Genomic DNA, 65,680 nt, shown 5'->3' on the forward strand with positions numbered 1-65,680 from the left:
GGGGAGCTGGAAAAGGGGAGGGAGGAGCATGCCTTGATAGGAACTGAACAAGCACTTGTTGAGTACCTTGTAAATGGGATTCTCTGTCACAAATGTGTTTGATTTTGTGGCCCCCAAGGTCTCTTCTGACTCCAAGATTCCATAATCTATTCTCATCCTTCCTGCTATCATCATTGAATTTTAAAAATGAGTAACTAAAAGAACCTATGCCTCTGCATAGTTAAATGTTACTATATTAAGCTCCTTAAATGCTGCCTGAGGACATGGAGAACCCTTCTAGTTCTGAGATTGGTTGATTGTGAGGCACAGGAATAAAGGACAGAGTGTTTCCTCCCTAGCTTCAGCTCAGTGCTCCTAAGAAATTATCCACGTTCACCCATCTTCTCTCTCTCTAATTCCTCCCCCCCTTCCCCCTCACAGTAGTCTTTCTTGCATTGGGACTACTACATTTTCATCATGGGCAACATACACACAGACACACACAACATATACACAGGTATACATGATGTGTGCATACACAGAGATGTTGACATATATACATAGAAGACACACATGTAGGAGGGTACTAGGTCTTTGACCTATCAGTGTAATCAGAGAAAGCAAAGGAAAGTTAACAACTAATGAGGTATTCAATAGTGCCCGAGCCCACTTTAAAATATTTTCCTAATTAAATTTGAAGGGAAGGGGGCAGCTTGGTTGCTCAGTGGAATAAAACTGGTGGTCTAGAGATAGGAAATCTTAGGTTCAACTCGGACAATTCTTAGCTGCGTGACCCTGGACAAGTCACTCAACCTCAGTTGCTTAGCCCTTACCTACTTACTCTTCTGCCTTGGAACTGATACTTAGTATTGATTCTAAAACAGAAGGTAAGGGTTAAAAATGTTTTTTTTTTAAGGGGAACCTGAAAATTGGCCAGTCCTGAAAGCAACTAATCCAGTTTGACAGTTCCAGAGAGCCCCAAAACAGAATGGGTTTGTGGCATGAGACCCCCTACCCTCATACCAGAGGGCAGTGCTGTGGGGAGAGGAATAGGGAGAGGACTTTCTTTCTCACCTCCCTCCCTCTCAGGATATGGTATCTTGAAATGGAGCTATGCAACCAGTGGGGTGGAAGAGTGTTCAGGGAGGACTAGTATCTTTTCAGGGTGTTCATCCTCTTTTGCCAGCAGCTCTCACCAGAGGTTCCAAGAGGCTGTAGCATGTACAATGGCCACATCCCAGTAAAAGCATCTCAGCACATGGACTAAGTCAGGTTGAGGATAACTGATAGCCCTCAAACCCATTAATAAGTTAGGGAGATGTCTCCCTCAGGCATGCGAAGACGTCCTCCATTGGAAGGGGTAGATGAGAACAATTTGTTGCAGTGCCATGAAGTCTGTAGAAGCAAGAGTTTTGGAGTGCTTGGAGCTTGGTTGGACATAGAAGAAGCCAAGGTCATCCACTGCATCCAAACCATCTCCAGCCATCTTGACTTTTGTCTTGCCACTGGACTTGGATGATTCTGGAAGAGATAGTGAGGCTGACAACTCTGCCTTACTTACATCCAATTTATGGCAAGTCAAAAGACATCACCTAGTGATGCCATTTTGGTCCTCTTTGAATACAAAGGATAATAACCAACCAACCAACTCAACCAATAGGGGACACCATCCAGAAGGAAAAAGGGACTTACGTTCTTCAGACACACATGGACTTAAGAGACAGGTGAATTTTTTTAAACCTTTACTTTCCATCTTAGAATCAATACTATGTATCAGTTCCAAGGCAGAGGAGTGGTAAGGGCTAGGCAATGGGGGTTAAGTGACTTGCCCAGGGTCACACAGCTAGGAAGTGTCTGAGGCTAGATTTGAACCCAGGACCTCCCATCTCTCAGTCCACTGAGCCACCTAGCTGTCCCTCTTCGAAGCATTAAAAAATTTTAATGAAGCTTGACCTCTGGCATCACAGAAGTGTCATCTGTTGATTCAAGGAATGACCAGTGGTAGTAATTATGATTTGAGCTGTAAAGACAAAAGGAACAGAACTCGGAAATTCTGCTGCTTTCAGGAGGGTGTTATGGAGACAATTGCACAAAGAGAGAAAGGATAAAAATATTCCAAATAAATAAATTAATAGATTAATTAAAAAAAAAGAGAGAGAGAAAGAAGATCTTTCTCCACCTCTGCAGCTCCCATCTCCTCTTAATGAGTTCTCCCCAGTCTTTTTTTTTTTAACCCTTACCTTCCATCTTGGAATCAATACTGTGTATTGGCTCCAAAACAGAAGAGTGGTCAGGGTAGGCAATGGGGGTCAAGTGACTTGCCCAGGGTCACACAGCTGGGAAGCATCTGAGGCCAGATTTGAACCTAGGACCTCCCATCTCTAGGCCTGGCTCTCAATCCATAGAGCCATCCAGCTGCCCCCAGTTCTCCCCAGTCTTAAGATCATAGAGCCAGAGCTGGAAGAGATACAAGGCACAGAAGCACACACAAAGATATACACACTGATGTATACAACTATAGATAGATGTAGAAAGGAAAGAAGCTCAAGCCCAGTGGGTTCCTAGCAGACACACATTGGCATGCATATAGATGTAATTGATATACCCAGACCCAACCAATGCAGGCACTGATAGATGACAGGATATTAAAGGGCTTGGAGGACTTCTTTATTCTTGTCTTTGTAACCCCAGAGCCTAAGCAAATGGAGTTTAATAATTAGCTCTGGATTGATTGATTGACCTACCCAACCAAATACAGTAGCCTCACACATATTACATATACACACAAATCACTGAGCCTCCTTTCCCAGCTTCCAGACAGTGAGAAGTTGACAGTACTAATTGAGTGGAGGCAAGAAAGAGTTGGAAGTATTTTTTTTCTGAGTAATTAAGCAATGATTTTATTGAATCATCAATAATTTTTTAAAACCCTTACCTTCTATCTTAGAATCAATACTGTGTGTTGGTTCCAAGGCCCAAGAGTGGTAGGGCTAGGCAATGGGGGTTACGTGACTTGCCCAGGGTCACACAGCTAGGAAGTGTCTAAAGCCACATTTGAATCCCCTCCCCCACACACACACCCTCTAGAGGAAGGATTCTTGCTTAATACAGGTAGCCTGGATCACTGTGATCCCTTCCTATTTTATATTTTTTAATCCTCATCTTCTATCTTAGTATTAATTCTAAAACAGAAGAGTGGCAAAGGGTAGGCAATTGGGGATAAGTGACTTGTCCAGGGTCACACAGCTAGGAAGTATCTGAGGCCATATTTGAACCCAGGACCTCCTGTCTCTATACCTGGCTCTCAAAGTACGGAGGCCACCTAGCTGCCCCCAATCATCAATCATTTGAGACAGGTAGGTACAACCATCAGTTTTACTCTCCGATGGCAGGCAAATGCATGCTCTCCAGTAGATCCTTGGCAAATTCCAAATCGACTTGCCAGGGCGGAGACAGAGACCTACCCAAGCTTGGCCCCCGACCCTCGGCGAGCCCCTCGGGAAGGCTGCTCATTCCAGGTGGCCCGCGCCCCAGCGTGGTCAGTTCCACGCGCCCCTCTCTCGAGCCTCTTTTAAGCCCTTCTTCCGCAGTCCGAGAAGAAGAGCCCTCGGAGGGGACCCACCCACCCACCCCCTCCCGCTAAGCGCCTCAGGCCATACAGCTGTGTTCCCTCTCTCCTCTCCCTCCCTCTACGGGGCTGAAGAGTTTGGCTCCAGGCAGAGCTGGGAGGAGCCCAAGGAGGCAGCCAAGTTTTGCCCCAAGCAACTTCCCCATTTGCTCAGAAGTGCCGAGTCAGCGCTGGCCGCCGCTGTTCCCATTTCTGCAGCCAGGAGCCAGAGGGACAGCCCCCATCTCCTCCTCCCCCTCCCCCTTTTCTCAGCCTCCTTTAATCCTAGGCTGCCACCCCACGCAGAGCAGTCCAGGGAGCTGAGCTGGTGGCCTCGGAAGGAACCCCCGAGCCACTTCTGCCGAAGGCCCGAGAGGCGCCCGAGCGGAATCTTCTTCATCCGAGACATCTCCTGGGCCGGAGCCGCGGGGCGCCGGGGAGAGGTAGAGAGTCTCAGGTGAGCCAGGCAGGGAGACAGACGGAGAGGGAGAGAGGCGGAGAGCGCGCGCAGCCCCTCCGCACCCAGCACCGTCTCCCAAGACTCTCGGCGTCTTCATCTAGCCGGAGAACCACAGCCCTCGATTGGGCTCCGCTCTGAGGTAAGGACCTTGCTTGAGGCGGGGGGGGGGGGGGGGAGATGGGGTCCCGCCGAGAGGGGAGAGCTTTGTTAAGAGAGTCTTCGTGGGTCAACTCAGCCCTCCGGCCTGAGGAGCTGCGCCTTGGCCCCGAGCCCAGTTCTTCTCTTATCTCCGCGGCCCCCTTCGGGGCGAGCTCCCGAGGAGACGCTAAAAGGCTCCGTGGGACCTCGGTCAGCTCTGCCCCATGAGTCTACGCGGTGGGCTGGCTCCTTTCGGCGAGAGCCGAGGCCAGGGCGAGAAGGAGACCCGCGCTTATTAAAGAGACTTTTTGTTCAAAACGTACTTTGTGCCGAGTCCTTTACCCATATTCTATTTGATTCTCTCAAGCACCCTGGGAGATAGATGGATCATCATCATCATCATCATTATCATTATTATTATCATCATCATCATCATTTCTATTATTATTGATCCTATTATTATTAGTTGTTGTTAAATATTGTTATTATTTATATGTTATTTTTACAGTTGAATAAACTGGGACTCACCGAGGTTAAATAACTTGCCCCAGGATTACACAGTTAAGAAATAGCTAAAAGAAGATTTGAACTCCGGTCTTCCTGACTCCAGGGAAGGAGAAGGGGGATGGGTGAATGAGGAGAGAATCCGCTTTTGCCTTGACTCTCCAGGAAAGTTCAGATTCTAGAAATAAGTAGCCCCCTCGCTCTTTGGCCACACTTAAAACAATAGTTAGCATTTACATCACTTTTTAAGGTTTGCTTGTGTGTGATCCTCACAGCCACCCCGTGAGATAAATGCTGTTAATACTCCTATTTTACGATGAGAAAACGGAGGCAGACAGGTTTTAAAGTGCCACACAGGATCTAGACAAGATTCAAACTCATGTCTTCTCCACTTCAAAGTCCAACATTCTCTCCTCTTGTGATGTGCCGCTCAGCCACCCACCTCCTACTCATCCCGGAAGCCATTTGGTACAATTTGTACCCGAATTATAAACCAGCTTCCTTTCCTGGCATCAAAAGGGTTAAATCCTAAGCAGGGAGTGGGACTTCCTAGCCCCCAAGCCCAGCAGACCTTCCTTTCAGCCTTTTGCTGACCTTGGCCCTGGACAAAGGGCTCCCTAGAGCCTTCAAGATTTGAGATTGTTGGGGTTTTTTAATTGTTGGACTCTTCCAAGGTCTTTTTTGAGTTTTTTTCTTAGATACTATAGATAATACTTAGATACTTTGTCATTTCCTTCTCAGGTTAGGCAAATGGTCCCATGACTTGCCCAGGGTCAAGTAGTAAGTGTCCGAGGCTGGATTTGCACTCAGGTGTTGGCACTCTATCCACCATGCCTTCTAGCAGCCCCTGGTGTTTGTGGCACCTGTTTGTCCTCAGCCTAATTTCTGTTCCTATCTCTGGGCTGCCCTTGGGGAGGTGGATGGTCATAACCTCAGGATTGTTGGGCTTTATTTTTGTTTCTACCCCCAAAACCAAATCCATCCTCCCACCGACTTCCAAAGCCGGAACTAAAACAGAAAGATGTTCACCACATTTGTTTTTTGGGAATTCCATTTCCAGGCGCCATGTTGAATCTTGCCTTTCCTGGCTCTCCCCAAATGCCTGATTAGGCAGACCTTTTCTCTTTTTAATCGCTGAGACCTGATGATGTGCGTTAATGAGCTGTCTGGACTTTAGACCCAGACATGTTGCTATATAGCTGAGGGTGACAAGAATCTCTAGGACCTGTTTCCTAGCCTTTCTCTCCATCCAGATCTTAGCTCAACATCAAGACTCTGTTTTTGCAATCTTATAGAAAAATTCTGAGGCAGTCTTACTTTGTTTCTAGGCCTCTATTTCCTCATCTATAAAATGGGTCTAAAATACTTTGCACTGTATGACTTGCTTCACAGGCTGTGGTGGGGAAAGTGTTTTGTGGAAGGCAGCCAATGTTAGCCTGTATTTGTGGTCTGGGAGTTCTGCCCTTTATTACCTGTTTGATCTTGAGCAAGTCTTATCAATTCTCTGGACCTCTTGCATTATTAGTAATGATAATAATGACAACAATAATAATAATGATAACTAGTTAGGGGGGATAGCTAAGTAGCTACGGTGGTAGTAGTAAGGTGGCTAGAACTCAAGGCCTGAACCCAAAGGACCTGGGTTCAAATTAGGCCTCAGATACTTCCTAGGCAAGTCAGTTAACCCCAGCTGCCTAGCCCTTTCTACTTTTCTTAGAATTGATACTAAAACAGAAAGTGAGGATCTAAATAATAATAATAAAATAACAGCTAGTGGTGGTTGGGTGGGTGGTAAGAATAGGCAGCTGTGGGATTCCTAGCAAGCTCTGCAACACGTCCCCTCCCTTAGTACAGGTCACAAAGCCTTCCAGACAAATAGTTCCTATTCCCCTTAGCACAAGCAGATGAGTCACTCCTTTACTGGATCACTTGTAAGATAAGAGAGTTAGACTTACAGAGATCTGTCTAACCTGAGACCAAGGCTGAACACCCCTCTGAACCAGGCAACTGAGCCTTCCCCCATTAGCCCTGTGTTTCCTGTTACCTTCAGTGTAAGGAATAATGTGATCTACAAGAAAACTTGCCTCATGTCCAGGCTTCCAAGCCCTGTCTGGTTAATATGGCTTAATGCCCTTACCCATTAGTCCAGGCTCCTGGGTTCTCCTGCTGATCTGGTCCAAGGAAATGTCCTCCCATCCCTAGGCTGCCATATCCTCAGTTCTTGGGCCAGGTAAACAACTTTCTGATTGGTATAGCCTGTGTCTTCAGCCTACCAGGCTGAGCTGGAAGTCAGTTACCCTCCTACCCTCCATCACATATATATCTAGGGAAAGAAATTTGGGAAGAGAAGGACTATGCTTCCATAATAATCTTTAAAAAGTGCTTTAAAAAGACAGGAATCCAAATCCAATACACTATTGTGATAGCCTTATAATTGGGCTTCATAATTACTCCAGTTGCTACCTTCTCTGACCCATCTTCCACATTCCTGCCAAAAGATCTTCCTAAAGCCTAGGTTTAAACCTTCCCTTGGCCCTTATTGTCTCAGATGAAATACAAACTCTCTTGACCTTCTACAGTTTGCTTACAAGTCAGGCTTATTTGTGTCTATCTTATCTCTCTTTCCCCTCCTCCCTTCCCCTCCCCATCCTTTCTTGCCATCTCCTCCTTCCCCTTTCCCTTCCCTTCCCTTCCCTTCCCTTCCCTTCCCTTCCCTTCCCTTCCCTTCCCTTCCCTTCCCTTCCCTTCCCTTCCCTTCCCTCCTCTTTCCTTCTCCTCTTGTCTTGTCTTGTCTTGTCTTGTCTTGTCTTGTCTTGTCTTCTCCCCTCTTCTCTTCTCCCCTCTTCTCCCCTTGCCTTCCCTTCCTTAGTAATTAGCACTTGGACCCATAAGAGAATAAGAGAATGAAAAAAGAATTGACATGATTTAGTACCTAGTGATTAATGGTAGGTGTTGGGGTGAGGGCTCTGAGATTGAAAATCTAGGTATTTAGAATGGCAATAACCTTAATAAAAAGAGGGAAATTAAGAATCATAGGCTTGAAAGGGGGTGGGGGGGGAAGGATTATTTGATTTTACTTTGAACATGTTAAGTTTGAGAGAGCAATAGATTACCAAGATGGAAAAGTCTGCCAGACCATTAGGGATAAAGGACTGGAGTCAGAGAGAGAGGTTAGGGCTGGATATTGAGACTGGGAAGTCTTCTATGGAGAGATGATCATTGAGTCTAATGGGAGCTGATGAGATGACCACAAGAGAGGCTATATGAGGAAAATAGGTCTCAGGCCAGAGATCTTGGGGGATGCCAGTTCTTAGGGGCCAAGAGATGCTGACAGACCCTGCCAAGGACACTGAACAGTCACCAGAGGTGTAGGAGGAGAACCAGGGGAGAAGATCCAAAAAGCCAAAGAAGGACAAACTAGCAGGAAGATGGGACAGTCAACAAAGCCATAGGGTCATAGATTCAGAGCTGGGAAGAGTCTCAGAGGTCATGGGGCTCAAGCAGTAAAGGCCTCAAGAGATAAAAATGGACTCACCAGGGTAGAGTAGTAGCAAAGACAGATTTCAGACCTGGATCCTCCTGACTTCCAAAACTACTGGTACTCTTTCCTTCCATAGGAATGTGCTTCCTCCTCTCAACTAGGGGAAGATCAGGGAGATCAGTGGGTGAATATGGAGAAAATGATATTGGATTTAGCAATTAGGAGATCACTGTGGGGGCCACTAGCTAACAGTGGAGGGAGCACCAGACCTAATGATGGGAGGTTGTGGATTCAAATCTGCTGTCCGATTCTTCCTGGCTTTGTGACCATGGGCAAGTCACTTAACCTCAAATGCTTAGCCTTTGAAACACTTCTGTCTTAGAGGTGTTATGAGGACAGAAAGAGTTTTTTTAAAAAGAGAGATCACTGGAGAGAAGCAGGGTGGAATAGGTAGAAAGCTGGCCTCAGAGTTATGTTCTGCCTCTGTCAAACCCTAGATAAGTCAATAAACTTCTTAATGCCCAGGCAACCCTATAATACTCTCTGGCTGCTAACATGTCCAAATGTTCCAAGGAGTTTCCATGTTAAATTAAAATGGACAGGCATTAATTAAGCACTTACTGTGTGTCCAGTACTTGGCTAAGAACTTTGTTTTATCTTAACCTTGGAAGGTAGGTGCTATCATGATCCCCATTTTTCAGATGAGGAAACTGAGGCAGATGGGGTAAGGGATTTGCCTAGGGTCACACAGCTACTACGTGTCTGAGGCTGAATTTGAATTTGAGTTATCATGACTCCAAATCCAGGGCGCTATTTGCTAAAACACCCAACTGCCTCTGAACCTAGGATATTAGACATCCCCCATACCAATGAAGTCATAGGATGAGTCTTTAAAAATGACATAAATAAAAAGGGAAGGATCAGTGTTAACATGTGAGGAAGCAGATTCAGCAGGAAGAATAAAAACCAAGATTTTGTCTCTAGGCAAAGAAAACTTGGCCAACAATAAAGAATTGGCAGATTCAGATTTAGGAGCCTGAGAATAGAGGCAGCTGGGTGATGAAGCCTCATATAAAGTATCAGGCTTGGAGTCCAGAAGACCCAGGTTCAAATATGGCCTCAGGCACCTCCTAGCTGTGTGACCCTGGGCAAGTCACTTAACTCTTGTTTGCCTCAGTTTCCTCCTCTGTCAAATGAGCTGGAAAAGGAAATGGTAAACCACTCCAGTATCTTTGCTAAGAAAAGCCCAAAAGAGTCAGACACAAATGAGACAAATGAACAACAACTACAATTGGAGAAACGAGGTTCCCCAACTGTCTTGGTTCACAGCAGCTCCCTTAGTGTCTTAGTCATTCCTTCCCACTGCCCATTGGCCAAAAGAAATTCCATCAATTCAGTTTTTTTAAGTACTTAGGTCTAAATAAATATTTAAGGGCTAATAACCTAGTTGCCATTCAAAAAAATTATATTCTTTAGTTGAAAAAAAAATTTCAGTCTTTATCACCATTATTAATGGGATGTGGGAGCCCTGCACAGGTTCTCAAACCTTGGAATCCGAAGAGCCACTGCCACATGCATTGGTTTTCTCAAGGTGTTTGCTTTTTATCGGCACAAGAACACCCGGCTCTGCAGAGCTAGAACATCAGAAACAAGAGTTTGAGAAGTTAATGACCTCCTCGCCGAAAGTACAAGAAATTAAAATACATTAAAACATTTGAAGAACATCAAAAGGAGAGTATAGTATCTTGGTGTTCCTCAGATGTCAAGTATCACCGCAGTTCTCCTGAAAATTTAAAATGCTCTGGGGGCTCTTTGGAACTAAGGAATTGGCTTCTTTTATCACCCTTCAGTTCTGTCTGACTGACTCTTAGTGACTCCACTAAGGAATTAGGTTCTTTTATCACCCTTCAGGCCTGTTTGACTCTTCCTGACTCCTTTTGGAGTTTTCTTGGCAAAGATAACTGAATTGGTTTCCCTTCTCTTCCAGCTAATTTTAGAGACAAGGAAACTGAGGCCAACTGGATGAAAGGACTTGCCCAGGGTCATGTAGCTAGTAAAGTGGATTTGAGCCCGGGAAGATAAGAATTTTTGACTCTAGGGCCAGTGCTCCATAAACTTTATCACTAGAGATCTTTAAATCCAGGAAGAATGACCCACTTTCAGATTCCAGGACCCACAATGCTATTTGTCTTCCCTCTGAGATTACCCCCAAGTTATCCTATCTATGTCTTGTTTGTGCAGAGATAGCTGTTGGCAAGTTCTGGAGAAAGGCAACATTTTTCCCCCTTCTATGCATCCCCAGGGCTTGACATGGAGGCTGCCACACTTACCAAAAAAACTTAATAAAATCTTGACTTGTCATCATTTAAGTGTGGGATAGACCAGATGGCCTCCAAGGCCATTTCTAGCTTGGCCATTCTAGGAATATAATGGAATAGAGCAAATGAGATTAAAAAAATCAATCCCTCCCTCCTTAGCATCTGGATAGCAACAGACATCTTGGTCCTTCCCAGTTGGCTAGACCCCATCATCTAGTATTTTATGGAAAATGGGCGGTTGCTTTGTCTGGAAGGAAAAGGAGATAAAAAAAACCACTAGAGGGGAAAGAGTCAGAAGTAGGCAAATAATGGAGAGCATTCCTAGTGGAAGAACCTCTCAAATTTGCCCTGTGGTTAAGGTGAGGCTTTGAATAATGTATAATAGATCTCTCTCCCTGAGGTATCTATCCCATTTGGGAGGCTTTACCAAGTCACCTTGGACTGGACTTGAAGGATAAGTCTTGCACCTCTTGGTCTCTGGAAAGCTTCCCCACAAGAGAGAATCTCTGGTTCTATCCCCAGCCAACTGGCTACCAGTGGTGTTTAGTACCTCCATAGTTGAAAGACTCCAGGAGTACAAAGCGAAATAGCTAACGTAGGGCTCTCCCTGATGGTTGTGGTAGGATGCATCTTTCCCCAAAATGTAAAATTCCCAAGAATACAATGCCATGTTTTAGGGTCCTGGGAAAAAAAGGATATTTGTACAGTATCCATTGAGAAGGTTATTATGGGACTCATATCTTGTAAAGCCTCAGCTCAACTCTTAATTACCTCCTTCTGTACAGGAGATCTTTTTTGATTCTCTCTGCAGCTCAGTGAAGATCTGAGTTCAAATCCTAGTTCTGTTGCTCAAACTGTGTGACCCTGGGCAAATCACTTTTTCTGTCTGCCTTTATTTCCTCAATTGTAAAAATAGTTTGTAAAAATTTTATTTATTTTTATTATTTTACAAAAATGATATTTTTGTAAAAATAATTATCATAAAACCAACTTTCCCAGGGTTATTGTGCAACTGAGATAATTCATATTTGTGAAGTGCTTAGCAAACCTTGCTATTTAAACACTGGTTATTATTATTCTTATTCCCCATCGCAGCTACTAGTTCTCTCAATTTTTTTTTTTTTTTTTTTTGGTAAAGAGATTTTCTATCAATCACATGGAATAACAAATTTCCAAAGTTCTATGATCCAAACTGCCTCCCTTTCTCCAAACCCTTCCCTTTCCTGGAGCTGGCAAACATGTGTCCGATGAGATTTGTATAGATTTCTATGTGCATATATTATCTCCTGTCGGAAGGTAACATTTTTTTTTTTAAACCTTAGTTTTCCTCTTAGAATCCAAGGCAGAGTTTTTAGTCCTTATTGCTCTTCTGCCTTGGAACTCATACTTAGTATCGGATTCTAAGACAAAAGGTAAGGACTAGGCAATAGGGGGTTAAGTGACTTGTCCAAGGTCACACAGCTAAAAAGTATCTGAGGTCTGATTTGAACCCAGGAACTCCCATCTCTAGGCTTGACTCTCAATCCACTGAGCAGCCCAGCTGCCCCCCCTGAAAGTAAATTCTTTAAGGGCTGGAGCTGTTTTATTTTTGTCTTTTTTGCTTACTTAGTTGTAGGTATTTAAGTTTATTGAATGGAACTGAATTCTAGACTCCACCCATGTGCCCCAAAGGATCTGGGGGTAGATTTCTCCTGTGATGGACTGTGATCTCCCTGAGGGCAGAGTTTGGTTCCTATTTTCTTTGTTTTGTACCAGAACATTAGGCAGGTAGATGGTGCTGTGGATAGAGAACTAGGCTTGGAATGGGGAAGACTCAACTCATGACCCTGGGCAAGTCACTTAAATGAGCTGGAGAAGAAAATGGCAAACCAGTCCAGTACCTTTGTGAAGAAAACCCCAAATGGGGTCTGGAAAAGTTGGAAGGACTGGGGGGAAAAACACCCTCCATAATATTGTAGGCACTTACTTCTTGTTAAATGGAACTGAATTCCAGCCTCCACCCATGTGCCCTAGGGGATCTGGGGATGCTGGATTTCTCCTGTGATGGTCTTTCATCTCCCTGAGGGCAGAGATTGGTGTATTCTTTTTTTTTTTTTTTTATAAAGTCCTCAAGCCAATTAAACTCTTCATCCATGCTTATTGACTTGACTTGACTCAACTTGACCTCTCCTTTCTGGCGCCATGTTTTTCTCTCCAGCAAGTCAGCTCACTTCAGCCAGGTGCTTGCTAAGTAAGTGCCAGGCACTGTGCCAGACACTGGGGATGTAGAGACTAGAAAGAAGCAGCCCCTTCCTAGAAGGAGTTCACATTCTAGTGGGAGGACACTTTATGGATCCAGAGAAGTATCCATAAAGTAGAAGGAAGACTAGACCAAGAAAACACAAAGTGATTTGGAGGAAGGAAAGGGATCCCTGAGAGTGAGGGGATGAGGGAGGACTGATGGAGAAGGTGGTGGAATGAGCCTTGAGCCTTGAAAAGGTCTAGGGAATTCCCAGAGGCTCTGCTGCATCCCTCTTTGCAGCCTTGGCTCTTTGAAATCAACTGTTAACAATGGAGGAAGGGAAACTGGTCTTCTGCTTGAGGTCCCACTGGGTACACCAAGTGCCACTCATATGCTAAGTTGGCATTTGGGGAGGCAATGGATGGAGTAGGTCCCTGGAGAGCCCAACAGCTGAGCTGTTTATATAACCTTTGGATTGAGAAGAGGGTCCTCCATGTACTACATAATGTCAGAACTGGAAGGTCTCTTAAGAGATAGCTTAGTTCAATATCCCCATTTTACAGATAAGGAAGTTGAGAGGCAGAGAGGACAAAGGATGGGTTGTTTTAGTAGTATCTGACTCTCTGTGACCTCATTTGGGGTTTTCTTGGCAAAGATAACTAGAGTGGTTTGCCATTTCCTTCTCTAGATGCTTTTACAGATAAGGAAACTGAGACAGAACAAGGTTCAGTGACTTGCCCAGGGTCACCTAGCTAGTCAGTATCAGTGACTAAATTTCTTGATTCCCACCTTGATGCATCCAAAGCAAACAGGATAAGTTGCTTTGCCCAAGGATCACAAGACTAATAAAGTCAAGTTTGCCATTTCCTTCTTTAGATCCTTGTACAAATAGGGAAACTGAGACAGAACAGGGTTAAGTGATTTGCCCAGGGTGGTCTTAAAGCTAGAAAGGCCAGATTTGAACCCAAAACCTCCTGTCTTCAGGCCCAGTCATCTATGCACTGAGCCACCCAGTTGCCCCTCACTCCAGGAAAACTTGAGGCAAATGAAGTCACAGAATTGGGCATGACTGAAACAAAGGACAAATAACCATCTGAAGCAGGATTTGAACTCAAATCTGAATTGACTCCAAGTCCTGTTTGTCCCATCACAGTGCCATGCTATTTCCTTTCTTCTCTGTGCCCTGCATGTCTGGGAAAAACAAATCCCAAACCCACATACATAATAGCCCTTGAATGCGCCTTTTATCTGGTTGGCTTCTCCCTGGAGGGTATCTTTGCACTTTTGCCCCAAAGGTCCTTCTCATTCATAACACTTATTATAGCCAGAAAGATCAATATTTTCTTGGCTTCTGGCTTCTAAGCAAATTCATCATTTCCCTACGAGGCTGCTTTGGACACTAGCCTTGCCCTGCCAAGTGGTTGTGGCAGAGGGGCCATTTGGTAATGGAAGCAGGGATTGCTTCACTCTGGCCCCTCTTCTGGGTTTGCTCACTGACCCCTGGAAGAAATCAGCTCCAGGCAGACCCTGAAACTCAGGGGAGAGAGAAGGGCATGGTGGGTGTTTGGGAAGGAGGTTACGGTCCTGGGCACCAGGAAGGGACATCAGTTGCCACACACACCACAGAGCATTTGTTCAACAGACTTTGTCTACCGTGAGTGCCCATACTGCTGAGGAATCACGATGCCATGGCTAGAGTTCTGGGGAGCCACAAGTGACCTGGTTTGAATTAGATCTGGTGGTCAAAAACCACTTTCCAAGCCTCAGTTTTCCCATCTGTGAAATGAATGTGTTCTCTTTTGTACCTATCTCATAGGATTGTTTTGAGGCACAAAAGGCAATTACCTTGGTAATACGGTTTTCACTTTATAAAATGCTCTATAAATGTAATTTTGAAGGGGCAGTATGGTGTTAAGACCAATGGTTTTAGAGGGAAAGGAAGAGAATAAACAATTATATAGCACCTATTTTATGCTCAACAAGCTTGACCAATATTATTTCATTTGATCTTCACGACATCCCTGTGAGATAGATGGTATTATTATCATTCCCATTTTAGAGTTAGGGAAACTGAGGTAGATAGAAGTTAAGTGTTTTGTCTAGAGTCATAAGCTAGTGTCTGAGGCTGGATTTGAACTTGAGTCTGCCTAGCTCCAGACTCAGTCCTCTATCCAATGTGTCACCTAATGGTCTCTAGAAGTGGCAGGCTTTCCATTGCAGCATTTGGGTGGATGGATGGATGGGATGGATGGATGGGATGGGAGGGATGGATATATTGGATAGATGGATGGATGGATGGATGGATGGGTGGGTGGATGGATATATTGGATAGATGGATAGATGGATGGATGGTGGATGGGAGGGATGGATATATTGGATAGATGGATGGATGGATGGTGGATGGGAGGGATGGATATATTTGATAGATGGATGGATGGATGGATGGTGGATGGGAGGGATGGATATATTTGATAGATGGATGGATGGTGGATGGGAGGGATGGATATATTGGATAGATAGATGGATGGATGGTGGATGGGAGGGATGGATATATTGGATAGATGGATGGTGGATGGGAGGGATGGATATATTGGATAGATGGATGGATGGTAGATGGGAGGGATGGATATATTGGATAGATGGATGGAGGGATGGATGGATGGATGGATAGAAGGGATGAGATGGGAGGGATGGATAGATGGATTTATTTGCCATAGAGTCACAGAGCCTAACTCATCAAACATGAGATCTAAATCCAAGTATTCCTGGCTTCAAGGCTGGTTCTTTAACATCTCCACTCAGCTACTTCTTTAAGAACCTACTGTGTACTAGGCACCTGGGATTTAAACTAAGACCAGAGGATAAGACTGAAGAGGTAGGTTGGAGTCGGGTTGTGAATGGCCTTAAATGGGCAGCCAGTGAAAGTTGAGGGCAGAGGAAAAAGGAGTGTCTGGGTACATCCTTCTGGTCTTTGTATGGTAGATATCTAGGGACCAGCCATCTAAGATGGAGTGAGGGAAGGGATGGAGAGAACAACCTGGGAGAAGATAGCATTTGGGCTGTTGTGGAGTGATGATATATAGAGGTGAGAATGTTGCTCTAGCACGCAAGAGTCCCAGCCTTGTCCCTAACTTGCTCTCTGACTTTGGGAAAGTCATTTGTCCTCCCTGTGCCTCAATTTCCCTCTCTGTCCAGTGATGAGGGAGGGGGTAGAACAAGATGGTCTCTTCCAGCTCAGACATCCTAGAATTCTTTCAAAACTCAGACATCTGCTTTTGACCTCATGACATCTCTCATTTTCTCAGCCTCCTTCCTTCTCTTGGACCATGGTGAAAACTTCCCAACTGGCCTCCCTATTTCCTGTTTCTGCACCCTTTCAGCCTGTGTCCTTGGTTAAAGAAACTTGCTAAGGAGTGTTTCAGTGAATTGCTCAGATCTCACGTGGCTCCTGGTCTACAGGATAAAGTCCAGATGCCTCAGAGCAGAATTCTACCTCCCCTTCCCCCTCCCCAGCCCACATCCAGCCTTACCTCCCATAGTCCATTGCATAGTCCTCCGGATTTCCAAAGGACCTTTCTCCAGGCCAGCCATCCTAATTTAGATCAAAGGAAGAACTTGCCACTACTTAAGAGCCCAAACAGGTTGAAATGGGCTGTCTGGTCTTTAAAGTCATGTAGAAATGTTCCCTCTTATTCAGAGGAGGGACCCGAGCTGAGCCTGGAAAGGAAGCTCCTCCTGATACTAAGAGAGGAGCCTTGTGGGGATGGAGGGCAGCCTTTGATAAGTGGAGGCAGGATGTCATTTTGAGGAAAGAGCAAGGACACCAGGAAGGGCTTGGAATGGAGCTCCTGCAAAAGGGGAACTGCGTGTAATGGGCTTGGAAAGGTGGGAGCTTCAGCTGCCAGACACGTCTGGATTTGATCCCAGAGATAGCTAAGGAGCAATGGCAACTCTGCTTTAGGGGTACTGTGTAATCCAGTCCTAGATTCTGTCCCCCCTACTAGAGAGAAAACCTCTTGAAGGCAGGGACTGTGTCTTAGCATCCCACATGTTTCATACCCTGATTCAATTCAGGAAATAGCAATTGAGCACCCACTAGGAAAAAGGGAGCCCGTAAGTGTGTTGACTGATAGATTGATTCTCTTCGTTCTTTTCTTTGGGGCAACCAGGTTGTGCAGTGGACAGAGTGCCAGGCTTGGAGTTAAGAAAAACCTGAGTTTAAATCTGGCCTCAGGGGGCAGCTGGGTAGCTCAGTGGATTGAGAGCCAGGCCTAGAGACAGGAGGTCCTGGGTTCAAATCTGGCCTCAGACACTTCCCAGCTGTGTGACCCTGGGCAAGTCACTTAACCCCCATTGCCTAGCCTTTACCACTCTAATGTCTTGGAGCCAATACACAGGATTGACTCCAAGACAGAAAGTGAGGGTTTAAAAAAATAAAATAAAATAAATAAATCTGGCCTCAGACTCTTACTAGCTGTTTGGTCCTGGACAAGTAGTTTAACCCTATTTGCCTCAGTTTCCTCATCTGTAAAATGAGCTAGAGAAGAAAATGGCAAACCCCAAATGGAATCAGAAAGAGTCAGAAATGCCTGAACAGCAGTGACATTTTCTTTGCTGCTCTCTGGGAAATCCCAATGAATGGATGATAAAAGGGGTAGAAAGAAAGAAAGAAGGAACTTTGCTTTTAAAGGGTAGGGAGGAAGGGGGTATTGTCGTCGACCCCTTCCCAGAGTGCCAGGCCAGTGGGATTGGCCAGTACCAGCCTCCTTCTGGCATCCTGAACCTTTAGTTGTAATTCTGATTGCACTGGCCCCCTGGCTTCCCTCTCTCCCAGGAGGAGGCAGGCACAGAAGACTTATCAAGCAAGAATGTACTTATCAGGGGTTGGCAGCAGCTTTGACCTCTCCCCAGCCCTGGCTGCCTCCCCTGTGCAGGCTGACAATATTCCACTTGTCAGAGATTAGCACTAGCCTTCTCCCTTGCCTGATAAGCCAACTGTGGACATAGGAGTGCTCAAAGGGAGGCCTGAGGGGAAAAGTCTTTAAGGCTTAAACCTCCTAGAGTTTGTCAGTTGTTGAGTCATTTCTGACTCTTCCTGACTCTATTTGGGGTTTGCCATTTCCTTCTCCAGCTCATTTTACACATGAGGAAACTGAGGCAGACAGGGTTAAGTGACTAGCCCAGGATCACACAGCTAAGATACTGGAGGGGTTTGCCATTTCTTTCTCCAGCCCATTTTACAGATGAGGAAACTGAGGCAGACAGGGTTAAGCAACTTGCCTAGGGTTGTACAGCTAAGATACCAGAAGGATTTGCCATTTCCAAATTATTTTACAGATGAGGAAATTGAGGCAGACAGGGTTAAGCAACTTGCCCAGGGTTGTACAGCTAAGATACCAGAAGGATTTGCCATTTCCTTCTCCAAATTATTTTACAGATGAGGAAACTGAGGCAGACAGGGTTAAGCAACTTGCCCAGGGTTGTACAGCTAAGATACCAGAGGGGTTTGCCATCTCCTTCTCTAGCTCATTTTACAGATAAGGAAACTGAGACAGACAGGGTTAAGTGACTTGCCCAGGGTCACAAAGCTCTAAAAGTTCCAGCCAGTTTGGCTTGTCTCAAATACTCCACCGAATCCTCATTCCTTCTCTCCAAGCAGATCACCACCCATCCCAGCCTGCTCCTGGCTTCCCAAGAATCGCTGATTTCTTCATGTAGCACATCCATCATGCATCCCTCACTCATCATGTTTGTTCACTCCTTATTTCTCTGACATTTTTAAACCAATACTTCTTGTTTTTAATGTAAAATGAGGCTGGGACAGATGGATGAAGCACATTTTCACTTTATGGAAGGAAAAAAGAAAGGAAGAGAGAGGCTCCTTCTTCTTAGGTTTAAATTTTTACAAGGAAGACATGTCAAACGATTAAAGAATAATACAGGGGACAGCTAGATGGCTCAGTAGTGGATGGAGAGTCAGTCCTAGAGATGGGAGATCCTGGGTTCAAATCTGGCCTCAGATACTTCCTAGCTGTGGGACCCTGGAAAAGTCCCTTAAATTCCATCTGCCTCTGTTTCCCCATTTGTAAAAAGTGTAAAAAAACACCTACCTCCCAGGTTTGACATGAAGATCAAAGGAGTTAATTATTGCTAAGGCACACGGTGTCTGACATGGAACATATAGTTATAGAAATGTTAGCTACTATTATTGTTAGTGTCTGAACATTCTCCAAATCAGATGGAAGGAGCTAGAGGCCTGGGGGAGGGGGGCGGACAACGAAGCAGCCCGTCAAGTTTGAGCAAGAATCTGGATCTCTTGACTTCTCTTCCCACATTCTTCCAGCTGGCTAGACGCTGGCTTCTTGGACAGCGATGGACGTGGGACTGGAAAGGGGAAAGACTAGTTCATCTGCTCAGCTCAGGCCAATGAACCCCCTTGCTGACTTTGTTTTTCCATCTGGGAAATGGAGCCCCCCTGTAACCCTCTGACTGATTACTCCCTCTCCAAGGTCTGCCCTTTCTCACTGACTCCCACCTTGGAAAGATGGAACCCCAGGAGAGCGCCGTCCAGTACAGCCGATGGAACAACAGCCAGGATGAGGTCAGCATGAGCGTGTCGACCCCGGAGAGCTCGGGCTGTGAGCGGTAAGGAGCCCCAAGACTCTCCCACCCTTGGGTGGCCTGAAGGGAAGGGATATGCTTGGCCAAGTTCTCTAAAGCTCCAAAAAGGACCCTGCCTGGCAAAAGCAAACAGCTGGACTGTTTCCATTGATTCTACATTGGCCAGCACAGTCGTGTGCCAAGAATTGTGTCATGAGCTTCTTGGAAGACTCAGCTTTTCGAGGGACGCCTTCTTTTGGTCCCCTCTGCTGCCAGGACTTTCCTTCTGACATTTTCTGTCTTCTCTGATATAAAGCCCTTTACATGTTGTCCCTCCTATTGGAATGTAAGCTCCCTGAGAGTCGGGGATTTTTTTTTTTTTATACATCCCTAGCACTTAGTAGGAGCTTAATAAATTCTTATAGAAGGAAGAAGCTAGGCAGCATGATGAATAGAGGGCTGGTTCTGGACTTAGAAGGTCCTGGGTTCAAAGCTAATCCGAGACACTTCCTAGCTGTATGACCCTGGGCAAGTCACTTAACCCTAATTGCCTAGCCTTCTCTTCTGTCTTAGAATTGATAACTAAGATGGAAGGAAAGAGGCTTAAAAAAAAAAACTCAAAGTAAAAAATAAATGCTTATTGTCTGACATAGTCCTCCTCCCCCTGCTCATGAGCGAGTCTAATCTTAGTTCTGCCACTGAATACCTTGATGATCTTGAATAAGTCACTTACATTCTCTAAGGCTCATTTTCCTCATCTGTAGAATGGGCTAGATGGTCTCTGAGATCCTAAAGAAGTTTACATTCTCCCGAATCGAATCCGGCCAGTATTAGTGGTTCTGGAGCTCACTGAGCTGTGCGATACAGGGCATGCTGCTTCCCCTTTGAAAGCCTCAGTTTCTTCATCCATAAAGCGGGGATAATCATTCAGAAGCCTGGATTCACATCCCAGCTCTAGTACTTGAGTGACCTTTGGGCAAGTTCTAGCCTTAGTCCCTTCTTCTGTCAGATGAGGAGGGTGCAACTGCGAGGATTCCCTTCCATCTCTGGACCTGGGATCTCAGCATCTTTCTCCCTCTGCCTCTTAGGGTTGCACTTAGGAAATCACTTTGTTAAGCATGAAGACTCCTAGAGCTCTGAAGAGGGATCAGAGATCCCAGAGAGATAGAAGAGACCTCCAGGGTAATTTGACAGCTGAGGGAACTGAGGCCCAGAAGGAATAGATATCTAGTGCTTAACCAGTACACCAATCTCTTCTTATTATCTCTGGGTCTGGCTCCTGCCCCCAGAACCCCCGAATCAGCAGAGATGATCTCTGTTCCACTCTAGTCTTCCTGCCTGAAGGCTGATAAAGATCCAGTCCAAGCTACAACTATGAGCCGCTGTGGGGATGGATTTATGTCTGTGTTTCTCTGATTCAGTTGTCTTTGGGTTGGGGGGTGTCTTGTCTCCTCAAACCAGGGTCTACAATAAACTATGCACCGGGAAGCTGGGCATTGCGATGAAGGTGGTAGGCGGAATCGTTCTGTTCTGGGTCATCTTCATCATCGGCTACGTCACCGGGTACTACATCCACAAGTGCAAGTAGCACTTGTCTGAGCCTGCTGGACACCTTTTCCGAGGAGACCTCCACTCACCCAGAGACCTCTTACTACCTGGCCAAAGACCATCAGGCCAAGGCTGGCCCTTGGGGGCACACACACCTATAGAGATAGATACACACACATATATACACACACACACACACAAAGGGACAAATATAGACACATAGTCTCTTTTCAGAGAAAGAGAAGATACCCTGAAACAAATAGAGGGAGAGAGGGAGAGAGGGAGAGAGGGAGAGAGAGAGAGAGAGAGAGAGAGACACAGAGAGACACAGAGAGACAGAGGGAGGGAGAGAGAGAGAGAGAGGGGCAGAGGCTAATTTATCAAGATATTGAGACACAGAGAGAAAGACTGACACGGAGAAAAACAGACACACTAACACAGAAACAAATCTCTTCTCTCCTGCCCCAGGATAGAATTCCAGACCAAGCCATCCATAACCCAGCCTTCCCCTGCCACATTCCAGCCCCAGCACACTCAGTTATTGAAGCCCAGGATGGCAACTTGGTCACTCCTGTTTCTCCTCACCAACCAGATAACCTGTCCTTTGGACCTGTGGCTGCCCTCAGACAGCCAGAAGTCCAAGAAAGATGAGAGAAGCCAGGACACAGTTTTATCCTTCAGAAACCTCCCCAGGGATGGCCAGACCCAGAGTCCCTCTGCAGTCTCTACTCCTGCCCTATCCTTGGTGAAAGCAAGACCTAGAAGGGAGAGAACCATTTGGTTGGTGAATGCCCCAGTGGGAACTCATTACCAAACTGGAACTCAGAATGGGAATTAAGGCCACTACTAGGGTTCGATTTCTGCCCGTCCCTGCTCCAATCACAGAGCGGGGAAGTTAAATCTGTCTCTTGTTTGCTGTGAGAGTATTCCTCCTCCCCTCCCTCATCCCTCATTGTTCTATTACTTGAGAAATTTGACATATTTTGAGCCCAATTTTAATAGAGTTTTGTTGAGGAAGAGGAAGGTGGTGCCCACTCATCTCCAGCAAGATTTTTTAAAAGGAAGGCAGCATTGTGTGTAGCAAAGAGGTACTTGGTTGAAATCCCGACTCCCCCATTTATGTGTGTACTCGGGGAAAATTGGGAAGTCATTCACTGTCTATAAAATGGGATAGACTAGATGACGTCGAAGGTCCTTTCCACCTTTCCATCTACGGGAGTGATTCAACATGGAATCCTAGCAAAGGCAATAATTTCCCATGGTTCCCAGAAGTCAACGGGGAAATTCATAGCCTTATCTCTTGTTCAAGCTCCACGGTCCTCCCCTAGGCTAAGAGGCACCCACAGCCAGGTCACTGGTCTCTGTGTATGTATGTATGTGTGTGTAGGGGGGAAGGTCTCAGCCTTTCAGCCCTGGGACCATTGTAAGTTATCCCCTCTGGTTATTCCTTTGCCCTTCCCTGGATTTGCCCTCAATTGCTGCACATAAGTCCCAGGGAATTCTGTCCCCTGGCCTGCCCTGAAGGTAGAAAACCCCAGTAAATCTGAATTGGGGGGCTCTGGTATTTCTGATGGTCACCAGTTCCACAAAGACTTGGAGCCAGAAGAAAGTGGTTTCCATCCTGGGAGGAGCCTTCCCTCCTGATCCCTGACTTAACCCGAGAGGCAGGGGCTGAGCCATGGAAGACTGGGGTGTCCTGGGGGTTGAGCCCCAGCCTCCACATTCCCCAACCCCCTTCCTCATGCCTGCTATTCTTTTCAGAGAAGCAGAATAATAGAATGGGAAAGAAGAAATAAACACTAGATGGGAAAGATTTTAATAAACAGACACTAACTTGCTATGTAACCTTGGACACAGTTCCCTCTCTGAGTCAGTTTATTCTTAAAAATGGACAAGATAGTTTCTAGGGTGCGATCATAACTGCAGGAGTGGCTGCAATGGGGGTGGGGTGGTAGTTTGGGGGGGGCATAGTTGGTTCATGCAGGTGCCAAGGGGATGCCACAAAGTCTCATGAGGTGAGCGGAGGTATGCCTGGGATGAGACTGCTACTGGTGTCACTTGGGGTGGGAGGGAAGTACTCCTTGGGACAGTGCTGTTGGCATCTCCCCCATTTCCCACCCCCTCTGTACTCTCTTCTGAGGGCCCTCTCGGTTTGGACATTGTCTACCACCATTCACACATCCTTTAGCGATGGTTCTCTTCCTTCCCCCTCTCTTCATCCCCCAGTGCTCCCTTGTTAGACCTGGGGTTTCCAGAATTAGATAATCTAATGCTAAGGTCTAGGAATCTGGCAACCGAGGCTGGAACTCGGTACCTGTCACTAAGCTGACCTCCGACCCACCTTGCTGAACTTTTTTGGAGATGTAACTTCTTTCTCCATATCATGGGAAGCGGATTCCTCCCTCTGCCTACCTCACAGGCCTGTCCAGAGGACCAAGCAGGAAAATGGAGGAGGAAGCTTTGGAAAGGACAGGGCTGTGGCTTTCTCTCTAAATGGGGTTGTTTGCATTATTGGTCTCCGTGGAGTTGGCCCACAATGCCATTAGGGGAAGTTCTAGAAGACTGGAGAAGAGGGCATGGGTTATATCATGATGGGAACCGAAGGGAAGAGGGCATGGCTCAATGTATCCTGAAGAGAAGACACAGGAGACATCTCATCTCCATCTTTCCAGGAAGGACCTCATGTGCAAGAGAGGAGAGAGCCAACTTTTTCTCCATCATCAGGAGTGATGAACAGAAGCTTCAAAAAAGCCAGTTAGACTTGATTATCGGGAAATACTTTCTAACGGCTGGAGCTGTCCAAAAGTGGGTGGTCATGGGAGGTGGCAGGTTCCCCCCTCCTTGGGAGTCTTCAATCAGTGGTGGTTCCTTTCTGCTCTTCAGCAAGGGAAGGGGCAAAATTCATCCATGAGCATTGATTGCCATATTAAGCCCTTTGTGACTTGAAGACAAAATGGCACAGCCTCTATTTTCAAGAAGTCCGTGGTTTGTTTTTTTTAAAGCTTATCTTCTGCCTTAGAATCAGTACTACATCTCTTGGTTCCAAGGCAGAAGAGTCGTCAGGGGGGAGCAGTTGGATAGCTCAGTGGGTAGAGAGCCAAGCCTGGAGTTAGGAAATCCTGAGTTCAAACAGCCTCAGACACTTCCTAGCTGTGTGACCCTGGGCAAGTCACTTGACCCCCATTGCCAAGCCCTTACTGCTCCTCTATCTTGGAACCGATGTGTAGTATTGATTCTAAGGCAGAAGATCAGAGTTTAAAAAAGAAAAAAGAAGCTTCTGCTTTAGTAGGGAAAGAAGTCAAGGACTCCCGAGCAAATAGCACTGCATTTAGTCGAAAGTGCAGGATGGGAATTCCATTCCACCTGGAACAGGTTGCTTCCTTTCTCGGCTGAAAACCTTGAAGGGATGGTGCTGGCTGATTGCTTAAGGTCTCCAGCTCACTTTAAAACCTGTGGACTCCTCCCCTCTGGCTCACTTCCCCAGGAATGTGCGTCCTGTCCAACCCCCATCCCCAACCAGCTAAGGAAGCAAAACAAGCGTCTTCCAGCAGCAGCCAGAGGCTAGGGCGGGCCTGGGCCCAGAGCCCAGTACACTAAGGCCTTTGTGGTCAGCCTCACTGCCCCCAGAGAGAGAAGGACTCCATCTCTCCTAAGGTTCTTTTTATCGGGCCTCCTGCTCCCCCGGGATTCTGGGGGCTGTGGCCCCCGGCACCCCCTCCTCCTCTCCTGGCCCTGGACTCTATGCTGGGGTTCAGTAGACCATCTCCTCCCTCTCCCTCCCCCAAAAGACCAGAGCTGAAGTCTTGGGCTTTGGGGCTGGAGAAGACAGAGCATCAGTGCTGGGGAGATCCCAGCTGGGACTCTGTTCCATGACGCAAGGCCTGCCCTGTCCCATAACTGGAGTCACTGGTTTTCAGCAGGAGGCCAGCGTGTTCCACTCCAAACCAAACCCAGAGCCTCAGGGGAGTGAAGAGAGGGACGGACTGAGCTGAGAAGAAAGAAAGGAAGGCGCCAGCGCAGCCCATTTGCAGGTATCGGGGCATGATCACATCGTAGGAAAGGACATCAAAGGAATTCGAGTCCACCCTGGAACTCACTGACCAAGAATTTCCACAAGTTTTCCAGCTTCTTGAAGACTTTCAGGGACAGGGAGTTCACTCTCTCTCTTGAAGCAACCAGTTGCAACTTCGTTGTTTAGGACTTCCAGTAGCATTTCTTTGTGACCCCATTTGGTACTGGAGAGGTTTGCCATTTCCTGCTCCAGTTGATTTGACCGATGAGGAAACTGAGGCAAACCAATTGTATCTGATTCTTTGTGACTCCATTTGGGATTTTCTTGGTAAAGATACTGGAGGGGTTTGCCATTTCCTTCTCCAGCTCATTTAACAGATAAGGAAACTGAGGCAAACCAATTATATCTGATTCTTTGTGACTCCATTTGGGGTCTTCTTGGTAAAGATACTGGAGGGCTTTACCATTTCCTTCTCCAGCTCATTTTACAGAGGAGGAAACTGAGGCAAACAGTGACTTGCCCAGGGTGAGGCTGGATTTGAACTCAGGTCTTCCTGACTTTGGGCTTGGTGCTCTATCCACTGTGCTACCTGGTTGGTATTCCAACTTTGGACACATCTAATTATTGGAGTGTTTTTCCTAACATCCTGTTTACCCCTTGCCTTTCTATACATTCCACCCTTTGATCCTAGGTATGTTCTCTAGAGCCAAGCTGGATGGAACAAGGCTAATCCTTCTGTCCCAATGCCATCCCTTTAGGGTTTTTGAATACAGTACTCCTCCTAACCCTAATCCTCAGGTAAAACAGCCCCAGTTTCAGCTGGTCTTTATTCTTTTTTTTTTTTATTTTTTTTTTAACCCTTGTACTTCGGTGTGTTGTCTCATAGGTGGAAGATTGGTAAGGGTGGGCAATGGGGGTCAAGTGACTTGCCCAGGGTCACACAGCTGGGAAGTGGCTGAGACCGGGTTTGAACCTAGGACCTCCTGTCTCTAGGCCTGACTCTCACTCCACTGAGCTACCCAGCTGCCCCCCTGGTCTTTATTCTTAATATGACATAATCTCTGATCCCTCCCTCACCTCAGATTAGGCTACAGGGTGTGACAATGCCCCCCACACTGATAGTAATAATAATAATAATAATAATAATAATAATAATATCTCATTGTAGAGGACTTCAAGGTTTGCAAAGCAGCTTACATCTATTATCTCATTTTGCCCTCACATCAGACCTGTGAGGTAGGTGTTTGTTATACCCATTTTACAGATGAGGAAACTGAGGCAATCAGAATAAGTGTCCCAGGCTGGATTTCTATTCATTATTTCCTGACTCTAAGGCCAGTGGACCCCAAAATCTTTTTGACCATGGAACAGGGAGCAGGTCAGAGAGTAAAGGTGTTTTCAATGCTTCAGTAAGATCTATGGGAAGAGGGGCAGCTAAGTGGTTCAGTGGATTAAGAGCCAGGTCTAGGTTCAAATTTGGTCTCAGGTACTCCCTAGCTGTATGACCCTGGACAAGTCACTTAACCCCCACTCCCTAGCCCTTATAGCTCTTCTGCTTTAGAACCAATACATAGTATTTTTATGACAGAAGGGAAGGGTCTAAAAAAAAAAAACTATGGGAAGAAAGGACCCATTGATCTATCCCCCATCTCCAAAGAGAGAAGTCTGGACCAAAGGAACCACCATCACCCATTGGGCTGTAGTGATGATTGTCAATGCTGAGGAGTCCTGCCTCCCCACTCCTGCCCATTCTTTCTTTGATCTAACTGAATTCGTTCAGACTAAAGTTGAGTGCATGATCCAATCTAGGCAGTGTGATGTAATAGAAAGAGGATTCAGTCTGAAATCAGAAGACCTAGCTTGGAATTTGTTAATTTTGCTTCTGAATCACCTTGGTCAAGTACCTGTCCCAGGCTGGGACTTGGTTTCCTCAGATGTTAAAAAGGAGGCTTAGACTGGATATAGTCCTGTGTCCTTTGAATCTATCCTTTTCTTTGTTTTTAGCTTATGGTGATTTTGTTTTCAGTCGACATCCTGGTTTTTTACATCCCCATCATTTCCAAGGACATCCCTCTCCTCTCACCTGCCCAGAGGGGGCCCAAGCCATCATCTCCTGTAACAAGGAAAAGGGAGGAGGCGAAACCCAGTGTCCCACTTCTTCAAAGAAAGGTCACCTGCAGCAGCTGATTCTATCAGGTTTCACAGAACCTGAAGGACCGTAACAAGCAGAAAGCCAAGAGAGAAGAGAGAATTTTTATTTTACGTTCTGGATGATGTCACTGGAGAAGCAATTCTGTATGACAGAAAGAGCACTGGCTCTGGAATTAGAGATCCTGAGTTCAAATCCTGACCATGATCATGTTTGCTTGTCTGGGCCTCGGTGTCCTCACCTGTAAGAAAGGAGGGTCTCGAAGGCCTTTTCCAGCTCTAGAGCTATGGTCCACTGGACAAGGAATCCAATGACTGGCCAGTGAAAAATTAGCCTATTTGGAAAGGATTTAAAGGCACAAGGTCTCTTTAAAAAATAAAAAAATCCTTACCTTCTGTCTTAGAACTGATACTAAAATTCTGTCCCAAGGTAGAAGAGCCGTAAAGGCTAGGTAAAAACTTGGGGTTAAGTGACTTGCCCAGGGTCACACAGCTAGGAAGTGTCTGAGGTCAGGTTTGAACCAGGGCTGATTCTCTAGCCATTAAGCCACTTAAGCTGGCCCATAATAATTTTTTAATCTTCTAACTTTGTCTCTTATTTCATCTCCAGCCAAATGGAGGTGGGTAAGAGGAATTACTCTCCCGGAGTATTTTAGGATCTCTGGGTTGAGAAATTCCCCAGCACCCCCAAAAGCAAAACAAAGAACTTCCCTACTCCCTCCTGATCTCCCAAGGTTGGCCCACAAGCTACCGGCCCTTCCTGGTTCTCTCCATCTCGGATCTGAGACTCAAGAAGAGCCCGGGGGCTTCTTAAACCCAGCTGCCCAGTAGATGCGCTTCTAAGTGGCTCCTGACTCGACACCCTGAGGCTGAGGATCCAGGTTTTAAGTCACAAGCCTTCTGGAGCTAGAAGACGCCGGTGCCTTCCTGGAGGATACCGAGGAGTAACTCTAGTGGCCCCTGGAGGCAGCTAGTTAAGAAACAGCCACAGCAGTGGAGCAGTAGGGAGGAGAGGAGAGCTCTCCGGGGGAGGCTAACAGCTGAGTGCACTCCCCAGGCTTGGGAGTCCCACTGCTGAGGCTGGACCGGAGATGAAGGGGAGGGCTCCGCCTCCTCCTGGGTCTTCAGGCAGCAGTATCTTCTGCCAATCAGGTAAAGATGGGCGGCTTCCAAGTTTCCCCACCATCCTGGGACAGTTAACGACGAGGCACACACTGGCACTGGGAGTCCGCAGTGGGGAAGGCCAGGTCCCCACGGGGTTAAGTCTTGCCCCAAGAGTCCACAGATTCAGGGGCCGGCTAAAGGGACTCCGAGCATCCTCCCCCGACCAAGTATGGCTGGTTTGCCAGCACAGATTCCCTTAGCCTGGATAGAAAAGCCGGACCCCAGAGCTACAAAGGGACCATAAACAGCTGGCCCTGGAGGCAAGAAGCCCCGGGTTCTGCTAAGATCCTGGGAAAAATTCCTGCCAGTGGAATTTCCCTGGGGGCGAACCCCAGATCCCAAACCCCAAATCGGTGCAGGTCAGGACTTTCTCTAGCTGCTCAGGATATTCCCTCTCTTGGCCCCGCTCCCTGGCCGGCTGACCCCCTTAGTAAGAGAGCAATAAGCGCTCCATGCCCTGGGCCGGGAGGAAAATAGAAGGATCTCTGCCTTGGGTTCTTTTGAGTGCCTCCAGGGAGCTTCGTGACCTTGGGTGGAGGGGGTGGGGTCTCTCTGGGCCTTAGTTTCCCCGTCTGTCAAATGAGGGGGTCGCCTTCCTCCCTTTCCGGCTCTGACATTCTGGGATTCCAGGACTGGGAGGGCCAGGGACCCCCGAGGGAGCGAAGAGGCTGCGGTTCACCTGGCTGATCCACTCGCAGATGCGCTTCTCGCTGTAGTAGCCGGACTCCGAAGACGAAGGCCCGACTCGAGGGCTGTGGTTTCCCAAAGGCCCGGTCCAACCGAGCTGCGTGGCCGAGGGCGGCCGCTGCAGCAGCACTGACAGCTTGGCTCGCTGGGCCGGGGGCCCCCGGGGCTGCGGGCTGCGAGGCCGAGGGACGCGGCGAGGAGATGCCCGGGGGTCTGAGCGCTGCCGCAGCCTGGCAGCGCCCAGCTCCCAGATGCGCTCGGCCGCCGGGGAGCCGGCCACGGGAGGCAACCTGGGGCTCCGTGCCGGCGGCGGGAAGCGGAGACGAGCCAGGAGCGCCGTCTGGGCCGCCCAGGAGAGCGAGTCGCGCACGGGGCCGCGCTCCGGGGTTCGGGGGCCGCCAGGGCGCCGTCTAGGCTGCAGGCCTCCGCCAAGGGCCATGGTCTTGGCCTCCGGCGTCCAGACCCTAGCACTGACCGCCTCCACGGCCGCCCCACTCTGCTGTTAGGGCTCCCCGGGGGAAACTCGGGTGCACTGTCCTCTCGGCCGCCACCCCCCTCCTTGGAGAGGAAAGGCTCGGGTAACAGGAAGAGCTGCGGGTTTCCAAGCCCGGAGCCAGAGAGGGGGATGGGCATGGAGGGGAGCGGGGGAAGGTGGACAGCTCTGAAGGACTTTCCTCTCCAGAGCTTAGAACGCGCCCCAGCGCCCAGCCTAGTGTCTGCTCTTCCTGCGCCGACTGGGCTGGCCGGGGCTTGTGGGCTTGCCTCGGGATGCTGCGGAGCCCGGTTAGCCCCCGGGAAGCTCAGCTCACCCCGTATTTCAGATTTCCGCCAATCGGCAGCCTGCGTGCCGCGGGGCAGGCGAGCGCCGGGTAGGCGAGGGGTGCGGGCTCCCTCCCTTCAGGGGCATTCGCAGCTGAGGTCCCCGGGCCCCTAGCGAGCTCTCGGCCCCTCTTTTAGAGCTGGAAGGGGCCTTGGAGGTCGTCCAGGCCTGCCTCCTGGCACAGCCTGGGGCCAGGAGTTTATTTTTTTGAAGGAAATTTTAATTCTGAGCCCTCCAACCATTGCGGGGGTGGGTGAGGGGGTACCCATGGAAACAGGTGTGCTTCCTCAAGCAAAACCGGGTGCCACGTTGGCCGAGCCGGAAAGCTTTGGTAGCTTCTTTGGCTCTGTGCACCTGCTGACTGCAACTTGTCTGAGGTCCTTCGCCTGCCTATTGGTCCCGCCTCCCAGCTAGGAAGTGTCTGAGGTCACATTTGAACCCAGGGCGGACCTCCTGCCAAGTTGTCTAATGTCAGCTCCAACTACTCCCTTTGAATAGCATCTCTCGCCAACCACGCCATTTTACAGACGCAACTAAAGCTTGTTGGCTGGCCCAGCATTGCCTGGTTGGGCACTTTTTCTTCTCTCTCAGACTTCTTCCTCTACAGCCCAAGAATGTGGCTTGTAAGTGAGCTAAGGCAGGTTCTCCTGACTTCCAGTCAGCCTGTGCCAGGCGTTGTACTAAGCGCCAGGGGCTAAGATGGCAATCTCCCAAGACCCTTCCCATGGAACACTTAAAGCTCCAAGCTAGTTAATGAACACTGCCAGGGCTGGGGAAGTTTGCTTCAAACAGGACAGGCTGCTAGGCAGTTGGCACACTGGTCAGTGCTTGATCTGAAGCCAGGAAGCCCTGGGTTCAAACCCTGCCTCTGGCACTTGGCTGTGACCCAGACTGAGAAGTCATTTTTACTTCTAGCCCTCTCCTCATCTGAGAACGGAGAGGGCTGCATTCAAGAGCTTTCCAGGTCTCTTTCAGCTCTCAGGCACCGATCTTGTGCCCTAAGCCTCATGTGCCAGGGCAGAGCCGGCTCTCCAGCATGGGGAAGCCGCTCCTTGGATCGGTGACCTTCTGTGAACTCAAGCGGCTCCTTTTGCTTCTGAGGAGCAAAATGCAAACTTCTCTGGCAGGTATTCGAGCCTTTCCCAGGCTGGGCTTATTTACTCTCACCTCAGGTACCTTTACAAACTGTATGTTCCAGCTCCACTAAGGCTAATTGTTCTTCCAGCTGGACATTCCCCTTCCCTTCACCAAACACCTCTTCCCTCCTCCTGAGATCCTCAGAATCCTTCCCTTTTTCTGAGGTTTGTCTCCCCAGTAGTCAGGAGAGCCCTTCATCCTCTAAGCCCTGGGCAGGAGTCTCAGTATCCCAGGCACAGAGCCAAAGGGAAATGCTAATAAAGAAAAGATCCAGTTAGTTTTGAAAGGGTTTTTATTGAATCCTTTTGATACAGAGAAGCCAAGTAGGGACCCTCTTTCCCCTCCCTCAGGCCACCTGTACAGGCTCTTAGAACGGGGCCAACTTTGGCCAGTTGCTCGGATATAACAGCCGACAGGCTGGTGATCCACATACACAGAATGCTGAGAAAGGCATATCTGGTGGCTCCCAAGTGGTTTTTTCCCTCCCGTCCATCCATTTGGTGGGTCTTGCATCCAAAAATACTTCCTAGTCAGTAGACGGTGCTTATCAGCAGCCTTTGTTTCCCACAGGGGACAAACCATCATTTACATCAGCTGAGTTTGAAGGAAAAACAGGAAAGAGGAGAAACTGTAATTCAGATTAGCAAGGACCAATTCCACAGTTATGAATCTTATTTTCTCAAACTTCTACTAGAGCCCCAGTCTAGGGCCGGGAGTCAGAATGTGAGCAAGAACCATTTCTATTTACAGTAGCAAGAGCTAACATATGCCTGGGGTGGGGGGCTCCAGAGCAGGAGATCTGTAGATGACACCAACAGGTAAGTTAACGTTCTACGAAGGGCAGGCAAACAAACAACGGTCCCTTGTTAGAAAATGTTATTTAGTATTGCTGGTTATTAGGCTTGTCAACAAACCCCAGGGCTGGACGCTGGGCTCGTTACTGACCTGACCATGGCACAAATGATCATAACTTCCCAGAATTTCATTGGAGAATAACACAAAGCACACTAATGGATAGCTATATAGATGTATTTTTTTTTCTACTGAAGGCAGCCAGTTTGCTAATTGACACTAATTTTAAGGCAGCAAGCTTGACTTTCTTTTGCATACCCTGTTCCCGAGCAAGTCAACAACATATAGATTTCTGGGTATCCCCAGGCACAGGTTCTCTGCCACATTTCTCTTCTGTGGCACAAATGTGACTGTGGCCCTAAAACCTGTGCCAGCTGAGCACGAGCACGAAGGTCTGTCCGTCACCAAGCTGGAAAAGCTCCAAAGGCTGGCTGGGCCAATGACAGATTGTGTGTCTGTTACACGAGAACCTGGAGAGGCTCCTCGCCACAACGTTGGCCATTAAGAGATCCCATTTTCATTTTTGGCCACAGTGACTCACGAGGGCTACAGGAGGAGCTGCAGCCTGCATCGGTGGTGGGGGGAGGAGGGACACATGCCCACACCAATGAAATCATGGCTCTTTTGAAAGAAGTACGTATACATGTCTAAACTAAAGTGGAAAACTGCTCGAGTATACGGAGAAGAACCATTCAGCTTTGGGCATGCAGGCCTTGTTTATGATTTCTGGCTTCGTGATACTTTCTAGAAGAGAATGTTTTCTCTTTATCACTATCTAAGGGAAATAACTGCTTAATTGCTGTCTTTAAAGAAAGGCTATTGCATCACTGCTGAGTGTGTGAAAAGAGACAAAGAGGTGCAGGGTTCCAGTGTCCAAGGTGAGCCAGTTTTGATTACATTTTGACATTAAGACCTGTCTATGGTTCCTGCCTTTAAGCTGCCCTGGCCTCCTACCATCAATGGCCACGTGTTGTTCCAACCACCTCTATCCTGACAATGTGCACATGCCAGTGGTCGCCTCCTGCAAATATGGCGCCACCACAGCCCAGTGTCAACGCCCACAGGTGGATACGTGACTGCAGAGATGACATCATTTGGTGACTGACCAAGAGCTGACAATTCCCGCCCCGACGCCCCAGATTGTGCATTTCTGTAGTCACAGAAGGAACACCTTCATAGGTCAGTGCTCTGAGGCTAACTATACCACCTGGCTACAATTTTTACAATTTTCATAACTTCCCAGGGCCAAAGACATTCTTAATAGCAATATTAGTTAAAGAATTAGGTCAAATGTTACTTGGTTTTCCTAATTCTTCCTTACAAACTTTGTAACTTATCCGAAGGCATTGCCATAGTAGGAAAGGAAATTAAAGTTCAACTCAGTATCTTTAAGCTGTACTATAGCCATAATATCCCAATCAGACTTTTAAAATCAAATGATCTCTAGTAAAGGAATAATTTTATATTTCTAAAAAACTTCCCAATTTTAAACCTAAAGTTCCAGTCCAAATTTGTCATTTTTTAAAAAATAGATACTCTTGGGCTGTGAAGTCATGATACCATTAACAGACCTTGCTCAGTTCATTTCAAAAGCCACATAAGTTTTATGAAAAAGATGAGTAAAACCAGGTCTTTGGTGCTATGAAACCAAAACCATAACACTGAATTTTACAGTTTAAAGTTAGCTCAATGGCCTCTGAGATGCTGTTATTTTTCACTTTTGGCATTAAGAAGAGATAGCCTTAGTGTTATAAGAGGAGGAATTTAACAGACATAGCTTTGGAAACTGAACTAATATTACATATCTTTAAAAAATTCTGGGGGGGGGGGAAATGTAGTGAATAATTTAATTACACCATATACAAACTCCTGTAAAATATGCAATGACAACAAAATATTTTACAAACCGTTTGCTGAAAGCTGTGGGCATTTACATCAACGGATGATCGTTATATGGGAAGCAGTTATGTCCAGATCTGTTTTAGAAGGATACAAAACTTTTAAGTTCCCTTCCATGTCCACAACCCGAACTTGCTCCACAATTAATGGGGAGTTGCCATCTTTTTCAGCATTCTGATTAGATTTGAGATTGAATGGTCCAGAAACATTATCAGCTTCCGTGTCGGAAAGGGACTGCTCCTCTTTATTTTCTAAAGTGAATTTGTTGAGCTCCGCCATTTTCTGCAAAATAAGTATTATTTTAACTGAAAGAATGAGGTGGCTTCTAAAGTCCCTTCCAGCTCTAAATCTCTGAACCCAAGCACCTAACATTTCTCTAAACCAAAACAAAATGTCAAATGAAAAGAGTAAGAAAGTCAGAGGACAAAATTTTCTCTCCCCCCCCCAATCTTAGAATCAACATATCAATATTGTGGATTTGTTCCAAGGCAGAAGAGCAGCAAGGGCTAGGCAACTGCAGTTAAATGAAATGACATAGGATCATAAGTCACAGGATCATGCAGCTAGGAAGTGTCTGAGGTCACATTTGAACCCAGGACCTTTTGTCTCTAGGTCTAGCTGTCAATCCAAAGAGCCACCTAAACTTCCTCCTACCCCTTCACTTCTAAATACACTTCTAATTCTCAAAGACAATCAATGTGCTTGATTTAGTAGGTTTCTTACCAAAATAAGAGAGTCCATAATATCTTTACAAATTTGCAGACTGGTAGCACTTGTCACTTCCAGAAATAAATCAGAGGTTGTTGTTTTAATCTAAAGAAGTTGCAAAATTTCAGAAAAAAATGGGTTATGAAAAATGGATGTCAACACTTACAATTTCACTCAAAAAGAAATGTACAGAATGCAATTCTAGAAGCCAAAAGAGTTCCATTTCTTTTAAAGGAAAAACATTTGTGAAATGTTAATTCTGCTCCTCATCGACAGCTTCTAAAGACAAAGCTTTTCTGTGCCTTAGTTTAATAACTATTAAGTAGATTCATTTACCTATCCATGAAATAATGGTATAAGACATTTACAGTACATGTTTCTGATATCATACATACCTTTGTCTTTTCACTGTTTGTTATTGGTGGGAAAGAAATAACCATATCATCTGCATCTACTAGACAAGGATAGTTTTCTTTTCCATCTAATAAGTGAAGGTATCTGCCAAAAAAAAGTTAAAATAGGTACAACTATAAAGAACTAAACAAAGCTAAAAGTGCTTATATTCAAATATGGAGAAATGGTATAGCTATGCCCTCTCTGAACCCTAACATCATCAAAGGTCACAGAAAGGAGTCTTAATTAGATAGAATGCCTGGGAGTGTTTTGTTATGTCCTGAAAGGAAAAGCTTTTATAATAGAGGAAATGATAGGTAATATTAGAACCTCACACATAAGAACTAGTTCAAAGAAGGAAGAACACACACACACACACACACACACACACACACACACACTCACACACACTCACACACACAGGTGGTTTTATATAAAAGTAAGGAAAACAGGAGGGGAAGGAGATAAATAGAGAAGGGGGAGAGGGGGTAAAAAAGGGGGAGGACTGATTAAGGGAGGCAATATTTAGAAGCAAAATAAGTTGTGGGAAGCAAGAAAAGATAGACACACAGAAGGGGAGAAGAACAGAAGATAATGAGATAGAGAGAAATACAGAGTTAATAATCATAACTGAATATGAATAGGATGAGCTCGCCAATAAAATGGAAGCAGAATGGATTAGAAACCAGAACCTAACAATATATTGTTTACTAGAGACATACTTGAAACAGAGAGACATATACAGAATTAATTAAAGGACTGGAACAGAATCTAAATGTGCTTCAGCTGAAGTAAAAAAGGCAGGGGCAGCAATTATGATTTCAGACAAAAGCAAAAATAGATCCAATTAAAAGAGATAACCAAGGAGACTAAATTTTACTAAACGGTACCACAAACAATGAATATCAACAAATCTTACAGCAAGTTTCTCTGATAAAGACTTTATTTCTCAAATACAAACTGAGTATAGAACTGAACCAATTTATAAAAATAAGAGTTATTCCTCAATTGATAAAGAGTTAAAAGATATGAACAGGCAGTTTTCAGAAGAAATCAAAGCTATATGTAGTCATATGAAAAAGTGCTTCAAATTAGTACTGATTAAAAAAATTCAAATTTAGACAACTCTGAGGTATCACCTCATACCTATCAGAAATGACATGCTAAACGAAGATGAGGGAAAAATTGGTACATTAATGAGCTGGTCCAACAATTCTGGACAACAATTTGGAACTAAGCTCAATGGACTATAAACATACCCTTTGACTTAGCAATGCCACTACTAGGTCTGTACAGCAAAGACATTGAAAAAAAAAATGAAATGGACCTGCATGTAAAAAATTATTTACAGAAACTTTTGTGGTAGCAAAGAATTTGAAATCCAGGGGATGTCATCAGTTGGAGAATAGCTGAACAAATTGCAGCATATGATCATGAGACAGGTTTTTGTTGTTGTTGTTTTTAAACTCTTACCTTCCATCTTGGAGTCAATAGTGTGTATTGGTTCCAAGGCAGAAGAGTGGTAAGGGCTGGGCAATGGGGGTCAAGTGACTTGCCCAGGGTCACACAGCTGGGAAGTGAATGAGGCCACATTTGAACCCAAAACCTCCCGTCTCTAGGCCTGGCTCTCAATCCACTGAGCTACCCAGCTGCCTCTCCCCAACTTCCCCCATGAGTCAGTTTTCACTACTGTTCTATAAGAAATGATAGGGGTAGTGGTTTCAGAAAAACCTGCCAAGACCTATATGAACTGATGCAAAGTGAAGTGAGAAAAACCAGATCATTATGTATAGTAGATGAACAACTGAAAGACTTGACTACCCTGATCAATACAACAATCCAAGGCAATTCCAAAGGACTCATGAGGAGACATACACTATCTACCCCCAAAGAGAGAACAGATAAACTCTGACTATAAACTGGAATATAATTTTCTCATTTTATTTTCTGAAATGTGGACAATACAGAAATATGTTTTGCATGATTTCACATGTATAATTGATACCATATGGCTTGTCTTCTCTGTGGGTGGGAGAGGGAGAGAATTTGGAACTCAAAATTTAAAAACATTAAAAAAATGAAACATGCTACTTAGGGCAAAACAAGACCCGTATAAATACATACATATTTGAATGTTCCTTTTGGACATGGCCAATTTGAAAATGTGTTTTGCTTGACTATATTTCTTTGTAACAGGGGTTTTATTTTTCTTTTATTCTTGATTGGAGGCTGGGGGAGGGGGTATTACTAATTAAGAGAATAACATTGCGCTTAAATAAAAAAGTCAGCCCTGGACCTACATTCTTGACAGTATGTGTAATTTGTAAACACAGAACCCTCTCTGAAGCTCCCTTCTCTTTCCTTGCCTCCTCCCTTCCCTTTCTTTCTCCACCTGGGTGTGGGGGGAAGGGGCAGGCACCGACCTGTGCAAACCAGAAACATTTTGCCGTTTTTTTTGCTTTCTCTGTTCCTCAGCTTCTAGCTGTAATTGTCGGACAAGGTCCTTTGCTTTGATCTCCTTCCGTCCTAAGGGGATGATCTACAAAAAGGGAAAGAAACAAAACAAAAAAGTTAAAACTGCCACTTGGAGTAATCAGGGGCTCTAACCAAGGATGCCTCAGAAAGGGACAGCCCCCTTCCCCTCCTTGGTAGTATCTCTGTGCTCTCTCACACCTTACTCAGATTTTCTAAGGTAGGGGAGGTGTCTCTCTGAGCTGACAGCCACCAAAAGACTTGGGCTTCTCTTGCCTCAGAGACACAGTGTGATAGAATGGAGAAGATACTAGAAATGGAGTCAGGAAGACCAGAGTTCAAATCTTGACTCACACACCAACTCAGTGTGATCCAGAGCAAGTCATTTAACATCAGTGCCTCAATTTTTTCATATGTAAAAACAAGGAAATTAGATTCTATGGCCTAAGGTCTCCTTCCAGTTCTAATCTATATTATTAGAATTTTTTGGTTTGGTTAGTTTTTTGATGGTGCAATGGGAAAAGTGCTGGGCCTGAAATCAGGAAGATTCTTTCCTGTGCTCAAATCCAGCCTCAGACATTTATTAGCTGTGTGACCCTGGATAAGTCACTTAGCCTCTTTGCTTTAGTTTCTCATCTGTCAAATGAGCTAGAGAAGGAAATGGCTATATCTTTGCAATAACAACAAAATCAAAATCAAAGCCTAGTATAAAGTTTTACTCAGTCAGAATCATAGGAAATCCATGAGTGCTTTAGGAAAAAAACAAAATCCTAAGCTCTACCTGTTAGGAAATCATTAACAATTATGTGCAGTTAACAAATAGAAAGAAAATACCAGAAGACTGCTGCTAGATCTCTGACACAACCTGTCTTTAAAACAACGGGCAGGTACATTCCAATCAGTCTTTCTGGAGAATTTCAATTTCCAAACGCTGTGACTAAGTTACAAGAGGGGGGGTTGGACATGGATAGCTTTCAAATTCACCTTAACCTGGAGGTGAACATGTTAATGAATTCCCAAAGGTTATCAGATCGGAGGAAGTAGGACCGAAGGAAAAAAGGAATAGCATAGCCTGAGCTGGTCAAGTTAGGTGAAGTATGCCCAGGAGAAACAATTTCTCTGCCAAAACCTCAGGTATCCTTAAGTAACCCGATGGCATGTTAGGGAAGAATTTAGAAGACAAGAGGCAGTTTATGAGGAAACCTCTTAACAGAAGGGTGGAGTATTCCAAATTAGAGGGCTGTGAATGTAGGATAAAAAAACCAATCAGCTACGAGTCCTTCCTTGTTTCAAAATGAGCAAAAATGTGCAAGAAAATACTACAGGAGGAAAAACCTTTCTTTGATTACTTTGTTCAGAATAGAATCTGGTAGTTTTAGCGACTGATTTCAAAGTCATCCGTGAATATAATCCAGTGGGATTTGGGGGCAGTGGAAAAGAAAGGAGAAGGGTTTTTTGTTTTGTTTTGTTTTGTTTTTTTTAAACCCTTACCTTCTGTCTTGGAGTCAATACTGTGTATTGGCTCCAAGGCAGAAGAGTGGTAAGGGTAGGCAATGAGGGTCAAGTGACTTGCCCAGGGTCACCCAGATGGGAAGTGTCTGAGGCCAGATTTGAACCTAGGACCTCCCATCTCTAGGCTTGGCACTCAATCCCCTGAGCTACCCAGCTGCCCCCAAGGAGAAGGTTTTATTTAAGCACACACATACATGCACACACTCCTCCAGTGGTAGGATACATAGATGAAAATATTTAGATTTTCTCAGGAATATGTGAAGGATAGGAAATGTAGAGGGGATAAAGTGCTATCTAAAACTAAGTTGCAGCCAGCTCTAAAACTTGAAGTGATAGATGGGGTTATAATCTGCACTGTAAGAGGTAATTTCCACACCAACAAAACCCCAGGCTTTTGACATTCAGACTAAGTGTCATCTGAAGATAGTCCGCTCTAACATTTTGTTCAAACATCACAGCTGTGCAATTTGTTACCTTTAGTTCTTGGGGAGATCGCGCTCCATAGACCAGAGGGCCTTTGATCAGCTTGAGGTCATGAGTTGCGATTGTTGCAGCCGTTCTTTTCTCACAGATATCTTCATGGAGTTTGGTCTAAAACACAAGTTCAAGGAGATCATCAAACAAAGATTCTCTCAAAGCAACATGAGGGTCAAAGTCATCTTTAAACCCAAAAGGTCCAGACCACCAACTCAGGGACTAACCATTGATAACTAATTTCCAACACCCTCCATTTTGACAGGCTTTCTTTACCACTGAATGGCTTTTCTTATTGAGAACAAATGTAAAGGAATAATCAAAATTAACACTAACAGAAAAAGGTCTTATAGGTTCACATTCATCTGCAGCACACTACTATTTAGAATAGAAAACAGCACGTGAGGTCTCAACAAACCAATAATGAACTATGGCTTATAGTTGAACAAAACAGGCCTAAAAAGGAATAGTTAGAAAGTTGTTCTTTCCCTAAATATTTATCTTTATGCTCTCCAAAGCAAAGTTTCTGAAAACCTGTTTTACCGATCACTGTTAATCCAACCAAGAGCCATGGTAAAAGTGGATTTATAACCTATTTTGTAAAACTATTCTAGCCGCCTAGAGGATAGATCAAGTAAAGATATGTTAAGATTTTATTGGAAGACTGTCAGATTTCTTTAAAAGCCACATATTTTTTATGCTCAAAGATGTAACTTTACGTTCTAGAGGAGAGATCAAAAAGAACAAAAGAAATTAGGCTGGGGGAAGCCCAACCAATTTAATAACATACACCCTCAGGATTTTCAACTAAAAGTATACCTGGGAGCACAAAATTAGAAAATCCACAAAAATGTTTAACTTTATTAAATTCACCTGTCAGTCTAAGAAGAGGAACAGGATTTTTTTTGTGTGAGAAAGCTATGAAAACTTTACCAACAAAAAGGGCTTTTCGTGGACAGCTGAAGTAGCTTAGTGGATTGAGAGCCAGGACTAGAGTCTTGAGTTCAATTTGACCTCAGACACTTCCTATTTGTGTGACCCTAAGCAAATCTTTCCTAGCTCTTATTGCTCTTCTGCCTTAACACCAATACACAGTATTGATTCCAAGATAGAAGGTAAGGGTTTAAAAAAAAAAAAAAAAAAAAGAGGGAGCTTTCCAGTTTGAGGGAACACTGCTATTTCTCTACAAATGGATTCCAGTTGGGATTTGGGACTGCTTTCCTTCATCTCTGCTCCCTGCTCAAACCCAGTTTGGAGTAAAGGGCTTAACTCTGAGGATACAACCTGCATTGAGAGGAATCGCTTCAGAGCATTTCCTGGCCTCAGGTTCATCCCTTTCACAACAGCACACACGATGTAGGGACGGACATCTTTCACCATTGGGTTTACTTTTACAGTCACGGAAATAGGACTGTCAGAGACATGCAGAATCTTGATGAGAAGCTTGTTTACTTCCTCCACTTCTTCCTCCTCACCATCTCCACTCTCCTTCTTCTGCTTTCGCTCCCTCTTTTTTCTCCTGCTTTCTTCTTTTTCAGAGCCGTCAGTCTTGCCCCTCCCTTTGCCCCGTCCCCCAACTCGCAGATACTCCAGAATGGACTTTGGTTGGCAGCCATTCACCATTTTCTCCAGGCGTTTATCTTTCAACTTGTTCCCTTTGAAATTGATCTCCTTGAGTTTGGGGCAGTCAGCAAGTTCCCCGGGAATTTCACTTAACTGGTTATTGGCAAGATCCAAAGTCTGAGAAAGCAAAACAAACAAGATTAACCGGAGATCAAGGAGATCTAAGTTTACAGGATCAAAGTTTAGAGCTGGAAGGGAACTCAGGGGTCACCTAACCCCACTTCTCTCCTTGCCTCCCTGCAGGCCCCCATCACCTCCCCCACCCAGTCTACTGCAATAGCTGCTGTGGGACTGCCTGCCTCACATCTCTCCACTCCATCTCCAAAGACATTTCCTTAAAGCCAAGGCTCAATCATGTCACCCTCTACTCAAAAAATCCCAGGGGTTTCCTGTCGCCTCCAGGAGCAAATACAAAATGTAGTTGGCATTCAAGTCCTTCATACCTCACCTTCCCCCTAGTCATCTTTCCAGACTCCCTACATCTCACTCCATAACACATTCTCTTTGACCGGGTGAGCCTGGCCTCCTGGCTCTCCCATGACGCAGCCCCTCCATCTCTGCTCTGCTCTCTCCTCATCTCTTCTTCCTGGCTTCTTTCAAGTCCCAGTGAAAACCTCACAATCTACAGGAAGCCCTGTTGTCTATCTTCAGTTTACCCTGCCTATTCCTTGCCTGTACATGGATGCTTGCATGTGGTTCCCAGACCGTGAGCTCCCTGAGGGCAGGGGCTGTTTTTTGCCTCTGTTTATTCCAAGCCCTAAGCACCATGCCTGACACATAGCAGTTTAGTAAATGACGACTAATCCAATTCCCTCATTTTATAGATGAAGCAACTAAGGAGAGTCAGCAAACATTTATTAAGTATCTACCATGTATCAGGGATGGTGCTATGGCCAGTGATGCGCAGAGGGAAAAGGTCACAAGGCAAAGAGTTCCAGGGACAAGATTTGAACTCGAGTCCTTTGTCCTTGGGGCCAATGCTGATTATCCTAACTTCTCTTTTCACTGACTGGCTCTATCCTTCATCCACACAGTTCACCTATGTTGAGGTTCAGTCAGGAGATAGATTGTGTAGGGAAAGGTCAATTCAATATTGATTAGCATGCATTTGGATCTGGAAGAGACCTCTATTTTATAGATTAAGAAACTGAGGCACAGAGGTGAAAATGACCTGACCAAGTCAATGAGTAGTAAACAGTGGAACAAAGATTCAAAAAACTTGTCTGACTGGCCTACACAGGGTACTTGTTCTCTTGGAAATCTATGTCTGTCTCTCCCATTTGAACGGTGAGCTCCCTGTGAGCAGAAGTTTCATTCTTTGCATTTATAGCTCAGCACTTACCACATAGTAGTCAATTACTAAATGCTTATGGATCTGATATGTCTATTTTAAGCCTGCCGTCTTCCTCCCATTCCTCCTAGCTCTAGCCTTTTGGGCCAAAAACAGCAAGTTCAATCCCTTTTCTATATTATAACTCATGAAACTACTTCAACAGAACTCTAACAATCCCAGTGTCTAACTTATAAAAAACACTCTTGAGGGGGCAGCTGGGTAGCTCAGTGGATTGAGAATCAGGCCTAGAGACAGTAGGGCCTGGGTTCAAATCTGGCCTCAGACACTTCCTAGCTGTGTGACCTTGGGCAAGTCACTTGACCCCCAATGCCTAGCCTTTACCACTCTTCTGCCTTGGAACCAATATACAGTATTGATTCTAAGACAGAAGGTAAGGGTTTTTATAAAACTAATGAACAAACACTCTTGGCTCCTCCAAGCCCACCTTGCATGGTGGGCTATCTTTAGCTATCTCACCATGCTGGTGGCTTTCTTCTGGATACTTGCTGATTTTATACAATAAAATGTGGCATCTAGACCTGAACATTACAGGTGTGGTCTAACCAACATGACTACAGTAGGACTACCATCTTTCGTGTTTTGTACCTTTTTGGGAATGCTATACTATTATCTCATTGAATTTACTACTCACTAGAATCCTTGAATCTCTTAAACAAATGGCTTCCTACAACTTTTACTTGCAATCAAAAGATCAACTCCTTTCACCTTACAGAAGCATCATGGTGTAGGGTTTAGAGAGATGGTCCTGAAACTATCCCATTCAAGCCCTATGTCCACAAGCCAACTCTGTGATCCTGGGCAAGTCTCTCTAATACTCAAGGGTGTACAAACCGTACCTTTATGCCAAGGAAATCCTGACAGGTTCAGGTTCTATATTTCCTCAAATTAAATTCAAATCTTTTTTTGCATCCTGTCATCTTATACGTTAGTTATCCCTTTGAACTTCTGTGTCAAACACAAATTTGATGAATGTGACTTAATCACACTGGACCAATCTTCTTCCAAGCTGACTTAGAACCACTGATACCTACTCCTTCAGTTGGGATTTACAACCAGTTCCATATATATCAAACACATCAATGAAGTCTAATGTCTAATCCATCTCTTTCCACCTTTTGCAACAATAAGGTGAGATTTTATCAAATGCTCCCCTACAATCTAAGTAGATTAAATCTACATCCTTTGTTGGAACAGTCTAATTAAAGAAGGCAACGAAGGCAGCCTAGCATGATTGTTCCTGATGAAACTAAGCTTATTTTAAGTTATCGTCCCAAGCTTTTCTAGATTTTACCAACTGATTCTTTTAAAGTCTGCCAATGTACTGATTAGTTTTGCTGAATGGCTTCCCCATCCCTCATTTATTTTAGGTATGTTACAAGGGATGATTCACTGGATGGGGGGCCGGGGGAAAGAATATTCAGAAATTAAGGATACAAAAGCTAAAAAGTATCAATAAAAAAAAAATAAAGAGGAAACAGAATGATCCAAAATTTCCTGGCTTCTCCACTTTCAAGTTCAGTGTTAGAATTTTTCTAGTCTGAACTGTCATCACAAAAATCCTACTCATCTGATGATTCATCATCAGGCTATAAGGCAATTCTGAATCATATGTCCATGGGGCAGACTCCAAGGTTCAACTCCAAATGCCTCTTTTTCTCTTGAAGAGGAAAAAGGACATATATACTTGCAGAAAGTATCTGAGTCAGAACTCGAATCCAGAGCTCTAATTTCAGTTCTAGGGTTCTCTATTTAGCTCAAAAATGTCTGCAAGGTATGACATGTGATAATCTATTGTACCTAATTACACAATAAATCAGCATAAACAGTTATCAAGAGCTTCAGATTGAACTGTGGACATTCTTATTCCAAGAGGTAAGCCAGAAGGAAAAACAAGGGACGGATTCTGCAGAAGATTTAAGATCCAAGTCAGGCAAAGCTTCTGAACAATGGGAATCGTTCCACAGTAGGATGCAATGCCTCAGAGACCAAGGGACTACTTCCTGTCTAGGTAAAGGGAAAAGGACTATTTGTCCATAACACAGTGGGGGAAATTTTTATACCAGCAGTAGGATTTAAAACACTCCTGTGATCCTTTCCAACTCTTAAGACATTGCCATTTGGGGAGCTTGAGCAGAGCATTGGTTTTAGAAGACTGCACTGATCAGATTTGTGATCAGAGGCAAGGGCCTTCTCCATCACGGGCCTGTTTGTCCATTATACAAGGTGAGAGCCAGCATGAAAGTAACGAATGAGCATTTATTAAGCATCTCCACAAGATGCTGGGGGATACACAAAGACAGAAGAAAATCCATCCCTAACCTCAAGAAACTTACGTTCTATCAGGGGCAACAACACACACAAATACAGGTATTTAAAAATTATATGTAGAAATGAGGAGGGAAAGAATTCTGGGCACAGGAAGGCCTGGGGACAGAAGATGAGTCTCATATGTGAGGAGCAAGTAGATGAGACTGGCTAGATGGCAGATGAACCAACCTGGGGGGAAAGGGGGGGAACAACAATGTATAAGGTAGGAAAGGAAGAGGACACACTATGAAGTTTTAAATGCCAGAGTAGTATTTCTTTGGTCCTCAAGATATGAAAGTCACTGAAACTTATCAAGGAGGGTCAGTGGAGAAGACAGCTCAGATGGGTAAGTCCAATTGGGTCTAGAAGCAGGGGTTCTTGGACTTCTTTTTTCTTTGCTTATAGAATAGCATTATTTGTAAAAGGAACCAGAGGATTAGATTTAGATATGGAAGAGACATTAAAGGTCATCTAATTCAGGAGACCAGAATTTGTCATTCTTTCATATTTTGATAACTGTATTTCCATGTAATTAATTTCCTCTGTAACTATACCACTTTATTCTATAAATTTAAAAGCATTAGTTTGATAATGGCTCCTTAGGTCTCACAAGACCCTGTACCAAAGGAGGTTCATGCCACAAATATGATTAAGAATCTAGTCCAACTTCTTGATGTTATAATAAAGAAAATGAGAACCAGAAGGTGATGACTTGCCCAAGGTCATTCACATGGGGCAGGATAGGTGTGAATGTCCTAGGATTCTAAAAATAGTGTTCTACTATACTATGAACAATAAAAGGTTTGCCAACAAAGGAGGACTCCTGGGCAGCTGGCCGTTAACCAGGCCTTGGGATTCCCTCTGGCTCTTCTTTTCTACAACTCCATTCTCTTGCATGAGGCCACTTTGCACCTTTTCAGGTAAAAGTCAAATAAAGCCTCAAAGTGGGAAGATATTTCTAGGGATTCCCTCTGGCTCAGATCCTCTTGATGGGACTTCCAACTCTAAATCTTATAAATCTCAGCAATGGCATTTACAAGCCATGTAACTATGGTAGGTCTCAGTTTCATTAGTAAACAAACACAGTATCCACCACCTGCCAGATTAGGTGCCAGGGATACAAAGACAGAAATACCCTGAAGGAATTTGCTTTCTCAAAGGAAGTAGAATAGACTAGCAAGGAGTGGCCTGGCTAGCTTGCTCCTTTTTCTTTTTAAGAACTCATCTTCCAACTTAGAACAAAAACAAGTATGGGTTCCAGGACAGAAGGGAAGGCATAGGCAATGGAGGTTAAGTGACTTTCCCAGGGTCACCCAGCTAGGAAGTATGTGAGGCCAGACTCTCAATCTACTATGGCACCTAGCTTCCCCCTCCTTTTCCTTTAAAAGAGACTCCCCTAAATTTTGTCTCCAATGCCAATTACATGCAAAGTACACTAGAACAAGAGTCCTGTAAATTCTAGGATTCCATGAAGTCCAAGCTGCCATTTCTAAGATGGGTGACTGGGCAGGTCCTTTCCCCTTTTGGGACTGAAGCCTCCCTATTTTTAGATGACTGGAGTTGGATCCTGGGACCTTTAAATGTTAGGATCCACAAAGTTTAAGATACCACTTCTAGGAAGTGGGACTTTGGACAGGCCCCTTTCCCTCTTGGGGCTGACTTTCCCCATTTACAATGGAATGCTTGGAGCTTTAAATGTTGGGATCCAATTTAGCCTAAGATGCCCCTTAAAAGCTGTGAATGCTTAGGGACAGGGAAGCACTATACCTATCTGCACAGCAGCCCCAGCCGGGCCACTTCCTGTAAAAATGAAACCCTAGGAAATCTCAGCTCTCAGCTCCAAGTTTATGCCTTTAGATTTTTTTTTTTTTTAAAGACTTTCCCTCTTCAGGCCTCACATTTTCCACCTTTATTACCAGTGATAAATTCCAACTCTCTACCCCGCTCCCAGACTCCACGGAGTCAAGAAGCTCCTCCCTCAGTCTCCCCAGATAGTCCCTCCTCCCGGGCCTTAGTTTCCCCGGCAGGCACCTTGAGCGCCGGAAGCCCCGCCACGGCCGGGCTGAGCTCTTGTAGCTCGTTGTCAGAGGCGCCGAGCTCGCTGAGTAGCTGCAGCGCAAAGAGCTCGGCCGGGAGCGCGCGCAAGCAGTTGCGCGCCACGTTGAGGCTCTGCAGCCGCGGCGCGCATCTGGCTAGCTCGGCCGGGAGCGCGCGCAGGCGGTTCGCGCTCAAGTTGAGGCTCTGCAATTGCGGCAGCGCCGGCGGATCCGCGGGGCCCAGGCCGCTGCCTGGCGGCAGCTCCTCTAGCGCGTTTCCGGACANATTAAGAAACTGAGGCACAGAGGTGAAAATGACCTGACCAAGTCAATGAGTAGTAAACAGTGGAACAAAGATTCAAAAAACTTGTCTGACTGGCCTACACAGGGTACTTGTTCTCTTGGAAATCTATGTCTGTCTCTCCCATTTGAACGGTGAGCTCCCTGTGAGCAGAAGTTTCATTCTTTGCATTTATAGCTCAGCACTTACCACATAGTAGACAATTACTAAATGCTTATGGATCTGATATGTCTATTTTAAGCCTGCCGTCTTCCTCCCATTCCTCCTAGCTCTAGCCTTTTGGGCCAAAAACAGCAAGTTCAATCCCTTTTCTATATTATAACTCATGAAACTACTTCAACAGAACTCTAACAATCCCAGTGTCTAACTTATAAAAAACACTCTTGAGGGGGCAGCTGGGCAGCTCAGTGGATTGAGAATCAGGCCTAGAGACAGTAGGGCCTGGGTTCAAATCTGGCCTCAGACACTTCCTAGCTGTGTGACCTTGGGCAAGTCACTTGACCCCCAATGCCTAGCCTTTACCACTCTTCTGCCTTGGAACCAATATACAGTATTGATTCTAAGACAGAAGGTAAGGGTTTTTATAAAACTAATGAACAAACACTCGTGGCTCCTCCAAGCCCACCTTGCATGGTGGGCTATCTTTAGCTATCTCACCATGCTGGTGGCTTTCTTCTGGATACTTGCTGATTTTATACAATAAAATGTGGCATCTAGACCTGAACATTACAGGTGTGGTCTAACCAACATGACTACAGTAGGACTACCATCTTTCGTGTTTTGTACCTTTTTGGGAATGCTATACTATTATCTCATTGAATTTACTACTCACTAGAATCCTTGAATCTCTTAAATAAATGGCTTCCTACAACTTTTACTTGCAATCAAAAGATCAACTCCTTTCACCTTACAGAAGCATCATGGTGTAGGGTTTAGAGAGATGGTCCTGAAACTATCCCATTCAAGCCCTATGTCCACAAGCCAACTCTGTGATCCTGGGCAAGTCTCTCTAATACTCAAGGGTGTACAAACGGTACCTTTATGCCAAGGAAATCCTGACAGGTTCAGGTTCTATATTTCCTCAAATTAAATTCAAATCTTTTTTTGCATCCTGTCATCTTATACGTTAGTTATCCCTTTGAACTTCTGTGTCAAACACAAATTTGATGAATGTGACTTAATCACACTGGACCAATCTTCTTCCAAGCTGACTTAGAACCACTGATACCTACTCCTTCAGTTGGGATTTACAACCAGTTCCATATATATCAAACACATCAATGAAGTCTAATGTCTAATCCATCTCTTTCCACCTTTTGCAACAATAAGGTGAGATTTTATCAAATGCTCCCCTACAATCTAAGTAGATTAAATCTACATCCTTTGTTGGAACAGTCTAATTAAAGAAGGCAATGAAGGCAGCCTAGCATGATTGTTCCTGATGAAACTAAGCTTATTTTAAGTTATCGTCCCAAGCTTTTCTAGATTTTACCAACTGATTCTTTTAAAGTCTGCCAATGTACTGATTAGTTTTGCTGAATGGCTTCCCCATCCCTCATTTATTTTAGGTATGTTACAAGGGATGATTCACTGGATGGGGGGCCGGGGGAAAGAATATTCAGAAATTAAGGATACAAAAGCTAAAAAGTATCAATAAAAAAAAATAAAGAGGAAACAGAATGATCCAAAATTTCCTGGCTTCTCCACTTTCAAGTTCAGTGTTAGAATTTTTCTAGTCTGAACTGTCATCACAAAAATCCTACTCATCTGATGATTCATCATCAGGCTATAAGGCAATTCTGAATCATATGTCCATGGGGCAGACTCCAAGGTTCAACTCCAAATGCCTCTTTTTCTCTTGAAGAGGAAAAAGGACATATATACTTGCAGAAAGTATCTGGGTCAGAACTCGAATCCAGAGCTCTAATTTCAGTTCTAGGGTTCTCTATTTAGCTCAAAAATGTCTGCAAGGTATGACATGTGATAATCTATTGTACCTAATTACACAATAAATCAGCATAAACAGTTATCAAGAGCTTCAGATTGAACTGTGGACATTCTTATTCCAAGAGGTAAGCCAGAAGGAAAAACAAGGGACGGATTCTGCAGAAGATTTAAGATCCAAGTCAGGCAAAGCTTCTGAACAATGGGAATCGTTCCACAGTAGGATGCAATGCCTCAGAGACCAAGGGACTACTTCCTGTCTAGGTAAAGGGAAAAGGACTATTTGTCCATAACACAGTGGGGGAAATTTTTATACCAGCAGTAGGATTTAAAACACTCCTATGATCCTTTCCAACTCTTAAGACATTGCCATTTGGGGAGCTTGAGCAGAGCATTGGTTTTAGAAGACTGCACTGATCAGATTTGTGATCAGAGGCAAGGGCCTTCTCCATCACGGGCCTGTTTGTCCATTATACAAGGTGAGAGCCAGCATGAAAGTAACGAATGAGCATTTATTAAGCATCTCCACAAGATGCTGGGGGATACACAAAGACAGAAGAAAATCCATCCCTAACCTCAAGAAACTTACGTTCTATCAGGGGCAACAACACACACAAATACAGGTATTTAAAAATTATATGTAGATGAAAAGGAATCTTGGAGGGGAAAGGCTCTAGCAGCTGGCAGGGTAGGCAAGTCAGAGATTCCATCAAGTGGCAGAAATGAGGAGGGAAAGAATTCTGGGCACAGGAAGGCCTAGGGACAGAAGATGAGTCTCATATGTGAGGAGCAAGTAGATGAGACTGGCTAGATGGCAGATGAACCAACCTGGGGGGGGGGAAGAGGGGGGAACAACAATGTATAAGGTAGGAAAGGAAGAGGACACACTATGAAGTTTTAAATGCCAGAGTAGTATTTCTTTGGTCCTCAAGATATGAAAGTCACTGAAACTTATCAAGGAGGGTCAGTGGAGAAGACAGCTCAGATGGGTAAGTCCAATTGGGTCTAGAAGCAGGGGTTCTTGGACTTCTTTTTTCTTTGCTTATAGAATAGCATTATTTGTAAAAGGAACCAGAGGATTAGATTTAGATATGGAAGAGACATTAAAGGTCATCTAATTCAGGAGACCAGAATTTGTCATTCTTTCATATTTTGATAACTGTATTTCCATGTAATTAATTTCCTCTGTAACTATACCACTTTATTCTATAAATTTAAAAGCATTAGTTTGATAATGGCTCCTTAGGTCTCACAAGACCCTGTACCAAAGGAGGTTCATGCCACAAATATGATTAAGAATCTAGTCCAACTTCTTGATGTTATAATAAAGAAAATGAGAACCAGAAGGTGATGACTTGCCCAAGGTCATTCACATGGGGCAGGATAGGTGTGAAAGTCCTAGGATTCTAAAAATAGTGTTCTACTATACTATGAACAATAAAAGGTTTGCCAACAAAGGAGGACTCCTGGGCAGCTGGCCGTTAACCAGGCCTTGGGATTCCCTCTGGCTCTTCTTTTCTACAACTCCATTCTCTTGCATGAGGCCACTTTGCACCTTTTCAGGTAAAAGTCAAATAAAGCCTCAAAGTGGGATGATATTTCTAGGGATTCCCTCTGGCTCAGATCCTCTTGATGGGACTTCCAACTCTAAATCTTATAAATCTCAGCAATGGCATTTACAAGCCATGTAACTATGGTAGGTCTCAGTTTCATTAGTAAACAAACACAGTATCCACCACCTGCCAGATTAGGTGCCAGGGATACAAAGACAGAAATACCCTGAAGGAATTTGCTTTCTCAAAGGAAGTAGAATAGACTAGCAAGGAGTGGCCTGGCTAGCTTGCTCCTTTTTCTTTTTAAGAACTCATCTTCCAACTTAGAACAAAAACAAGTATGGGTTCCAGGACAGAAGGGAAGGCATAGGCAATGGAGGTTAAGTGACTTTCCCAGGGTCACCCAGCTAGGAAGTATGTGAGGCCAGACTCTCAATCTACTATGGCACCTAGCTTCCCCCTCCTTTTCCTTTAAAAGAGACTCCCCTAAATTTTGTCTCCAATGCCAATTACATGCAAAGTACACTAGAACAAGAGTCCTGTAAATTCTAGGATTCCATGAAGTCCAAGCTGCCATTTCTAAGATGGGTGACTGGGCAGGCCCTTTCCCCTTTTGGGACTGAAGCCTCCCTATTTTTAGATGACTGGAGTTGGATCCTGGGACCTTTAAATGTTAGGATCCACAAAGTTTAAGATACCACTTCTAGGAAGTGGGACTTTGGACAGGCCCCTTTCCCTCTTGGGGCTGACTTTCCCCATTTACAATGGAATGCTTGGAGCTTTAAATGTTGGGATCCAATTTAGCCTAAGATGCCCCTTAAAAGCTGTGAATGCTTAGGGACAGGGAAGCACTATACCTATCTGCACAGCAGCCCCAGCCGGGCCACTTCCTGTAAAAATGAAACCCTAGGAAATCTCAGCTCTCAGCTCCAAGTTTATGCCTTTAGATTTTTTTTTTTTTTAAAGACTTTCCCTCTTCAGGCCTCACATTTTCCACCTTTATTACCAGTGATAAATTCCAACTCTCTACCCCGCTCCCAGACTCCACGGAGTCAAGAAGCTCCTCCCTCAGTCTCCCCAGATAGTCCCTCCTCCCGGGCCTTAGTTTCCCCGGCAGGCACCTTGAGCGCCGGAAGCCCCGCCACGGCCGGGCTGAGCTCTTGTAGCTCGTTGTCAGAGGCGCCGAGCTCGCTGAGTAGCTGCAGCGCAAAGAGCTCGGCCGGGAGCGCGCGCAAGCAGTTGCGCGCCACGTTGAGGCTCTGCAGCCGCGGCGCGCATCTGGCTAGCTCGGCCGGGAGCGCGCGCAGGCGGTTCGCGCTCAAGTTGAGGCTCTGCAATTGCGGCAGCGCCGGCGGATCCGCGGGGCCCAGGCCGCTGCCTGGCGGCAGCTCCTCTAGCGCGTTTCCGGACAGGTCGAGAACGCGCAGCGCGGGCAGTGGGCCCAGCTCCGGGCTGAGCGTGGGCCCGAGCGCGTTGCCTCGCAGCACGAGGCTGCGCAGGCGCGGGAGGCCGCGCGCCAGCCCCGGGCCCGGCTCGCGCAGGCTCGCGCAGCCGCACACCTCCAGGGAGTGCAGCAGCGGCAGCGAGAACACCCGCGTCGGCAGCCGCCCTCCTGCTGCCCGCACGCGTTCCTCCAGCGCCGGGCCCGTCAGCAGCAGCTCCCGACGCTGCTCGCGCTCCACTAGATCCACCTCCGGCCACGGCTCCGGCATCTCGGCCACCACCGCCGCTGCCGCCATGATGCCCGTCCGCCTCAGCTGGAGGCTGCCTGCCGCCACCGCTTCCGGGGCGCCTCGCCCCGCCCCCTCAGTGCGTCACTTCCGCGGGCAAAGCTAACGAGAGCCGCGGGAGGCCAGAGAGTCGTTTCGTGGGCCAACAAAGAAAAGCTAGATCCACCAAGGAGAGGCGGGGGTTTCCGGGGGATACTGCATTGGCCCATGGAAAAACAATAGAGTTGTAGGTGGCTAGAGAGATCACGCGTTGCGGAGGGAAAAAGGAGGGCTAGAGTGCCACTATCAAGATGGCACCAAAAGCTGTCCTACCATGACCTGTGGTGTAATACAAGGTTAGGAAAAGAGCGATGGATGGTCAGAGAATAATTCCCCTAAAGAAGGATCCACCATAGAGAACACTTGGAAGCTAGCTAGGAACCCTATCACCCACCGGAAGTTATAACCCCATTAAAAAAATCGGAGTCATGACCATAGAGAGTTCCCAGGAAGGCTAGAGGGTCACTACTGCCCATGGGAAAGAGGAAGCTTTGGTGTCAGAGAACTCAATGCGTGACTAGAGAGGTTCCCTTCCAATGGAGAACTCCAAGAAGAGACTAGAGTCATACCTTGAACCAAGAATAGTAGAAGTGCGTTGACCATATTCCAGGAGAGGCTACAGTCATACGCTGAACCTTGAATAGAAGTGATTTGACCATAGAGAATTCCAAGGGAGGCTAGAGAGTGAAACCTAAAACCACGAATAAGAATTGGGCGTTTGCCATAGAGAATGATGGAGCAGTTTTAACCATAGAGAAATCCAAGAGAGTGTAGAGAGACATACCACTGAACTCGGCCCCGCCCCCTGGAGGGAGGTGCAGTTACCATGGAGAGCTCCTGGGGGAAAAAAAAAGAGTTTGATAAAATTGTGTTACCTAAAGAGTCTCCCAGCTGGCACACTGGGGTTGTCTATTGCCACCCAACTATAAAATAATGTTAATAACATAATAGTATCTCATCTCTGTTGTCCTTTGAGTTTTTACAAAGTACTTTCCTTCTTACATCTCTTTGAGATAGGTATGCCATTTTACATATGGGGAAACCGAGGCCCAAAGAGGGGAAGAGACTTTCCAAAAGATACACATTAAGTGAGAGGCAGAATCAGGACTCATGGCTTCAGAATTCTTTTATGCACAAAAGGTGCATTAAGGTGATGAAGGTAGATTTTTGAGAGAATATAAAACACTCCATTTTGTGCTATATTTGTCATTACTATATAAATGTACTGAATGTCTCCTTCAGTACTTCTCTTCCCTAAACACTTTAGTTACAAAACTGAGAACTTTGAATAGTTCCAAAAACTTACCTGTTTGTTTTTATTCTAATTATTAAGTCATGAAGTAGGAACTTAACAAACATTAATTAACTGGCTGATAAAGAAGATGTTTTCGCTGGCCTGATACAAATTGATATGCTAAAAAGCCCTTCTAACAGTTTGAGCATCCCCCCCCTTTTTTTTTTTTTGATAAAATTGTACTTTTCCTGTCTATGTGCCCTATGTGATCCTACCCCAAACTGCTTTCTGAGCTTACCTACATGACCTATTTGGTTTACCCAAACTCTGAGTCACATAGCTGGGTTATTCATGCAGTGGCTAGCAAGAATCCTGAAAATTCTTGCAACACTTTTTTCAACATCGTACATTTTTTGTTGGATTTTTAGATCCAGAAAATGTTCATAAATGTCTCACTTATCTTTGAGAAGAAGGGAATTTGTCATCTTTTCTATTTACATAAGGGAAGATTGGAGGCATACTGGCAGCAAGTGATTTACTCAAGGCCACAGTCAGAGAAACAGGCTTTCTAACTATTACTTTTGTATTTTCTCATGGGTTTTCATACATGCTCCCCAAGACATTCTCATCCACTTGAACTGACTCTCGGCTTTATATGAGAAGTGACTCTTGAGAATGGGCAGGCATCTTTCATGATTGGGTAGGACTTGATGGGTTTGGAATCTAGTGTCCCATCCTCAAGGGGTTTGCCTTTGAATAGCATCAGAAAGAATCACATTTGCAAGATGATTCCAGGCTCACTGTCAAGACAATCTTGTTTTGGGGAGTGGCACAGCAACTCTGCACAGATTTTATTTTGGGTGTTCCATATGCCTTCTCCTAGGGCAATGATCTCTAAACTTTTTTGGTTATTTTATCAGTAAAATTTTTGAACATCCATTCCTGATATACTTATATTTACCTATTAATTGTACATGAGAGCATTGTATAGAGAGTTGCCTTGGAGCCATGAAGATATGAATTTACCCACATCTGATAGATACTGACTGTGTGACTTTGGTCAAGTCACAAACTTTCAGTATTCTGGGCAATTCTTTAAGAGCATAAACTCTTTATTTATGCAAGTTACAGAGGAGGTATAGACCATATTGGTAGAAGGACTTTCCTCATTTAGGAGTCCACTCTACTGATTACATCACAGATCTAGTCCCTAGAAATTTTATACATGTGATACTATACAAATAATTATATACATTATAAGATATACTAAAAGAAGAGTTTTTAAAGGATAAGAAAAATATGAAATAATACTTTAAAAACAATATTTTATTAAGTGTGTAATATTTTTGCTCTCACTAAATATTATTAATTATTATTCATTATATTTTCCTGATAGTAATGTGTTTGAATATATTTCATATTTTTTTAAAATATAAATTAAATTTATATGATACCAAAGTTTAAAAGTCTTGTCTATATTTAGTTTATTTTGATATTTGGTTTGAAGACTGTCATTGCTGGAAAAAGATACATCAAGATATTTAAATTCAAGTGGATGAAAATATCTCATTGGCTGTGCTTACCAAATCCTGATGTTCATTTTTCAGTTGTATCCACCAATTATACAAAAGTTTTTGTTGAAATTTGGGTAATAAATTTTCACTTTCTCTGCTGTCAATCAGTTGTTTTTTTCAAAACAATAAGCTCTTGCATTGTTTGATTTTAAACATCATTTTGGAGACCATTGTCCTAGGACATGAGAAGGCCAGAAGAAAGATAGAGGATGAAGGAGGTAGGAAGAGAGGCAATTAGGGGAAGAGGAAGAGACAGAGGCAGAGATGAAAAGAGGGAGAACCAATGAACCAAAAACTGAAACAAACTGCTTTTATTCATTTATTTAAATTAAAACTCTCATCTTCCACCTTAGAGTCAATATTTATTTTTTTGATTCTAAGGTAGAAGAGAAGTAAGGGTTAGGCAATGGGAGTTAAGTGACTTGCCCAGGGTTGTACAGCTAGGAAGTATCTGAGATTAGATTTGAACCCAGGACCTCCCATCTCTAGTCCTGGCTCTCAATCCATTGAGCCACCCAACTGCCCCCAAACTGCTCTTATTTAATGACTTTCCAAATACCAATTTTTCTTTTTTACTGAACATAAGTTAAATCAAAATTATAGATGTAAATTATGGGGCACTATGATCTCTGAAGATTTAAAATTGTACTTTATCCCAGGGGAGTGGAGAGATTCATGGTGGGCATAAGTAAGTTAAAGCATGCAAATGGCAATGATTTGCACAAAAGAAGTAGTACAATATATACCACTAATAGCAACAATAACAACAGCAGTACTAATGTTGCCCATCAAGGGTCAATGTGGCTGACTCAGGGCATGACCTCCTCTCCAGGTCCCATCAACTCCCCATTAATGTAAACATAAGTGGAGAAATAGATGGAGAAAAAATTATAGGAATCCTTGGCACAGTGGCTGAGCTATTGGAGATAAAGAGGGTTTTAATTTATAGAGGTCTCATTTCCACTTGATTTCTCTCTGAAAAGCTTCAAAAAATCCCTACCTATAAAATGCGGATTGCAAATATAATTTATAGTATGCTCGAACCCCCAGGCAATGTTAATTATCAAGCTGTGTAGAGATCCACCTACCACTTGAATTTAGCCTAATCAAATCTATTTTCCTTCTCATTGCAAAAAAACAGACTTAGGATACCACTAAAATTATCTTTATGAATCAATGTTTAGAAAAAGTAAATAACTAGGAGACAAACTTAAATGTCAATGCAAGCTTCAGTTTTTTTTTTTAATTTTGTCTTAACTAAACCTATTGCTTTGGGCAATAACACAAAGTGGAGAAACTGAGAGTGTAGTTGATTCACCATTATTCCGAGTTTTCTCCAAGAAGCTAGACTCTAGTAATCTCTGCTGAATTTTCTTAATAAACTGAGATATAGCTATAAACCAGAAAAAGGAAAAATGTGAAGCTCTTTCTCCTGGGACACTTCCATTTTTTGTTGCTGCCATCTCTGAATTCTCTTAACAACTCCCTCTTCCTCTCTACAGTTCTCATCTTTGAGATAATATAGTTTGCATGGATAGAGAGCATGTTTTGGTGTTAGTGCTTTTTGCTTCTCTTCTTCTAGATTGCCTTTCATTCCTTTATATTTGCATTCCCAATCAATTTTCCTCTATTTTGTTTATTTGGTGAGATTTGACATGGCAGATTCAAGCTTTTCTATTTTGCCAATTATTTTTTGCTGCATAGGCCATAAATACAGCTTTCATAATTCTTATTTCTCTTTTAAGCTACTTAGGAACAGCATATTGTAATGGATCCATCTTCTCTTCATATTATACAGGCTCCTTTTTCTCATCAAGTGTTATATCACTTTCCTTTGTTTTATAGCATTTATTCACAAATGTCTGACCTTGTTTGCAATATCTTGAGAGGATATTTCTTTCTGTTATTAATGTTTTCCCTGCTGATTTCTTTGCTTATGCTCAAGTCTTCTTTCTGAGATCTTTGGTAATTTTAGATTCTTTCCCCTTATTTTCAACTATTACTCACTTTATGACTCCCTCCCCACTGAGGATGTTTTCCCTGAAGGCTGGATTTCAAAGCTTCTCAGCCTCTTCCTATGCTGGACAGTTCATGGTTCACCAGCCTAGGTCTCTGCCTCAAGTAATTTTTGAGGGGACAGATCTGACCCTAAATGTTGCTGGGCTCTTTCCCTTAGGCTTAGTGGAGTGCCATATAGTCCCTCTTCCCCTCATTTTTTCCCCAGCCCACACACCTAATACCCTCTCCTTTTTCTCTTGTTCTTCAGTTCTCTGGCCTGATTGAGAGCCCTGCCACACTGGTGCTGTTATAGCCTGAGATGATTTCTGTAGTTTGGAGCTTGGATTTATATAGTACTGGAAAGAAAGAGAGATTATGGGATATGAAGATGCATTTTGTTGCAAGTCCATGGGTCAGGTCAGTTAGCTCAGCCTTGTTGTCAGGGAGAGTGATGAGTGATCAGGGAGGGGTTATTGATTGAAGGTAAGTTAGACAATAGGTCATGGAAAGTTTTTTATCTTTTTGGGGATTCTTGGTGCCCTAGATGGTGGAGACAGCTGAAGTTGCTTTATTTTTGGTGTACATTTTGGTTTTGGAGAAGTTTCAGTGGTCTTGAGGACTGGAGAAAATGGCTAGTCCTCTCTTTTATTGGTTATGTGACAGTAGTCTTTCTCTTTTTTCTCAAGAAAGCTATTTGAAACTTCTGCTGTACCCAAAGCTCTGATCCCACTATCAATCCTCTCTTCTACACTTGGAAAAACTATAACTCCCAAGTATTTAGAGACTTATGCCTCCTTGTAGGCAATTAGTCCAGACTTGTCAGAAAAGCTGTTAAATTAGTAATAAGAACATATCAAAAGCAATTAACGCCTTTGTAACACTAGCCTTATCTAACCTTTGGAACAACAAGATGGATGGACAGTGAATTAGAAAATATCAAACCAGAAATTCATATAATATTTTTAAAAATACAGACTGGTTACTCTAAGGCAGCTATAGTAAGATTAACATGCCATTTTGAAAAAGGAAGAAGATAATGAAAGATGTTCTCAGACTGCATGAAAAATAGGTTAAACATTTATAGAAATATTTCCTGAATAAATAGATACAGCTGTTCAGAGCCATAGTAAAAGCAGATAATAGAAATATAACTTTGGAGTTATTGAATTTAATTTATGTTAGTCATGTAGAAGAAGTTAGCTTTTAGGGTTTGTGAGTTTGGGGGGACACATTCCCCCTTAGAAATCAACAGAACAGAAGTACAGGGTTGTATAAACAGAGATCCTCTGGCTGGCCAAGTGTGGATGAACCTGACTAATTTCTATCTAGAAATTTCTAAATAGAAAAAGGCCTCTACTATCTTAAGAGATCTCCTGGATATTCTGATGAGATTAACCACAGAGAAAACATCCCCACTAGAACAAATCTGGTCTTTGGAAACTCCAAAACCTCAAGGTTAACAGTTTCAAAAACAAGGTTAACACATTGTCTCTAAAATCACTTGACATCCTGTCCTTATTATTCAACCTTCCAAATAAGGAAAGGGGCCAAAGCAGCCTCTCTTTATAGGCTCTGTTTGTTGCAAGTAATGCCAGCCCCAAGCATTTTTTACCAGTGTCAGCCCTAAGGTTTCGTCAACTCTTCTATTTGTCTGTATTTCCCAGTGTTCAGTCTTTGTTATCTTTCTAACAATTGATGTTCAGCTGGTGCTAATTAAACTTTTTTATCTTCTAAGCTATTCTCATGATTTATTGGTCACCAGTCAAATGGACTAAGGTAGGAGGAATTACTCTCTGGATGGATCTTAGGATATCTGCATTGAGGAATTCCCCAACAGTCTAAGTAATGGTTAAGGTCTAAGAACAGAACCAAAAAGAGCTTGAAGGGAGAGCATTTGCACAAAACTAAACAACAATGTGCCAGCAAAAAGGCATTAAATAAATGGCAAAGTCAAGCAAATTTGTTTACAGAGATAAAGGAGTTCAGGTTGGTAATACTAAATTAGGTGGCACAATGGACAGAGATGGTCCTAGATTCAGGAAAACCTGAGTTTAAATCTAGCCTCAGACACTTGCTAGCTGGATGACCTTGGACAAGTCACCTATGTAAAAAGAGACCACTTTGCCATTAGTATCCAGCTTGGGCTTTTTCACAGGCAATATGGGGGTGTTATATTCAGAGATATAGGGTACTAGTATTCCTTGCTGTAATGGGGACTCTATAATTGGCGTTATCCCTTCAATTGCCTCTTCACTCAGTGGGTATTGTGGGATTGCTGGTGATGGGCCTTTTTTAGTTGCAATCTTAACAGGGACTGCTGATTTTAATAACCCCACATTTGTGGAACTGGTAGCCCATAAATCTTCAGAGATATCATCTGGTATTTGATAGATATGATTCCCTTCTCCCTACTTCATCTAGAAACAATACTGGGAACAAGTTCAGAGATTCCTCAGGAAGTTCTAGGGATATGTCTCCAGTTGGGGTACACACTATCATTGCCCTCAGTTTACATAAAAGATCTCTATCCACAGAGTTCATTGGGAAGTTTGGCATAAGTAAGAAAGAATGTTCCACACTAAGAGGTCCCTAAATTACCATTCTTGATGGTAACATTTTCACTATTTGGGGTTTCCCTGATACACTTACCTAGTTCTCACTGCTTCATACTCATCAGGAGATTTTTTAAACACAGATTTTGCAGCCCCAGTGTCCAGAATACAGTTGTACAGATGCCCCCCCACCACTTATAAGGTGACATGGGGTTCAGTACTGTTTTGTGGATAGTGGATTGGGATTACAGGTGCCAGTACTTGAGGATCAGAAAAACTAAATTCTTGTTCCTGTCCTTTGTTCACTATATTATTGTTATTTTCCTCTTCCCTTTTTTCATTTTGTAAATTCTCTAATTTCTCTTTTTCCACAAAGCTACTTTCCATACAGTTAAACCCATTTTCTATTCAGTGAGTTCCACTCCCCTCAAAAAACCTTCATAAGGCAGCTGTTGCGCCATGGGGTCACTTCTGTACATCAGTCTTTTGGGGGTTACCATTTACTACTTGGAATATTTGGGTCTTATACCTGACTTAATATAAGACTGCATAGTTTCTATGTCTGGGGCTTGTGCTGACCCTTGGAAAAATCTGTTATTAAGTTGATTTGGGTAATTTGGTTTTTAAACCATATGCATTGTTGTTGTAATTGTTGTAGTTGTTGTTATATTCTAAGTTTCTAAATTCAGTGTCCCTGTAATTATTGAAACATCTTCCTCAGTTTCTCCTATAATTGCCACCATAATTTCAAAAATTCTGCCAAAACATCTGTCCCCAAGAGTAACCATCTCTCATCATGTGACCAGGCCTCCCACACAAGTTGCAGTGAGGGGCTTGGTTGTTGAACCCTCTTGAATTGTTATACATTGATGTAGGTGGTCTGTATTCCCTGACCACTGCTACTGTTTTTTTCTTGCACATCATTGTTATTTTGTCTAAATTCTTTAATCTCCCTTTTCAAATCTTGTTTCATCCCATGCATTTCATACTCCTGTTTGTCTTTGTCATTTTGAAAAACATAAGTAGCAATTCTCCTTAACTCATCCAGTTGCATTTCATCCCAGTTAGGGCAGTTAAACCTAAAATAATCCCTGACCACAAGGCAAGCATTCTTTACAGACTGTCATCTAATATGACTGACCTCCCCATCATGACAAATATCCAGGCCAATCCAACATTCTGCTAATTCAATCAGCCTCTCCAGGAAAGTGGATGGTGTCTCTCCCTCTTCCTTTCTGATATGTTCAAATTTGGACCATGTCCCTGGTCTTTTGGAACAGTCCTTCATTGTCTGTACAATGACCTCCCTTGCTCTTACTAATTCTCTGATTCCTCCAAATGAATTTGCATCCCAATGGGGATTTTTGGAGGGCCAATTAGCTATTGCAGGATTTCTATTTGTGTCATTAATAATCTTCTGTTTTTCCCTCTTTGTCAAAAGTTCATCCAGAAGAATATCAAAATCCAAGTAACTTGGGTCATATTGTTTGACTAGTTTTTAAAATTTTTTTCACCACTGCAATCAGTTCCTCCTTGAAGCTTGAAGTTTCTTTTTTAAAGGAGTCAATATCTGATTGGGAGACTCCCTTGTGCAATCTTAAATTTACTGTGTTAATATTGGCACTTCCCTTAGTGAAACAAATTCATTGGAGTACTTTCTAGTGCCTTGGTTTCTTTTTTCTAGCTTGGTTGCTCCTTGGGCCTTAGTGTTAAAAGAATGGAGGAGGAGATGGAGGTATATATATATATATATATGTGTGTGTGTGTGTGTGTGTGTGTGTGTGTGTGTGTGTCTATGATCTGATCTCTAGCTTTGAGAGCAGATCTTTGTTTCTCTCTTTCTATATCTCCTCTCTTGCTATTACTATTCCCTATAGATCTTCCTTCTAGATATTACAGGATAGCTGGTATGTTAATCTTAGGGATAATATAGATAAAGGAGGGATAAAAGCCCAAGGCCTAAGCCAACTGCAGTTGGTGAAGGAGGAACACCCACTCCCTCACACTAGCTGTTGCTGTGATTTATCCCCCTTCTCCCTGACAGGTTTGGTTGGTTAAACCTGTCAGTGACTCCTTTAACAGCTGCCCAGGTTGGGACCCCTTGAGAGGTTAGGTAGATGGTTAACCTCTCTAGGCCCAACCTGAGGTTGAATTGATTGATAATGGGTTGATTGGCTTTGGAAATGATTGAAATCTGACTGCATAATTAATCCTCCCTTCCCAAGGGCTGTGATAGAATAACCACTCAGGAAGGTATTTCTGTTGAATCACTATATTATCTATTGGTGGGGAAAGGATAACAAGGTATTAGGATTGGGGATTGGACCCTATTGCTATATTTGACTATTAATCTAATTGATGATCAGGACTGGAGACTGCTAGGCTGGTAGAAGCTAGAGGTCTTCACCTTCTCTCTATCTCTGTCTGGACCTGGCCACAGACAAGCCAGATAATAGAGAAGGCTATTGATGTAGATATGGATTGATGGTTTGTGTATTCTCTCAGCTCTACTACCAATGATAATGATGGCTCACTAGCCCTCTTAGTCAAACAAGGATATAGGTTCAGGTCTGGCCTACCTTTTCCACTCATCAACCACCCTTCAACCACCTTCTGCCCAGCTTGATCCAAAGATGTTTGCTCAAGTCCCAGCTCAGAGATCTGAGACTCCCAACTGTAGTCCTTAGGGGGTATATATAGGGTGGGGGGCCAACCAAGGTTGGCCCCTGGCTCACGGCATCTGGGAACATTCCAAATTCTCAACTGCCATCCCTGTCAGTCAAGGTGGCATCCAACTTATCCCAGATTAATGATTTTAACATTAGCCATTTCCTCTTTATCATTGTCAAGTTTGTTTAGTTTGCTTTCTAAATAACTAACTCTCAGTTTTAATTCATTAAAGGCAATTTGTTTCAGGATTAGCATTTTCCACTAGTGAAAGAGGAAAAGACCCATCCTCTTTACCACACACAGGATCAGTATGAAGCACACCAGTGCTGGTAGGTATGCAATGATGTCCAGGAGCGTTACAGATAAGAGGGCCATTATCCATTAGGGTAACCCTATCCCTTTGATGTATAATGGGATAGTGGTTAAAAATAGTGTGGGGAAAAATGTCACATCAGAAAAGCACAACCACATTTTATTTTGTGAGGCTGCCCTGCAAACTGCTTTGCCTTACAAACTGCTTGGCCTGCGGTGACTGTTATGAAGGCGCTCCCTCTAAAGGGAACTGCGCTGGAACTGCAGTGTAAAAAAGTTCCACTTTTGAATTCTGAGGCCTAGCTGTTTGGCCTTTACAGTTAAAGAAAAAATTGCCCTTTTGAAAAGTTAAATTTATCGTTCGTCCTATTCAACTCACCAGACTGCAAGGATGATATTGAACCTGTATCCTTACTTGGATAATCTCTTCTTAGTTATTGATAAAAGGCTGGTTGATTAGCTATTGAAGGTGAGCAGTTGGTACACTCTTGGACCTAGCAAATTGACTGGCTGTAAAAAGTCTTGGAGACAGATATTTAAAAAGACCTATATTTAATATCTTAAAGTTGTAAGGAAATGAAAGATGACAGGGTTCAAGGAAAAGGGGTTCCCTAAAAACTATGGGGTTTCTAACCCTACCCACACTCAACTCCAAGACCCTCATGGGCCCTCCTCTGTCTGGTAAAAACCAGACCTGCTCTCACACTCAATCTATCTAATTCCCCAAATACTAACTAAATAAGCCTATTTCTAATATCTTATAAAATTATATTATATAATATATATTTATATATAAAATTTATAAATTATAAAATAAAATTATAAAATCTAATATTATAAAATAATATATTAATCTTAAAAATACTGTCTCAAGATGATATTTCTGCAACTGCTATATTGTCAGCCTAGTCAAAAGTTGGTTCTGGTTAAGGCGGGAATGGCTACCTGCCTAGATAGGCCAAAACCCGTCCTCTCTCTTCTTTCTCACAGAGATCAGAGAAAAGGATCTTCTTTTCTTCTCTCTGACAGTCTTTTTCACTTCAGCCACTGCCACCCAGTCACCTCTCTCTTCCCAGACTGCCAATCTGGTATCCCCAAAGGTTTCACAGGGAATTTGCCAGAGAGCTAAGGAAAAGCTGCCTTCTGGACCTTGCTTAGCCCAGAGAGCTCAGAGAGGGGGAGAGAGAGAGAGAGAGAGAGAGTCAGAGGGAGAGGGAGACAGACAGAGACAGAGAGAGAGAGAAAGAGACAGAGAGAGAGAACGAGAGAGAGAGAGAATGAGAGAGAGAGAGTGCGCCTGGGCGAGTGTGTGTCTGCGGGGAGAGGCACTTGCATTGTCTCGGGACCCGCAGCTCCGCGTTGAGGAGATGTTTGCAAGCCCCTTGGATGCACATTTCCTCTTCTTTTCTCTTTCTTTTTGTCAGCGGTTCAGCGAGGAAGAATGCCTCCAACCCAACCCAACCCAGGCCAATATGCTCTCACCAATGGGGACCCCCTGAACGGTCACTGCTATCTGTCTGGATACATCTCACTGCTGCTGCGGGCCGAGCCCTACCCTACCTCCCGCTACGGCAGCCAGTGTATGCAGCCCAACAACATCATGGGCATAGAGAACATCTGCGAGCTGGCCGCCCGCCTGCTCTTCAGCGCCGTCGAGTGGGCCCGCAACATTCCCTTCTTCCCGGACCTGCAGATCACAGACCAGGTGGCCCTGCTGAGGCTCACGTGGAGCGAGCTGTTTGTCCTCAACGCTGCGCAGTGCTCCATGCCCCTCCACGTGGCCCCGTTGCTGGCCGCAGCCGGCCTGCACGCCTCGCCTATGTCCGCCGACCGGGTCGTGGCCTTCATGGATCACATCCGCATCTTCCAGGAGCAGGTGGAGAAGCTTAAGGCCCTGCACGTCGACTCCGCGGAGTACAGCTGCCTCAAAGCCATCGTCCTCTTCACTTCAGGTGAGGGGTGGAGGAGAGAGGGGAGGAGGGAGAGGAGGAAGGGGTGGAGGGAGATTCACAGAGGGAGGTTTGGAGAGGCGGGGGGAGTCGTGATGGGAAGAGAGAGAGCACAAGTGCTTGGTAAGAGATGAGGCCAGCCTGATGTCCCCCTCCCCTGTCACCTCCTCTTCCTTCCTAACCTCCTCACCCTCAGCTCCGGTCAGTCAACCAGATTGCTTGGGTGGGGGCTGGGGTCGCTGCTGCCACGTTTGGAGGGCAGGTCTGGGGGTGGGTGGGCCTCTGCTGCTGGTGTTGCTGCTGCTGCTGCTGCTGCTGCTACTGCTGCTGCTTTCTCAGTTACTGCCGCAGCTTAGTCTCACCAGCCCGATCTGGGCCGGAACAGAGGATGTGATGGCCTGGTTGGGGGGATGAAACAAATCAGGCTGACTCTCTACCTCTGCTCGGTCTGCGTCTGAGTAAGCTCAAGGATCTGAGGGAGGAGAAATAAGGAAGAGGACTTGAGAATGTCGGTTTCTCTTGTGTGGTACTGTAAGTGAAGGAGTCTCTCAAATGAGATTGTTTCACATACACACACAAATTAAAATTAAAAATTAGAGGATCCAGAGAAAAGGGGGAAGTCAGTCCAAATAAAATCATAAACAATATCGCTTTGTTGCTGCCTGATTTCCCCTTATAGAAAATTATTCGATGTTTGCAGTTGCAGCTGTTATTGCGATCAAAGAAAGAGGGGGGAAAATTCGATCTAAACAAGAACCAGCAATACTGTAGAACTCATGAGGAAAGTAGAATTTCAGCTACCCAAAGATAAATCTTTTTGCTATGCAAACCCTACCAATATTGGACATTTAATAGATTGCTGGGGAAAATATCAAATTAAGTGTAGGCGGTGGTAACTTGAATGTTAACAATTCCTCTTATGATAGATGGTTCAAATTAACCTGCAAGAAAGTGCATTAACATGGCTTTGAAGTGTTCTCATTTTAGTCTATATGAATTCTATATATCTCTTATTATCATATCTTGCAAGCAGCAAACATGTAAACACCAAAGATGGAAGGTAATAGGGGAAAACGTAAACAAAGCTAGAAAAGAAGTCACCTAAGTGTATGCAGAGCTGTATAGAGCTGATGTGGTCCTTTTCCACTTACAAATTTAGTAGCCGTAGTATCACTACTATTCCTGTTATGTTTTTAATTTTTCCATATAGAGAAAAAATAGAATCCTAATAAATCTATCCTAGAGTCAGAAGGAGCCAAAAGAAAACCATTCTCTAGCAAAGATGGCAAAGCTCTCCCAAGGCCTTGTTGAACAGTAAGCAGTTTATAATCTATCAATATTTGTTGCCTCTCATGCGTGAAAAGTAGTAT

The 65,680-nt window shown here is 44.4% G+C and overlaps 3 protein-coding genes across 3 annotated transcripts; 2 read left to right on the forward strand and 1 right to left on the reverse strand.

The window, feature by feature from the left end:
- The first annotated feature begins 3,804 nt into the window (after positions 1-3,804).
- On the forward strand, positions 3,805-21,128 carry SMIM1 (small integral membrane protein 1 (Vel blood group)). Its single transcript, XM_044671231.1, has 3 exons — positions 3,805-4,185; positions 19,218-19,353; positions 20,770-21,128. The coding sequence occupies exons 2-3, from the start codon at positions 19,253-19,255 to the stop codon at positions 20,894-20,896; spliced, it is 228 nt and encodes a 75-aa protein (XP_044527166.1). The 5' UTR covers positions 3,805-4,185; positions 19,218-19,252; the 3' UTR covers positions 20,897-21,128.
- Positions 21,129-31,098: 9,970 nt separating this feature from the next.
- LRRC47 (leucine rich repeat containing 47) lies at positions 31,099-51,991 on the reverse strand. The gene is made up of 8 exons (XM_044667635.1): positions 51,374-51,991; positions 40,419-40,874; positions 39,135-39,251; positions 37,100-37,215; positions 34,679-34,781; positions 34,299-34,388; positions 33,584-33,857; positions 31,099-31,418 (listed from the first exon to the last, which is right to left on the reverse strand). The coding sequence occupies exons 1-7, from the start codon at positions 51,989-51,991 to the stop codon at positions 33,612-33,614; spliced, it is 1,746 nt and encodes a 581-aa protein (XP_044523570.1). The 3' UTR covers positions 31,099-31,418; positions 33,584-33,611.
- An 11,643-nt stretch (positions 51,992-63,634) lies between these two features.
- On the forward strand, positions 63,635-65,621 carry LOC123240941 (nuclear receptor subfamily 2 group F member 1-A-like). The gene is made up of 2 exons (XM_044668654.1): positions 63,635-64,313; positions 65,554-65,621. The coding sequence occupies exons 1-2, from the start codon at positions 63,803-63,805 to the stop codon at positions 65,619-65,621; spliced, it is 579 nt and encodes a 192-aa protein (XP_044524589.1). The 5' UTR covers positions 63,635-63,802.
- The last annotated feature ends 59 nt before the right edge of the window (positions 65,622-65,680 follow it).

The sequence above is a fragment of the Gracilinanus agilis genome, chromosome 3, assembly GCF_016433145.1.
Source record: "Gracilinanus agilis isolate LMUSP501 chromosome 3, AgileGrace, whole genome shotgun sequence".
Taxonomy (NCBI): domain Eukaryota; kingdom Metazoa; phylum Chordata; class Mammalia; order Didelphimorphia; family Didelphidae; genus Gracilinanus; species Gracilinanus agilis.

Coding starts and splice junctions, on each gene's coding strand:
- SMIM1 (XM_044671231.1), top strand. CDS start 19,253: ATGGAACCCCAGGAGAGCGCCGTCCAGTACAGCCGATGGAACAACAGC. Junction 19,354..20,769: donor GAGAGCTCGGGCTGTGAGCG/GTAAGGAGCCCC, acceptor TCCTCAAACCAG/GGTCTACAATAAACTATGCA.
- LRRC47 (XM_044667635.1), bottom strand. CDS start 51,991: ATGGCGGCAGCGGCGGTGGTGGCCGAGATGCCGGAGCCGTGGCCGGAG. Junction 40,875..51,373: donor CGGGGCTTCCGGCGCTCAAG/GTGCCTGCCGGG, acceptor TTGCTTTCTCAG/ACTTTGGATCTTGCCAATAA. Junction 34,782..37,099: donor AATGTTTCTGGTTTGCACAG/GTCGGTGCCTGC, acceptor TTTTTTTGGCAG/ATACCTTCACTTATTAGATG.
- LOC123240941 (XM_044668654.1), top strand. CDS start 63,803: ATGCCTCCAACCCAACCCAACCCAGGCCAATATGCTCTCACCAATGGG. Junction 64,314..65,553: donor CATCGTCCTCTTCACTTCAG/GTGAGGGGTGGA, acceptor AATCTATCCTAG/AGTCAGAAGGAGCCAAAAGA.